The following is a 72,089-nucleotide window of genomic DNA, read 5'->3' as shown; positions in this document are numbered from 1 at the left end:
AGACCCCGGTTTGAGCCCCGGCCGTAGCATAAATTTTGACATTAACATCCTGCTCCTCTGTCCTCACTTTGTAATGCTATGTGAGTCTCACTGCCCTTTTTTAACTAATTTGTTCCTGATTTTATTCTGAGAAGCTCAGTAATGTATGTAAATACCGTAAATGTAAATGTGATTCAAAAAGTTCTTGAAGTGAAGCGGCAGCTGGACATCAAGAAACTCTTTAGCGCGCAATCCCTGCAACGATCGTAGTTGTGAATCCTTGAGTATGGACTCTAAAAAAAAATGATTTATTAAAAAAGAGGACTGTTAATCTGTATCTTGTGGAAAGAGGACGTGTTGCTAGGCTGTCGCTTAGAACGTATTGTTACATGTAATAAAAATTGCTATTGTAGTGATAAAACAAAAAAATGGTTCAAATGGCTCTGAGCACTATGAGACTTAACTTATGAGGTCATCAGTCCCCTAGAACTTAGAACTACCTAAACCTAACTAACCTAAGGACATCACACACATCCAAGCCCGGGACAGAATTCAAACCTTCGACCGTAGCGGTATCGCAGCTCCAGACTGTAGCACCTAGAAGCGCTCGGCCATTCCGGCCGGCCTAGTGATAGAACAGAGTAAAGTATGTGTAAGAATTGCCAAACATTTATGTATACAAATTTTCTGGAAGTGAAGAATAGAAATATTTTGTTTTTGGAAAAGGAGGTGAACTTCATTGTCGTTGCCGGCTATCTGTCCTCAGAATTGTAAGTGTACAAATTTCACTAAAACACAGGAAAGGAAATGCATTCTCTACAGTTTTCATTCAATACGTAACAACCTCTCATAATCTGTTAATTAGTGAAACTGGATTATGATCTCGTACAATAGAATGGTGCTGGACGTGTAGTTTGAAGGAAGTCTGTGTGCCAAGGAATCTCCTTTTCTCACGAAAAACAGATTGCTGTTTGATCTTATTTACTTACAACAGTGGTCCCTTAGGTATCATAAGCTACGAAAACTTGGGCTCAAAGCTATCCGTAATACGGCCAAGTAACCAACAGAGTTGTACTTTAAACCTTAAAGAACAATAACTTCCTCCAAATTGTAATACGTCACCAACTGGTGCAGAAGCTGATCATTCAAGGAGGCAGCAACCAAAATTCAGGTACTAGTTACAACTTAAAGTAAAGTCTCAATCAAAATCCATCTCTCTCTCTGCAAAAACATATATAAATATTCATAATATTAAGACAAAAGTCATTTTATATTGGCGCCCGAACAGGGACACGAAACGAAATTAAAAATATTTCATGCTGTTGTTCGAAACGACTTTGTTATTATCTTTTATTTCTTAGACTTTAAATATGTGAGATCTTGTAAAAAAAAGATTCTATTTCATTGATGCTAATCGATGTCACTTATTTTAATGTACCAGTTACGACCTAAAGTAAACTCTCAATCAAAATTAATCTGTCTCTCTCCCAACACATATATAAATATTCATATTATTAAGATAAAAAGTATTTTTAGCTTCTTTCCTTCTGCTACGTTGTCTAGGTGTTACACTACCATTTCCACGTAACTGGTTGAAGAGGTTCATAAATAATTACCAAGATGTTTGACGTCAATCGGGATATCTTGCCGCAAACACCCAAGTACTGCTTCGACTGTCACACACTGACTGACCAGCAAGTACACGAGAGGATCACACAGACACACTGAAAACAAACATAACAACGTCGTACCTCGCAACTACGCAAGTGTCGGTATGGGGTCTTTTCAAAATACGACAACTCATAAACGACTCGCACTAGAATGTTGCAACAAACACCACTGACATTCTAAATTTACCCTTCATTTAATTTGTTAATGTCAATAGGCATTATTTCATTTAAAAGAGTGTGTGTTTGGACAAAAAATACACTTTCTAAGCGTTATTACACTCTGTTATTTGCTAACAATACGAGCTCCTTACTACCTACCGCTTCTGTGAAAACCACAAGACCAATAGCACTTTTCATTTTCACAACATTTTTAGGTGATTCACCCTGTATAGTTTTAGTGGTTATAAGCTAAACAAAAATTACCCTCACATGTTGCCCTAATATCCCTTTGTTGCAGATGACATAATGTATTTATGTAGATTTGTGGATGATTTCTATTAGCAGCGAAATAATTTCAAAACGGAAATTTTATACGTAATTAAAATAACATCAAAATCCGACGTATAATGTATTGCCAACATACATAAAAATCTGTATGTATATATTTCTGGAATAGGAAAAGGAACAATCTCTCAGAAGATGTCACATATGTGGTCAGATATGTTTATCTATTAAACAAAATAAAAACTGTGTTGTTGCAATAAGGCATATCGTCTTCACTTCATTGTTATTATCAGTCACAGGGTTGTACGCGAAGTGACACAGCGCACAACTGAATCTATGTTCGGAGTGCGCTGTCTCTTAGTCCGATTTATGTGTGTGACGCAGACAGCACACTTGTACGTGTGTGCGCGCCTGGTCCAGCCGCAGCTTGGCAGGCATCCCGGAGTGAGTCAGCTGCGTCGCGTCGCGGCGCCCAGGCGTCGCGACGCCGCCGCTCCAGCGATCCATACCGGCGTCGCCAGCGCGGGGCGCCGCCTCCAGCCGTCCAGCTCAATAGCCGCAGCCTCCAGACTCCAGGCTCATCCCGAGTCCCACGGATACCAGGACACACTGAAAGGATGTGTAGGCACAGTTGCAAACCGCGCCGCTGACGTCACAGTGAACCCAACCAGCGCTCAGTAGCCGGCAACTGCCACAACGAATTGCAGCTGCGTTTACAAGTGACACCAAGGTTGTTTACAGTAGTGTGAGTTGTTACTAGTGGCTGGCGATTCAGTTAAGATTTACTCCGTAAATGTCAGTTTATTGGGAGATTTTTTAGAATAAGTTTTTAAGCGAAAAATAATATATTTGCTGCGAGATTGCCAGTTTGTACTAACCACAGAAGAAAATAAACAAGGGAAACTCTGCACAGCAAGCCCCTCAGATTTAGTGGTAAGATGGCCTGATACCCAGCTCAACAAAAACTAAACATAGGTGAAGCATGAAAGCGGGAAGAAGGTGTACTGAACTGTGAGAGAAGAAGCAAAATAGGAACAGTGAACGACCGAAGCTCAAAATGAGCAACTTCGAGCGATTGCAAGAATTACCCGTCATACTTGTGTGCTCAAAATGTTGGGCTGTGAAGTAGGAGATCAGTGTTAAAATCTCCCTTGTGCCCCCCTATTTTTTTTCTGTCACAAAATTATGAACTGTACATCAGGTCAGTGACGCGTCTTTTCTCCTTCTGTATTCTTCACAGTTGTCATACTATACACTGATTATAAAATGTGAGTCACGAGATAAGAAAATATACTGAAGAGCAAAGAAACTTGTACACCCGTCTAATATGGTGTACAGGGCCCCTGTGAGCACGCAGAACTGCCGCGCCACGACGTGGCATGGACTCGACTATTGTCTGAAGCAGTGCTAGAAGGAAGTGACACCATGAAACCTGCAGGGCTGGTCATAAATTCGCAAGAGTACGACGGGGTGGAGATCTCTTCTGAACAGCAAGTTTGGTGTCCAGCGGAAGCGTTTAAACTCTGAAGAGTGTTCCTGGGGCCACTGTATATCAATTCCAAATGTGTCGCACTGTCCTGTTGAAATTTCCCAAGTCCGTCTAAATGAGCAATAGACCAGAATGGATGTAGATGATCGGACAGGTAGCTTACGTATGTGTGACCTGTCAGAATCGTACCTACACGCACCAGGGGTCCTATATCACACCAGCTGCACACGCCCCACACCATTACAGAGCCTCCACCAGGCTGAACAGTCAACAGCTGACATGCAAGGTCCATGGAATCATGAGGTTATCTCCATACCCGTGCACGTCCATCGATTCAATAGAATCTGAAACGAGACTCGTCCGACGAGGCAACATGTTTTCAGTCATGAACAGTCCAATGTCGCTGTTGACGGGCCCAGGCGAGGCGTAAAGCTTTGTGTCGTGCAGTCATCAAGGTTACACGAGTGGACCTTCGCGCCGAAAGCCCACATCTATGATGTTTCGTTGAATGGTTCGCACGCAGAGACTTGTCGATGGCCCAGTATTCAAATCTGCAGCGATTTACGGAAGGGTTGCACTTCTGTCTCGTTGAATGATTCTCGTCAGTCATCGCTCGTCCCGTTCTTTCAGGATCTTTTTCCGGCCTCATCGATGTCAGAGATTTGATTTTATACCGAATTCTTGATATTCACGGTACACTTGCGACATAGTCGTACGGGAAAATCGCCACTTCATCGCTACCTCGGAGATGCTGTATCCCATCGCTCGTGCGCCGACTATTAAACGACGTTCAAACTCACTTAACTCTTGATAACCTGACATTGTAGCAGCAGTAATCGATCTAACAACTGCGCCAGACACTTATTGTATGATATTGGTGTTGCCGACCGCAGCGCCTTATTCTACCTGTTTAAATACCTCTGCCTATACCAGTTTCTTTTGCGGTTCAGTGTAGGAGGTACATACGTCTGGAAGCCCTTCCGTTAGACCTCGCTGTTGCAAACGGACGTTACGCAACGACACAGGCACGAATTTCAATACAGCGACCAGACACGCCAATGAATGGACGGACAGTTCATAATTCTGTGATAAAAAAGAGGGGCACAAAGGAGGTTCGAACAAGGATCTCCCATTTCGCCGTCTAACACTGCGACCACATAACCACGCTGCCGTCGTTCTTCAGATTGGCTCGATGTTAGAGCTGCAGCTTGGACCGTTCACGGTTTCTATTTCGTTTCTTTTTTCACAGTTCGCCTTCTGTGGTGTACTGTAAGACCTTCGGTACACACAACATCAGATTATTTGACTTATCGTTCTAACGAAGTAGGCGAGGGTCAGCAATATGTCTCTTGGTCTTATTGTGGCGTGTTTATCTTCTGCCGTTAGGTCAGACAATATAAATGCCATTTGCACGCTTAGAGTAGCACATTGACGGTGACCAACTTTAGAAAGAACTTGATTAATTTTCACACACATTTATTAACACAGTAACAAGCATAAATCTTACGTAACTTGATTCTGGATGCTATTTACAATTGACAATCTGAAGTTCCTTTGGTCTTGGTACGTTAATCTTATTCTCACATATCTCTGCTACTTGAGAAAGTGTCTACACATTTATCTTCATGGCTGTGTACAGGAATATGATAGTCTTATTAGGCGCAGACTGAAACTTGACTATAGACTGGTACAGACAACTGCAGACTCGTACAGACTGGTGCAGACAAATGCAGACTGACTAATCGGAGGTCTGTACACTCGTTATAATTCCTCGCGCGTTCAGGTATCACTGCAAGAGTGTGAAAAGTTTCTACGTTAGCAGCAATCTCTTTGGCTGCGTTACATATTAATACGCGGATCGGCGGAAGCAGAATTTAGTCCATCTCTTAGTGCGGAGACGGACGAGCGCTGCGCCTGCGCTGTTGTGCTTAGCGGGGCGCGCTCTAGTGGGAAAGTTGTGTACGCGCTGACCACGCGGAACTATGTACACAACACCTTCTTCCTCTTTTCATGGTTGATCTGTGTTCAGTTTTTGACGGGCTATCCACTGGACCGTCTTACCACTAAGACCGAGGGATTTGCGATGGGGAAATTTCCTTGTAAGTAATTAAGACTTAAGTTTCATATGTGTCCGATAAACAATGAGACGAAATGGAAATGAATAAATGCTTGTAAACATGCAAATTTGTTTCGAGTTGAAAATACTCTTGTCTGCTCTATACGTTTCACTGATTCGGATTATTTAAGGGGTTTTGAAAAGTGAACTGTTGAATATTGCTTCGAAGCGTAAGCTTAACTGTGATATATCTAACGTCGTCCATAGCCTAGTGATGTGAGAAATATCTAGGACAAAACGAAGCTGTCTTTAGAGTAGTAGGAGAAGTTTAAAAGGTAAGTATATTACCATCTAATGAAGAAATTGCTCCGGCCGGTGTGGCCGATCGGTTCTAGGCGCTTCAGCCTGGAACCGCGCGACCGCTACCGTCGCAGTTTCAAATCCTGCCTTGGGCATGGTTGTGTGTGATGTCCTTAGGTTAGTTAGGTTTAAGTAGTTCTAAGTTCTAGGGGCCTGATGACCTCAGATGTTAAGTCCCAGAGTGCTCAGAGTCATTTGAACCCTTTGAAGAAATTGCTACTAGACAAAACAATAACCGTGAAACCAAACGCTCCTGTAAATCCGACAACTCGTGCTTATGCCAACAATTACAAATTTAGACAAAACAATGCAGATTTTAGGATCGTGTCTCTCTGTGTAGGGCTGAGTTACCTGAAATAAAAAATGTTCAAAAAATGATGCAGGACTCTTTTTCTGACTGTTAGAAGCGGTTATGAAAGGATTGTGTACTATGTGGCCATCTCAAGGTATGTCCGTCCCTGGTAGTTGAGTGGTCAGCGCGGAAGAATGTCAATCCTAAGGGCCCGGGTTCGATTTCCGGAGATTTTCTCCTCTCAGGGACTGGGTGTTGCGTTGTCCTAATCGTCATCATTTCATTCCCATCGACGCGCATGTTGGCCGAAGTGGCGTCAACTCGAAAGACTTCCACCAAGCGAACGGTCTACCCGACGGGAGGCCCTAGTCAAAAATGGCTCTCAGTACTATGGGACTTAACCTGAGGTCATCAGTCCCCTAGAACTTAGAACTACTTAAACCTAACTAACCTAAGGACATCACACACATCCATGCCCGAGGCAGGATTCGAACCTGCGACCGTAGCGGTCGCGCGGTTCTGGACTGTAGCGCCAAGAAACCGCTCGGCCACCCTAACCCGCTGGAGGCCCTAGTCACACGACATTATTGTTATTATTATTATTATTATTATTAGTAGTAGTAGTAGTAGTAGTATCTCAAGGTATTGAAAACGCTGCAACTTTATGTTTCCTATCTTATGAAGTGTTAACCTTTTGTCCGAAACATATTGAAATATGTTCTTCGTAATTGAAAAGAAGTCACGGGCAATTAAGCGATCCGTCAGGTTTTGTTGGTTTAAGCCTTACTGTTTTGAAAAGTTGAAGTTACGAACAAAATTTGAAAAAGACGTAATACAGAGTCTTTATACCAACATTTCATCGACGTTAGTCTTAATAATAGTAACCGTAACAATAATACACTAAAACCTGGAAAATCTCGATTAAATTTGTACCTGTGTATGACTTAAACACGTGTGCAGTGTGTGCCTGCAAGCTTGAGTGCACCGCAGTGTAGCGAGAGGGTTCACAGTGACGTCACAGCTCACAGCCCGTATGCGCATGACCCCTACCGTGTATTCTGGCGTCGGTACTTTTTCTTTCATCTTTATTGAAACGACTGCGATGATTATTAATATTGAGCAAACTGTGTAAATATAATTTTTTTCCCGTTCTAATCCTTTGCTACGTCATTTTAACCGTGATATGACCTTTTGCATCTGTTGTCAGTTTTTAGTTCCTTTTATTATATTTAAAGCTGGAATACCTGCAGATGTGATTTTCATCATTTTTGTTTAACTATCGTAATACACTCACAGACAGAAAATCGCAACACCAAGAAGGCGTTGCGCGAGATAAATAAAATTTTCCAGGCGTGTTTTTACATATGAAAGATGATGTCCATTCAAATTTCGCGCCAATCGCGTAATAGTGGCGCACATAAACGCCATTATTTGGACGCAAATCGCGCTTGCTTTAAATACACGCTATAAAGAACGTGTGTGTTAGTTACCTTTGAGATTTGACGTGCTGAGGTGATGTTAGTCAAGAATGTCTTTAAGGCAACACAGACGCCATTATCAACACCTCACCGAGCCTGAACGAGATCGCGTAATAGGGCTACGAGAACCTGGATGTTTCCTTCGGCGATACTGCAGAAAGACTTTGCAGGAATGCAGCCACCGTACATGACTCCTGGCAGCGGTAATCACTAGAAAGCACGGTCGCTAGAAGATCGGGCTCCGGACACCCACGTGACACTACAGAGAGGGAAGGCAATAGTGTTCAGCGTATGGCTCTGGCACACCGCACCGCATCTACAGCAAGCAATTTGAGCAGCAGTGGGCGCCACAGCGTCACAGTAAACTGTTACAAATCGGTTTCTTCAAGGGAAGCTCGGAGGCGGACGTCCTGCAGCGTGCATTCCGCTGACGCCAAACGTCCACCATTTGCGACTTCAGTGGCGTTAAGCGAGAGCTCATTGGGGGGCAGGGTGGAGGTCTGATGAAAGTTGGTTGTGCCTCGGTGGCTGTGACTGCCGTGTGTTGGTTGGAACAAGGCCAGCTGAGGGCCTGCAACCAACCTGTCTGCATGGAAGACAAACTGGACCTACTCCTGGAGTTATCGTCTGGAGTGCGAAGTCGTGCGGCAGCGGGACAGTGATTAGAATATGTCCAGAAAACGTTAACAGGTGTGCTACTGCGAAGTGTATTACACACAGCGTTTTTTGTTTTTTTTTCATTTTTTTTCCGCGTGCACAAGACGCTTCTTAATTTTATATGTTGTAACACCACACTCCGCCCGTCTCTTATCTGGTTTTGGTGTGTGTTCACCCCAGGTAATTGACTAACAGATCAACAGAGAGTGCAAAACTGCGGCAATGTCGGATAATGCAAAGAAAGTAATAAGGCCCTGTGACTCCTGATTGCAGTGTTGACATTAATTAGTTCAGAATTGATCCCTTTTAATTAAAAAGGAGTGCACATTGATGTTATATTCAGCTATTGAACACCACATGCAAATGTTGAACATAAGATTAATTAATAAAGTGACTTGGGATTTAAACTACTTGATTGAAAACAGATGCAGTCGATTAGCACACATTTATTTTAACTCACGACTTTCAATCATCACATTACATGACTCTCCTTACAGGCAGTGGTAATAAATTGCGTTTGCGTGGAGTAAAGCGCGATAAATCAAAAGTAATTCCTATAAACTGACCCAGGCATAATGCGAAGTGCGAGGAGAATTCTACAATACACGGCCCATTAAACCCTCGTTGAAACTTTGCTGATGTAATCCAACAACTTAATCAGTGGCTGGAGTGGGCGAAATATCACCGAATTCAGCGTGGCGGAGCGGCGGCGTTGTGAGGACGTCGGCCGACCTCGTGGTGCTGCAAGGCAGCGTTCGTCTATTCACTCCTAGCTATCTTGCTCAGTACATAGCTGAAACAAAACTTCCTATCTCCAAGCTCAATCGTTCCATTTGCTAAGTCCTAAACTGCAGAGATACCCACTCTTTTGCAGGCAAGCTGAGTAAAGAACGCCACGTCCGCACACTAGGCAAGCTGGGAACGAAAGACCTCTACGGAGACTTCTCTCAGTCCGCTCTTTGCCTCGGTTTCCCCTCCACCAAAATCACTTACGCCAATTGCAGCGCAAGACGCGTTAATTATGCGTCTCTTCCCAGCGCCAACGAATGCCTTCTCTGAGAAGTGAACAAATTCCCACAAAATTTCTCTTCCTCTCACCATCTCCTATTTAGCTCCTCCCACGCCACTCATCAAGGGTAGCGTCTGCACAAACACCAAGTTTTCCGGAATTCTGACTCCCAGGAGAGTACTTCAAATTCCTTGGTCCTACGTTCGCATCAGAGGCCGGCGTATTTCATTCTGTTGCTCTTCACCCGATCTACTTCAGACTCTGTGGACCATGATTTCAGCGTGAAGTTGCTGTAGTCACGAACACGCATATTTTGACCTCTGTTGACCGCTCCACCGTAGCTTTGCGCGACTTTCTCGCATGTTTCACTGAAAATGGGACGACAGACATTTACCAAAGGCATACAAGTTCTCCGTCTGATTCCTGGTACACCAGCATGGGGTCGGAGTCAATCACCCACTCACTATCACTCATCTTAAGGTGGCTGGAGGTCGCGCCCCGTTACCGCTTTCTCAAGAGTTTGAGCCACCCTAAGCTCCCTATTGTCACTTTCCACGCACCATGGTCAACTCGAATACTTCCCTGGGGTAAACTAGCCTCCAGTAAATCAACGCATTTCCACAAAGTTTTCATGTCATGTGAATTACTTTAAAACCATCACCCCACATTAATTATTCCAATACGTCCATACTATATCCTCTACAAGATGCATTGTGCCTTGTCAGTCATTTTTGTTCAGCCCTACTGGTCGCTCAACGTGAGTTCGGTGATCTTTAATGACTTCATGTAAGGGGCATAGTTCTTGCCATCTTACAATATCTTACCTACGACAGACCTTCTTATTACGGGCTATATTTTATCTGCATGACAATGTGGCGTGAGCTCCAACTCAAAATGAACACATTTTATAATATACACTGAAGAGCCAAGGAAACTGGCACACCTGCCTAACATCAAGTAGGGGTGTCGCAAGCACGCAGAAGTGCCATAACACGACGTGGCATGAACTCGACTAATGTCTGAAGTGGTGCTGATGGAAATTGACACCGTGCATTGTGCAGGGCTGTCCATAAATCCGTAAGAGTACGGGGAGGTGGAGATCTTTTCTGAATAGCACATTGCAAGGCATCCCAGATATGCTTAATAATGTTAAACTCAGAAGAGTGTTCCTGGAGCGACTCTGTAGCAATCTTGGACGTGTGGGGTGCTGCAATAACATGCTGAAACTGCTCAAGTCCGTCGGAATGCACAGTGAACATGAATGGATGCAGTTGACCAGACAGAGTCTGTATCTAAGCGTATCAGGGGACCCATATCACTCCAACTGCATATGACCCACACCATTACAGAGCCTCCGCCTAATGCTGACATGCATGGACTCATGATGTTCTATCCATACCCGTCCACCTCCATCTACTCGATACAACGAGACTCGTCCAGCCAAGGAACATGTTTCCAGTCATCAACAGTCCAGTGGCGGTGTTGACGGGGCCAGGCGAGGTGGAAAGCTATGTGTCGTCGGTCATCAAGGATACAAGAGTGGGCCTTCGGCTCCGAAAGCCCATATCGATGATGTTTCACACGTTGACGCTTGTTGATGACCCAGCATTGAAATCTGAAGCTATTGGCTATTGGCGGAAGGGGTGCACTTCTGTCGCGTTGAACGATTCTCTTCAGTCGTCGTTGGTCATGTTCTTACAGGATCCTTTTCCGGCCGTAGCGATGTCGGAGATTTGATGTTTTACAGGGTTCCTTATATTCACGGTACACTTTTGAAATGGTCGTACGGGAAAATCCCAATTTCATCGCCACTTCGGAGATGGGTCACATCGCTCGCGCGCCGACTATAACACCGCGTTGAGACTCATTTAAATGTTGATACCATGTCGTTGCAGCAGCAGTAACCGATCTAGCAACTGTGACAGACACTTATTGTCTTATAAAAGGCGTTTCCAATTCCGACCGCAGGGCCTTATTCTCCTTCTTTACATATCTCTGTATTTGAATCCACATGCCTACACCAGTCTCTGTGGCGGTTCAGTGTAAATTTCTTAAGACCTGACGACGACAGCAAAGTCTGTCGAAACAGGTCGTTCGTAAATGAAGAAATAGTTATGCGATCTTGGCTTTAGAAAGTTTATTCATTTAACCGTACAGACTGTTTTATTCAGAAACGTGCGCAGACTGTATCAGCCAGTGGCAGCACTGATGATGAGGAACGGTAGCTGCACTTGTCGGCCGGTGCCCTGCCTTTGGACTCTCAGTCTGCAAGCTCCAGCACTGCTGTTCGAGCGCACGCCGCTGGCGCAAAGAAGTTCAGTGACGAAGAGGGCGACGTTCTTCTCTGACTTCTTTCAGAGTCACCTCCAAGTCGTCCAGTCCGGCCAAGTCCAGTACGCCGCTCGGCACAGACCGGAGGGTGTGTGACGACACACAAACAGGGTCGACCAGAGCTCCAATATTTGGACCTAATACTTCAATCAACGTTATTCATTTTGTCACACCAGTTACCTCCGTTTCTGTGAAAATACCGTCACAAGAATCTGTACTATGGATTCAGCAAAAAGAACGACACATCCGGTTTTTCGTAGAAGCCTACCTCCAGATGCAAAAGGAATGTGACGTGGTTGTCGCCACCGCTGGAAAATCTCTCCACCATTCTGGCGTTGTTCTACGTCTGCACTTACATCTATATCTATAGGCATACCCCGTAAGCCAGATAACACTCCGTGGCGGAGGCTACTCTCTACCAATACCAACCATTACCTTTCCTGTTCCATTCGAAAACACTCATTTCACACGCAGTGTCGACAACTGCAGGAACTGCCATCGATTTTCGTCAGCGTTCGATGTGCGCCTCTCTCGCGTGGCTAACAGGTCACACATGGTAGTGACACAAATATACTAACAGGAGGTGCCATTCGGTTGTGGAAAATCTCCTGAGTGTTAACAGAGAGAGATTTGTGATGAAACAGAATACGAAAGCTATTGCTCCCCAATACACTCGCAGAAATTTAATCTGTCCTCTTAGGTTCCCGCCTAACCACACACTCTGAAATCGCCACATATTCAGAAATAAACAGCCAAATACTCATTTCATCTGCTATCCTCTGTTCAGACGAAAATGTTAAATGACATCGAATTTTCCAATATTACGTTCATAAGGAAGTCCCAGAATTCGTTAACAACGCAAGGCTAATAAAAAAAAATTCGCACTAACCAGGACGCGAAGCTACCTCCTTCAACTCGGTAAAGTCACAACCTCGTCACTCCGGTTGGGGGCAAATAACCTAGCTCCTGAAACTGTGCAGACCTGCGTCTTCCCACCGTACCAGGGGGGCCACGAAACATGGTGGCCAGAAAGTTCGCCAAGTACGTTTTGTACCTCGAGTGAGGTCGGATGACCTCATGTTGTTCTGGCAGATGCAGCCAATAACCCATGCACAATATTACGGTCAGCGAGAGCACGTAGTACGATGCGTGTCCTTCAATCCAGAGAGTTTCCGTCGTCTTCCGTGAGTGGAAAAAGATCGCATGTGGGGAGGACAAACCGTCAGTCGTGATCACGAAGTCGTCGGTGCGTTTTAGGAGGGCCGTGGTGTGTTGCGACAGCTGCCAAACATCCTTCGCCTCACCACTCTGCAAACAATGTTCGTCGGTGTCCTGCATGCCACATATAAGGCAGACTGGGGAATCGATCATATGAACGTCGGCGTGTGACTCTCTTGGGTTGTAAATGTGTACCCAGACGATCTCGCAGCCGTGCAGAAGAGAGGCATAAGGAAAGCTCACCAGATCCGTCGCCATTCCGTCCTTGGGTATTTAAGTTCGACAACATTGCTACCGAGATCTCTCCAAGTATGGATATATCTCACGGGTGGTGGGGATCCTCGTGGAAGGTATTTGTAACTGAACATAACCAAAGTCTACAAAGAATCGCGCGATGTGGGAAAGGGAAGGTGAAGAAGCGCTTACCGCCAAAGGATATGCTATGGCTTATTTGCTTGATTCTTGTCTCATATCCAAGTTATCACAGTACCTCTTGAGGGCTTATACCGTTGATGTGTCATTAAAGGTGATGTGCTTGTAATACATTTTCAAGTAGCCGTTGCCTACAGTATACTGCAAGCTGTGCTGGCGTAAGCTGTAACCAGCTCACCAGGCGGCCAAGAAATTGCGAGAAGATCGATAGATACCAAACACAGACTCGCAAGAAACGTGCCGCCAACGCCCTCTCGGCCGCCAGTATTGAGATCGCCGCCGTGGACTGGAGGCCTCAATCCCAGTCCGTTCCAGTGCGTCATACAATCAGAGTCAACGAGCCGAGTAATCACGTGCAGCCCAGTGAGAGTCGCAGCCGCAGTTAGCCTGTAGCTCAGAGTCAGTCAGCATCTGGTGACCAGAGTGGTGTACATAGTGGGACTTGTACTTCACCAACAGTGACACTAACGTGGACTATTACGGAAGAGCTTGTTCCACAGCACATGGGAACTTAAGTAGCTCAGAAGGTTCAAGCGGCTCTGAGCACTATGGGACCTAACATCTGAGGTCATCAGTCCCCTAGAATTTAGAACTACTTAAACCTAACTAACCTAAGGACAACACACACATCCATGCCCGAGGCAGGATTCGAACCTCCGACCGTAGCAGTCGCGCGGTTTCGGACTGCAGCGCCTAGAACTGCTCGGCCACAGCGCCCAGCAGTTAAGTAGCTCTTTGTTTATGTTAATAAAGAACCCTGTTAATTCATGGAAGCTGTTGTGTTACAGAAAGGAGATACCAGCCACCAAACAACATCCGCTCCTTGCTTCCCATGGTACAAGCCTACAGTAACAACGAGACGACACAAAACAAGTAATACTACAGAACAGCGACACATGGCAAACTGAAAATGACACCTCACGCACCGATTGTCAATATTAGCGCATAGATTGTCAAAATGACGTTACATCTGCAGGAACTGTGAGATGAGTGTTACCCTGTTCCATCCACAAATACACCACGACAAATATGACTGTCCATATGAGCAATAATTTCTCGTATCTTATCTTCATGGTCACTTCGTGCAATATATCTTGGTCTCAGTAGAATCATTCGGCAGTCACCTTCAAATTCAGATTATCTAAGATTTCTCAACAGTGCTCCCCGTAAAGAACGAAGCCTTCCCTTCGTGGATTCCTATTTTTATTCCTGAAGCATCTCCTTAACACTTGCGTGTTGTTGGAACGTAAAGGTAACGAATCGGGCAGCCAGCCTCTGAATTCCTTCGATATCTTAATTTAATCCGACCTGGTAAAAATCCCAAACACTCAAGCAGAACTCAACAACACGTCACACTAGCATCCTATATGCAGTCTCCATTACAGGTGAACCTCTCCTTCATAGAGTTAGCCGAATAAACCGAAGTCCACCACTCGCCTTCCCTACCACAATCCTCACATACTTGTTCCATGTCATATCGCTTTGCAACGTGACCCCAATGTATCGAAATGACGTGACTGCGTCAAGAAGGACGCTAGTAATGCTATATTAAAGGATTTTTTTCCTACTTATCCTCATTAACTCACATTTTTCTACATTAAGAGCCAGCTGCCATTCATCACACCAACTGAAAATTCGTCTTGAATCCTCCTACAGTCACTATACTTCGACACCTTCCTGTACAGCACAGCATCATCAGCGAACAACCGCAAATTGTTGCCCACCCTGTCTGCCAGATGATTTATGTTTGGGGAAAATAGCAACACTTCCCTGGGACACTCCTGATGTTACCCCTGTCTCCGGTGAACACTCGCCGTTAAGGACAGCATAGAGGGTTTTATTACTTAAAAAGTCTTCGAACCATTCACATACCTGGAAGCCTATACCTTTGTTCACGGTCTCCCAATAGACTCGGTGAATTCATACACGAGGTGCATATTGGCAAACTCTTCGTCATCAGTAAGCATATCCATACAGCTGTGTATCACTGTCATCACACAACTAACGCTGACGGAATAAGACACACAAGAGAGGACCGAGCATTACTGAATGCACGGTTGAGCACAAAGGATGGAGAGGCCCATAGTATTGTCACGAACAAGCACCCTGAGTGAATGGAACAAGTTTACTACCAAACAAGGAGCACCACACATACCGTCGACATTTTATATTTATGTCAGACCAACACAGACACAAAGCTAATTGGCAAAGCTAATATAAATTCATCACGTTACCCTCCATTCAGAGGCTGTTGCACGCAACGACTGTTATATTTTTCAGCCATCAGTCGTCCTTTTGAAATTTTATTGGCAGATCTAGACTTCAGCTAGAAACTAGCCATTCTCCATGCACTATCATATGAGTATTCAATGAACTGTGGATGAAGCCCGACCAACAGGCATTACATACATTCATCAAAAATGATAGCGCATTGAGGATGGCTAGTTTCTAGCCGAAATCCAGATCTGCCAATAAAATTTCAAAAGGACAACTGATGGCTGAGATCTATTATTTACAAGTAATAAAAATTACTCTCAAAATGTTTTCTGGTTGCTGAAAATATCTCACAGATGTTTCGGATGATATTTTTTGTTATCACATTCAGCACATGTTTCAGGCCCAGCCTATCGTCTGGTGCCCGCACGCAAATACAAAAGTTTAAAAGGTATTTTTATGGATGACAATGCGCGATGTCACCAGTCTGAAGAGCATTCTGAACAGTTTGAGGGAATGGTATGGCTACCCAGATCGCCAAACATGAATCCCATGGAACAGTACTGAGAAATAATCAAGAAGTCAGTTTATGTCCAAAATCGTACACTGGTCACACTTCCACAATTATGGATGGCTATAGGGGCAGCATGGCACAGTATTTCTGCTGGGGACTGCCAATGACTTGCTGAGTCCACGCCACGTCGATATGCTGCTTGCTGCACTACACACGGTAACTGGAGGTCCGACACGATATTGGGACATATCCCTTGACATTTGTCACCCCCGTATACTGGCAAGCCCTGCCTATGTCCGTCGCACGGTGCACTTCTCGACTGGGCCATTTGTTTGGATGGTGGCGAACCCAAATTCACCTAATGAACTGGTGTAGGAACAAGTGCGATTTATAATCGAGTGCTGCCTGCACTCGTAAGTGACGGTGCTCATGGCTCAACATGAGAATCTGTAAGGGTTTTCTGCTGTTGAGCTCCACCTTCAACAACGTGCGCTGCACGGTGAGCTCTGAAAATACTTGCGGCTTCATTATCAATGTATTCTTGTCATCGCATCTGCCACATTTCGCATCCTATCGTGCCTTACATAACATGCAAGCCTCCTACCGCCACGTTCTGTAACGCTATGGCCGTCCATAATTGCGGAAGTGTTGCTCCTGCAGGATTCTGTGCACGAATTGACCTCTAATTATGTCCCATAAATGTTCGATGGATGGCCAAATCATTCGCTTATTGTCCAGAATGTTCTTCAAACCACTCGTGAGCAATTGTGGCCCGCTGACATGGTGCACTATTACCCACACAAATAACATTTTTGTTTGGGAACATGAAGTCCATGAACGGTTGCCAATGGTTCTCCAGGTACCCAAACATAACCATTTCTAGCCAATGATCGCATCAGTAGGACCAGAGGGCCCATTCAGTTCCATGTAATAACAGCCCACACCATTATGGAACCATCACCAGCTTGCCCAGGTCCTTCTTGACAACCTGGATCCATGGCTTCTAACCCTACCATCCGTTCTTACCTACCGAAATTGGGACTCGTCTGATCAGGCAATGGTTTTCCAGTCGTCTAGGATCCAACCGATATGGTCACGAGGCCATGGGATGCGCTGCAAACGATGTTGTTCTGTTAGCAAAGACACTCGCATCGGTCATCCCATTAACGCCAGATTTCGCTGCACTGTCTGAAAGGATACGTTCGTCGTACGTCCCACGTTGGTTTTCGCGGTTATTTCACGCAGTGTTGCTTGTCTGTTCGCACTGACAACTCTGAGCAAACGCCGATTTTCTCGGCCATTAAGTGTAGGCCGCAGACCAGTGCGTAGTCCGTGGTGAAGAAAAACGCCTGAAATCTGGTATTCTCGCAACAGTCTTAACGCAGTGTATCCCGGAATATTTGAATTCCCTATCTATTTCCGAAGTGGAATGCTCCCCGTGTCTAGCTCCAACTACTGCTTTGAGTTCAAAGTCTATTAATTCCTGTCATGCGGACATAACCACGTCGAAAACGACTTCACATGAATGACCTGAGTATAAATCAAGCTCCGCCAATGCACTGCCATTTAATACGTTTTGTACGCGATACTACAGCCATCCATATACAGTATGCGATCAAAAGTATCCGGACACCCCCAAAACCATACCTACTGCCAAGTGCTTCATATCAGCGACCTCAGTAGTCATTAGTCATCGTGAGAGAGCAGAATGGAGCGCCCGCAGAACTCACGCATTTCGAACGTGGTCAGGTGAATGGTTGTCACTTGTGTCATACATCTGTACGCGAGATTTCCACACTCCTAAACATCCCTAAGTCCACTGTTTCCGATGTGACAGTGAAATGGAAACGTGAAGGGACACGTACAGCACAAAAACGTTATGGCTGACCTAGTCTGTTGACTGACAGAGACCGCCGACAGTTGAAGAGGGTCGTAATGTGTAATACGCAGGCATCTATCCTGACCATCACACAGGAATTCCATCCTGCATCAGGATCCACTGCAAGTACTATGAGAGTTAGGCGGCAGGTGATAAAACTTGTATTTCATGGTCGAGCGGCTGCTCATAAGCCAGACATCACATCGGTAAATGCCAAACGACGTATCGCTTGCTGTAAGTAGCGTAAATATTGGACGACTGAACAGTGGAAAAACGTTGTATGGAGTGATTTATCACGGTACACAATGTGGCGAATCGATGGCGGGGTGTGGGTATGGTGAATGTCCGATGAATGTCACCTGCCAACGTCTGGAGTGCCAACAGTAAAATTCGGAAGTGGTGGCGTTATGGTGTGGGTGTGGTCGTGTTTTTCGTGGAGAGGGCTTGCACCCCTTGTTGCTTTGTGTAGCATTATCACAGCACAGACCTTCATTGGTGCTTTTAAGCACCTTCTTGCTTCCCACTGTTGAAGAGCAGTTTGGGGATAGCGATTGCCTCTATCATCACGTTCGAGCACCTGTTCATTACGCACGGCCTGTGGCGGAGAGGTTACACGACAATAACATCCCTGTAATGGACTGGGTTGCACAGAGTCCTGACCTGAATCTTATACAAAATTCGGAATGCTGAATTCGTGGCAGGCCTCACCGACCGACATCGATACCTCTCATCAGTGCAGCACTCTGTGAGGAATGGGCTTCCATTCTCCAAGAAATGTTCCAACACCTAATTGAACGTATGCCTGCGAGAGCGGAAGCTGTCATCGAGGCTAAGGGTGGGCCTGTACCATATTGAATTCCAGTATTATCGATGGAGGGCGCTACGAACTTGTAAGTCATTTGCAGCCAGGTGTCCGGATACTTTTGATCATATAGTGTATGTACATATCGCTATTCCATGACTTTTCTTACCGCAGTGTATGTTCTTTTCCCCGCTGGAGCCCCTATCGTCGCTAGAACGATTGCCCATTCATCTCTCCTACACTTAAGTCTTTTCCTTACCGCGTCATGTGCTCCCAACAACAGCCAGCAGTCTGTCTCGCGGTAGGCAGTGGTCCTAATGTCCAGGCTCAACAGTGTTTCTGCGCATATTAGTAAACTGAAGTCCCTCACTGCGTTTTTCTGTTTGGGCTAACCTGAGGACCTATTCTCGGATTTTTGATGCAGTTTCCGTTAATAGACAGACTGCTTCACGAGGAAGGTTTGTGTTCACAGACAAGTGGCCGTGGGATAAATACTTGAGCCACCTTTCAACAGGCCCGAGTGTCGGCCAAGACCTTCGCCGACCCATGCGACTGTGAGTGAGCACACTGCGTCTACTTTGCCTGGCGGTTCTCACCGTGCCAGAACAGAAGGGAAAAGAGCAGAGTGGGGGGTGGCAGGCAGAGGTTGGGACTATCAGGTAGGGCGATAGAAACAGTCCACCGGCAGCGGAGCAACAAGAAAGGAACGATGTAAAGAGAATGCGAGTGTACGCTGATCATTTCTTTTTCATCACTGCATTTCTGCCTACTTGAATTACTACAACTGCATGCCCAAAAGACAATAAGGAAAGAAGAAGTGGGAATGTGAATGTTTAAAAAGAAGAACGATATACTCCATATTAATTTACTCTCTAAAATCCGATATCCCTTGCTGCGAAACATTAGTTAATGAAGTGTAGCGGGACAATGTTCAAAACATGACTGAAAATACGTTCACTAAATAGAGATAAGAACATTTATGATTGACATGTCATCTAAAGTCGACGTACAATTTTAAAATGTTAGAACTAAGGAAATGAAGTAATACAGAATGCTATGCTCGTAACGTACGTTGTTATTCTACGTTGTTTAGCTCTGGTGTTTACAGGGTCACAGAGAAAGCATCCTAGGTTTTGGAGGGAAAAGCCGTAATTGCAATGATCTGCACTACAACAGAAACAAGAAGCACAACTTAAGGAAAAATAATGTAATGTGTGTTCCAGCTCACAAGTGACATTGGAGCAGATAGTTGCTGTGACTTAGTATGGGCAGATTTTATGTTCGACAACCGGAGTAAATAACTGGCTCCTCTTACTGACCCCTGGTCTCAGATGAAACAGTTGCTGAACAGTTCAAAGAAAACTTGAGTCTCATCACAAATAGGTACGCCACTCATACAATTATAGTTGGCAGTGACTTCAATCTACCTTCCGTACGTTGACAAAAATACATTTTCAGACCATATTGTAGATAGAAAACAACTTCCGTAATTGTTTTAAATGCTTTTTTAAAATAATTTTGAGCAATTAGTTCACGAAGCCATTCATATTGTAAGTGGTTACGAAAACACACTTGACCACTTAGCCACAAATAATCCTGAGCATCACGACGGATACAGGGATTAGTGAACACACAGTCGAGCGAGGCTCAATTTCGTAACAAAGAAATTCACGAAAACTCGAAATACATCTATTTATAAAAGCAGCTAAAAATTCGCTTGACGTCTTTCTAAGAGACAGTCTCCAATACTTGCAAACTGTTGTGGTTGGCAGGAGAGCCAACCGTATTGCTAAAGGAGGCCGAAATGCACGCGTTTTAGCTCACGCAGGCTGGCGTGAGGTCTGGAACATGACAAGGGAATTAGAATTGAGAAAAACGGACGTAGCTGGTGGAATACTTAACTTTAATCCATTCATGGAGAACGTCGCTCTTTATTGTACATGATTCACAATATCAATAGTACGGATACTGGCGCCTTGCTAGGTCGTAGCAAATAACGTAGCTGAAGGCTATGCTAACTATCGTCTCGGCAAATGAGAGCGTAGAAGTCAGTGAACCATCGCTAGCAAAGTCGGCTGTACAACTGGGGCGAGTGCTAGGAAGTCTCTCTAGACCTGCCGTGTGGCGGCGCTCGGTCTGCAATCACTGATAGTGGCGACACGCGGGTCCGACGTATACTACCGGACCGCGGCCGATTTAAAGGCTACCACCTAGCAAGTGTGGTGTCTGGCGGTGACACCACACAATCTATGCAAGTGAAGACCATATGTGGCGTCAGTTCAAAGACATAGTATCAACAGCACTCGAGAGATTCATACCAAATAAATTAATAGGAGATGGAACTGATCCCCCCTGGTACACAAAACACGACAGAAAGCTGCTGCAGGAGCACCGAAAAAGGCACATATAACTTTGACGAACGAAAAATCTCCAAGATTGGCGAAGTTTTACTGAGGCTCGAAATTTGGTACGGATTTCAATGCGAGATGGATTTACTAGCTTCCACAATGAAAATCTCTCCAGAAAAGTGGCGGAAAATCCAAAGATATTCTGGTCCTATGTTAAGTAAAGCAGCGGAAAGCTTCAGAAGCTTTACTGCGCGACAGCGATGAGGAGGAGGTGGGGGGGGGGGGGGGAGACAAGGGACTCAACCCTTCGGAGCAGGTAAAGTCGTGGCAAATGTCCGGCGTACCGCTGGAGCCGACACAGCCAGGCGCTGGACCCGACCGCTATAAAATCGTACACCATAAAGGCGAACGCCGCGGGGCAGTCCCACTCGACGGAGGTGAGGGTGGCGGGGATGGGAAGCGTTGCCCGAACGGTCTGCGGAGCCCGGGCGTGTCGGTAGTGCCTTTGCATTTCTGACAAGATGCAATGACACGTCAGATGATGGAATGACGATGACGAAGCGATGGTGTGGAAAGCCACGAGCTATGGCGGCCACGGGAGGGGGGGTGGGTCATCCTCGGCGTCCGCCCCCGCCGCCTCTTCCGCCGCCGCCGCCTCGCACACAAATCTGGCCGCCGTGTCCGGACGGCCCCCTGGGGACGCAGCGCTAACCGCAGAGCGGAGCACGCCGGGGGCTGCATTTTTAATCAGCCGCTTCCTGCTCCCTCGCAAACACCGAGCCGCCCTGCTATCCCCCTCCCCTACCCGAGTCTTAACAACACGGCGCTGTCTCGGGGATATGGCGTGCAAGGAGCTCCCACGCAGGCAGCGAGCAGCGAGCGGCTGCTACCGGGATGAGTACGACAGCTCTTCACCAGAGGCTGCTCACAGGTGTCTGGCGTCAGCGTACCGCGACCCTACACGCCGGCAGCCAATCTGGCACACCGAGCGTTGCCAGGAAGCAAGTACGCCGACTCAACCCTCGGATGCTATTAGCTCTGGAAAAACGCATATGTCTGGCGCCTTCTTTGTTCGCAAAGTGATTATAGCAACTTCATGGCGACAAAATGTATAATACACTCCTGGAAATTGAAATAAGAACACCGTGAATTCATTGTCCCAGGAAGGGGAAACTTTATTGACACATTCCTGGGGTCAGATACATCACATGATCACACTGACAGAACCACAGGCACATAGACACAGGCAACAGAGCATGCACAATGTCGGCACTAGTACAGTGTATATCCACCTTTCGCAGCAATGCAGGCTGCTATTCTCCCATGGAGACGATCGTAGAGATGCTGGATGTAGTCCTGTGGAACGGCTTGCCATGCCATTTCCACCTGGCGCCTCAGTTGGACCAGCGTTCGTGCTGGACGTGCAGACCGCGTGGGACGACGCTTCATCCAGTCCCAAACATGGTCAATGGGGGACAGATCCGGAGATCTTGCTGGCCAGGGTAGTTGACTTACACCTTCTAGAGCACGTTGGGTGGCACGGGATACATGCGGACGTGCATTGTCCTGTTGGAACAGCAAGTTCCCTTGCCGGTCTAGGAATGGTAGAACGATGGGTTCGATGACGGTTTGGATGTACCGTGCACTATTCAGTGTCCCCTCGACGATCACCAGAGGTGTACGGCCAGTGTAGGAGATCGCTCCCCACACCATGATGCCGGGTGTTGGACCTGTGTGCCTCGGTCGTATGCAGTCCTGATTGTGGCGCTCACCTGCACGGCGCCAAACACGCATACGACCATCATTGGCACCAAGGCAGAAGCGACTCTCATCGCTGAAGACGACACATCTCCATTCGTCCCTCCATCCACGCCTGTCGCGACACCATTGGAGGCGGGCTGCACGATGTTGGGGCGTGAGCGGAAGACGGCCTAACGGTGTGCGGGACCGTAGCCCATGGAGACGGTTGCGAATGGTCCTCGCCGATACCCCAGGAGCAACAGTGTCCCTAATTTGCTGGGAAGTGGCGGTGCGGTTCCCTACGGCACTGCGTAGGATCCTACGGTCTTGGCGTGCATCCGTGCCTCGCTGCGGTCCGGTCCCAGGTCGACGGGCACGTGCACCTTCCGCCGACCACTGTGGAGACCTCACGCCCCACGTGTTGAGCAATTCGGCGGTACGTCCACCCGGCCTCCCGCACGCCCACTATACGCCCTCGCTCAAAGTCCGTCAACTGCACATACGGTTCACGTCCACGCTGTCGCGGCATGCTACCAGTGTTAAAGACTGCGATGGAGCTCCGTATGCCACGGCAAACTGGCTGACACTGACGGCGGCGGTGCACAAATGCTGCGCAGCTAGCGCCATTCGACGGCCAACACCGCGGTTCCTGGTGTGTCCGCTGTGCCGTGCGTGTGATCATTGCTTGTACAGTCCTCTCGCAGTGTCCGGAGCAAGTATGGTGGGTCTGACGCACCGGTGTCAATGTGTTCTTTTTTCCATTTCCAGGAGTGTATTTCCATTAAAAAAACAATGATTCATTGAGAGATCCATGAACAGTGCAGAAATTACAATTCCATTGTTATAATCAAGTTACGTATAAGTTGCAATTACGCACTAGCGATGTTTGAAATATGAATAAACATACTGTTTGGTTTTTTTGGTTCCAAATCTTATTTTAATACAAAATATTCACATACTACACATTCTGTAATACCTACATCTGCATCTGGATCCACATGGCTACTCTGCAAATCACACTTAAGTGTCTGGCAGACGGTTCATCGAACCACCTTCACACTGTTTATATATTAGTCCACTCTCGAACACAGCATGGAAAAGAAGAATCCCTATATCTTTCCGTGCGAGCTCTGATTTCCCTCATTTTATTATGATGATCTTTTGCAGGTCATCTGATGATTTGGGGGAATAAGGAGGAGGAAGTACAAGAGCAGTTGGACGTATGGGAACGAACAGTACAGGAATATGGGATGAAATTTAGTATAAGTAGGATTGACCTGATTATCACAACAAGAACGAAAGAGAGAGGAACAACTGGAATAACAATTGGTGGGGAAAGATTGAGCAAAGTGGAGAGTTTCAAGTGCCTAGGAAGCCCTGATACAGTAAGGCGGAAAAAAACGACAGAGAAGTAAACGAGCGGGGGAAAAAAGCACAAGCATGTGGGAAGAGTGTCAGAAGCCTGATATGGAGCAAAGATGTACCCCAAATCGGTAAAAAGATTATACACCGGTCATAATATGTATCGGTCCTGACATATGCATCCAAAACCTGGGTTATGAAAGGAAGAGAGAAAGGCAAAATACAAGCTGGTGAGATGAAATTCTTGAGGAATAGTATTGGAGTGACAATAATAGACAGGGTACGAAATGAGAGGATCATAGACTCAATGAAGGTGGAACCATTACAGGAGCAGATGCTGAGATGGTATGGCATGTAAAGCGAATGGAGGAGAAGAAGATATCCAAGAGGATACACGAGACGAAACTGGAAGGAAAGAGACCAAGAAGAAGACCGAGAGACAGATGGCTGAAAGGAGTAGATGAATGCGTCCAGAAGAAAAGAGAAGACTGCACCAAGGCGACGACGGAGAGATGGTGAGAAGACAGAAGACGATGGAGAGGCCTGTGTTCCACACAGACCCGACCAGCAGCTCGAAACTGTCCAAGATGACGATGATGATAATGATGATCGTTTGCTCCTAACGTAGGTCGGCGTGAACAACATATTTTTGCATTCGGAGGACAAAGTTGGTGATTGAAATTTTGTCAGAAGATACCGCCGCAACAAAAAGGCATTTGTTTTAATGATTTGCACCCGAGATCCTATATCATATCAGTGACACTCTCTCTCTATTTCTCGATATTACAAAACATGCTGCTCTTTTTTGAATTTTCTCGACGTACTCCGTTAATCCTATCTGGTAAGGATCCCACACTGCGCATGAGTATTTTGAAAGAGGAAGGACAAGTGTAGAAGATCTGCTGCATCTCTGTTCTGCCAATAAAACACAGTCTTTGGTTCGCGTTCCCCACAACATTTTCTATGTATTCTTTCCATTTTAAATTGTTTGTGATTGTAATAGCTAGGTATGTAGTTGAATTTACGGCGTTCAGATTCGATTTATTTATCGTGTACCCGAAATTTAGCGGATTTCTTTTAGCACTCATGTGGATGACGTCGCACTTTTCATTATTTAGGGTCAATTCGCAATTTTCGCACAATACAGACATCTCATGTAAATCGTTTTGCAATCTGTTTTGATCTTCTGATAAACAACCGCACCGTCTGCAAAAAAACTAAGATGGCTGTCCAGTTCGTCTCCTAAATCGTTTATATAGATAAGCAGAGGGCCTATAATACTGCCTTGGGGGACGTCGGAAATCATGTCTCTTTTAGTCGATGACTTTCCGTCAATTACTACGAACTGTGAGCTCTGTGACAGGACATCAAGAATCCACTCAAGCCGCTTGTGCGGAATAGTGTCAAAAGCCTTCTGGATATCTATAAATGCGGAATCAATTTGAAATCCCTTGTCGATAGCATTCAACACGTCATGTGAGTAAAGAGCTAATTGTGTTTTACACGAACGATGTTTTCTAAATCCGTGATGACTGTGTGTCAATGTAGTTCACTATGTTCGAACACAACATACGTTCCAAAACCCTACTGCACATCGACGTTAATGATATGGGCCAGTAATTAAGTGGATTACTCCTACTTCCTTTCTTGAATACTGGCGTGACCTGTTGAACTTTCCAGTCTTTGGATACGGATTTTTCGTCGAACGTCGATTGTTAAGTATGGGGCTATTGCTTCCTTTGAAAGGAATGTATGTAGTGCACAGTCTGGATCGGAATACTGGCTTTTATCAAGCGGTTTAAGTTGTTTCACTACCCCGACGATATCTACTTCTAAGTTACTCATGTTGACAGGTGTTTTTGATTAGAATTCTGGAGTATTTACTTCGTCTTCTTTGGCGCAGGAATTACGGAAGGCTGTGTTTAGTAACTCTGCTTTAGTAGAACTGCCATGAATAATATTTCCGTTGCTATTGCACAGAGAAGATATAAAATACTGTAATTAATGAATATGACGTCTAATGTAGCTTACAAGGAATTGTGTTAGATATAAACGTCTACTTGCTCTCCACGTCATATGACGAGCACTGATTACCCAGAATTCTTACTGTGGCATGTTCTTTACCGACAAAATGATGATACTCATCACATTGTTGATTTACTTCCCTGTCCTTTGACATTGGGCAGTAATCATTATTATTATTACACTCTGCACATGGTGAAAAGTCTGAGACGGACAGTCTGTTCTTGTCTGAAATTGAGGTATAAGATAACGTGGAATGTGTGTAGTTTCACGTGTTACATTCATCTAAACCTGCTTGCGCACGTCAGGTGCTACTGCATCATATGTTATTTGTCCACATCTACATTCATGCTCATAAATTAAGGATAATGCTGATACATGGTGAAACAACTACCTGGTGGGCGGTTTGCGGGTTTAAATCACCTCAGGGTATGACCTTGCGTTGCATTGACCTGTGGTCGTCGCACGGTGGCGCTGGCAGCAGCCCACATACGCAGAGGTGTGTTGGTGCATGTCAGAGTACTGTGCAGCAAGTGTGCAGACGTTTTCAGACGTTATGAGGGGTAGAATACTAGGGCGACTGGAGGCTGACCAAATACAGCAAGTCGTAGCACGGCCCCTCCGTGTGCCACAAAGTGTGATCTCAACATTAGGGCAACGATTCCAGCAGACAGGAGACGTGTCCAGGCGCTACAGTACGGGACGTCCACAGTGTACAACACCACAAGAAGACCGATATCTCGTCATCAGTGCTCGCAGACGGCCACGGAGTGCTGCAGGTAGCCTTGCTCGGAACCTTCCCGCAGCCACTGGAACAGTTGTCTCCAAACACACAGTCTACAGACGACTGAACAGACATGGTTTATTCGCCCGGAGACCTGCAAGGTGCATTCCACTGACCCCTGGTCACAGTAGAGCCCGTGAAGCCTGGTGTTCATTGGAACAGTGGTCCCAGGTTATGTTCACGAACGAGTCCAGGTATAGTCTGAACAGTGATTCTCGCCGGGGTTTCATCTGGCGTCAACCAGGAATCAGATACGAATCACTTAATATCCTTGAAAGGGACCTATATCGAGGTTGTGGTTAGATGGTGTGGGGTGAGATTATGATTGGTGCACGTACACCCCGGCATGTCTCTGACAGAGGAACTTTAACAGGTCAGGTGTATCAGGACGTCATTTTGCACCAGTATGTCCACCTTTTCAGGGGTGCAGTGGGTTCCACCTTCCCCCTGATGGATGATAACTCACGGCCCCACCGAGCTGCCATCGTGGAGGAGTATCTCGAAGCAGAAAATATCAGGCGAATGGAATGGCCTGCCCGTTCTCCAGACCTAAATCTCATCGAGCACGTCTGGGATGCCCTCGGTCGACGTATCGCTGCTAGTCTTAAAACCCCTAGGACACTTCAGGAGCTCCGACAGGCACTGGTGCAAGAATGGGAGGCTATACCCCAGCAGCTGCTCGACTACCTGATCCAGAGTATGCCAATCTGTTGTGCGGCCTGTGTACGTGTGCATGGTGATTATATCCCATATTGATGTCGGGGTACATGCGCAGGAAACAGTGGCGTTTTGTAGCACATGTGTTTCAGGACGGTTTTCTCAACTTATCACCAATACTGTGATCTTACAGATGTGTGTTCCGTATGTGCCTATGCTATTAGCGCCAGATTTGTGTAGTGCCACGTTGTGTGGCACCACATTCTGCAATTATCCTTAATTTATGATCATGGATGTGGATACGAAGGAAGGCGCACTGGCTTCGTGAATGCCATTATCATTTCTCCATTTTCACTGACATCCACTTCATTTCCGAACTGTATATCTTGCACTGTCATATCTACATTAGTGTCACTCTCATCTTCATTTCCAATAACTGATTCCTAATCACTGTCACTCTTCCGTAAATCTGATAAAGCCTGCTCGAGACTGTCAAAACGTACATCATCATCCATGACGAATAAAATATATCACGATGTCCTACGTCAACAAAACGCAATTCCTACCTGTGAATTCGTCAAAACAAAGCACGTGTATGTATTTTCTATGAATTGTTTACAGCAATGGACATATAAATGTCAGTTTAAAAGGTTTGCTTTCGACAAGTGTTTAATTTCGTAACGAGGTTGAAATACAATATTGAAAATTACATATTGTCTCCCGGGCTATTTTCTGATCCCACTGCAAAAATTTGAAATTATTGTGCTACGAACCGTAAATATACGATGGAGTTATAATAAGAAGTCCATAAAAAGCATATCTGGAGGACGAGAAGTATACATGCATATTAAAACTGTTCCTTTGTAGTTAAACGAGTGCTGGAGTTTAAAAAGACCCCAGACACCATGCGAGCGTTGACCGCGTCATAACGCACAACAGCGCAAGGCAGGCGGCGATCCTGTCAACAGCACTGGCGAGAGCGATTCAACTCGGCGGCATTCTGCTTGGACCACATACGGCCGATCTTTCCAAATCAGTACGCCACTACGTGCGCTGTCGCAAAGTAGCCGATCTCATCGCCCGAACGCGCAGATTTCGGACGACAATCGGTGGAATTCAGATCAGCTCGTTTTCTTCGGTCATATCGGCCGACACGACACGGAACATGGACTGTGACAGACTCAACTCTAGTCAAAGAAGGAGCGTGTGGCATGCTGAGGATGAAAACTATCATAACTGGGACATGTAGTCCGACTACAATTACCCGATAGTTGACGTCTGCCACTTGCCGCTACAGGGTTGCCTCATCGGCTGCCGTTACTGCTCGCTTACAGGTGACATGCTGTTAATGTGGAGCGCAGAGCAATGCTGGAAGCGACCGCCACGATGTATGTCGCAAATACGAGAGCCTCTGTTGAGAGCTGATTTTAAGTGACGAGTGACTGCTTTTTATACTCTTGAATTTACCCAAATGTCCGTAGGTAATCACAACCTCATGATGTGCAATATATCTGAGAAAAATGCTGTCAACAATCCGCAGCAGAGACAAAATCACGATCGCTTTGTTCATGGCCATTAGAGCTAGCACAAAAGTACCAAAAATTTCCGTATATGCAACCGTGTTGAGGGCAGTGTCAAAAAAATCAGCCTAATGATGCACGTTCCTGTTACACCGCACCAAACGCAGATTTTCTCATCATGGAGTGGTTGCTGGAACACAGTGTTTTGTCAGTTCACGTGACTGGAAGGATGACACCGTACTTCATCACTCACGATGTAATGGAAAATGTTCGAACAAGCCATCGGTGACGTTATTCAAATGCCACGTGCTGTAATCGACACATTTCTGACTCTCATCCTCCCGTAAGTGATGCACATCCGTCATACGATATATGGCTTCAAATTAAGACTTTTCAGTATCCTCTGGCAACTCCTTCTACTTACACACATCTGTTGGACCATTTCACATGTAGACATCTTTGGGCCAGGAATAATTCTCTGGCGAATGTCTGAAATAACTTCTGGTGTGCGAACTGAAGAAATTCTTTGTCGTTTTAGATTTTGCACAGACCCGTAGGTGCACCAGATTTTATACAGACTCCGTATTGCTCTATTTGTTCGTAGTCCTCTACCTGGGTACCAGGCCCCGAAAATTTTGGTAGTTTCCTTTATCGAACCTGTTTCCACATATCCTTACACAGTTTCAATTCTTTACTCAATCGAAAGAGTCATTTTGCAGACCGCAAACTGAGACATCTATCGTCTCTGATGAAATAAACTGAAATACTAACAATCGATTTTTGCATAAAACTGTTCATTGTTGTAGCTGTTCACTCTATTTCAGAAGTCTAAACACAACTAGCTCTTTATACTCATGAACCAATCAGTGCTATCGACAGCGTATGGCAAATTGATCCCACATATTTAGATTTCCAGAAGGCTTTCGACAGCGTTCCTCACAAGCGTCTTCCAACCAAATTGGGTGCCTACGGAGTATCGCCTCAGTTGTGCGACTGGATTCGTCATTTCCTGTCAGAATGGTCACAGTTAGTAGTAACAGACGGAAAGTCATCGAGAAAAAAAGAGAAGCAATATCCGGCGTTCCACAAGAAAGTGTTATAGGCGCCCTATTGTTCCAGATTAATATTAACGACATAGGAGCCAATCTCAGTAAACGTCTTAGATTGTTCGCGGATGATGCTGTTATTTACCGTCTTGTAAAGTCATCAGATGACCAAAGCGAAGTGCAAAATGATTCAGATAAGCTAACTGTATGGCACGAAGAGTGGCAATTGGCCCTGCATAAAGAAAAGTGTGAAGTTATTCATATGAATAGTAAAAGAAAAGCACTAAATTTCGATTACGCGATAAGTCACACAAATGTGAAGCCTGTAAATTCAACTAAATAGTTAGGAATTACAAATATAAATAACCTAAACTGTTGTGGGTAGAGCCAACCAAAGACTGCGATTCATTGGCAGAACACTTAGAAGGTGTAATAGGTTTACTAAAGAGACTGCTTACACCACACTTATCCGCCCTATTCTGGAGTACTGCTGTGCGGTGTGGGATCCGTTTCAGGTGGAATTGACAGATGAGATCGAAAAAGTTCAAATAAGGGCAGCTAGTTTTGTATTATCGCGAAAAAGGGGAGATAGTGCCAGAGAGACGATACGTGAAGTGGTAATCATTATAACAAAGGCGTTTTTCGTTGCGACGGGATCTTCTCACGAATTTTCAATCTCCTCCGACTGCGGAAACATTCTGTTGGCACCCACCTACATAGGGAGAAATGATCATCACGATAAAACAAGACATATCAGGGCTCGCACAGAAAAATTTAAGTACACGTTTTTCCCGCGTGCTGTTCGAGAGTGGAACGCTAGAGAGACAGCTTGAAGGTGGTTCATTGCATCCCCTGCCAGGTACTTTATTGTGAATAGCAGAGTAATCACATAGATGTAGATGTAGAAATATTTCATTTCATTCAATGGGGAGGAAGGCCACTTGTGTTAGTTAATGATGATTTAGGTGCTTTCGTGTTGTGGATGTAATGTTAACGCCACTGTTTGAACTTTATGGAGTCTCGCAGGGGATGCGATGCCGAACAGATTCAGTTTCGAAAAATCTGTTTACGTCACCAGGTTGATAACTTGTGGCACCCGTATCCAAAGTCATCTCCTTGTTTGTGTTTCGCGTGAACAACCCGATGGGCGAGAGCAACAAAGCCGACCGCTAAGTGCGGAGCGGTGGAGCAGTGTACGTAGCGACCCAGAGAGCAAGACGTGGAGGTTTTTTCTTTGTTTCTTTTTTTCCCTCCAAGGAGACCGCATCCCCGCCCCTGCGACACTAAATCACTCGGTGGAGGTGGTACGGCGTGGCGAGTGCAGATTTCACTTCGTGGGGTGGTTGGCAATGCTTCCAGAAGAGAAAGCAGCAGCCATTCTTCTACTCCATCCCGTTTTCTGTAACCAGCCGGCGTTTGGGCAGCTGAAGGTCTTCCCAGTTCCCGTAGCTGTTGCTCTCAGTTACATCACCTACTTTTTTGCTGTGTGACAATTATCAGTCTGACAATTATTGAACAATACGAAAAAAAAGTAAATTGTTTAGAAACTACGGCGCACACACACTTTATTCAAAATGTAAACGTCATTACAGATATTCGGATTTAGGTTATCACATGTTCGATATGCCTGCAACATTGGCGATGATGTGGCGCACACGAATAGCGAACTGTGCATCACCCAGTGAAATGTTGGAACAGCGATATTGTCGACGACCTCCTGAATGGCTGTTTTCAGCTCAGCAGTGGTTTTGGGATTACTGCTGTTCACCTTGTCTTTAATATGGCCCCACAAAAATGGGCAGCATGTCTCCAGGTCCAGAGAATATGAGATATAATGGAGGCCCATGCCAGTGGCCTGTGGGTGCCTGCGGTCCCCAAAGCGCTCTCCAGGACATCAGACACTCTCCTGCTCCGATGGGATCGAGTTCGTCTTTCATGAACCACATATCTTATTGAAATCAGGGTCACTTTGGATAACGGGGATGAAATCATCTTCCAAAACCTTCACGTACGGTTCCGTAGGAACCATCCCATCAAGGAATATCGCACCGATTATTCCGTGACTGGACATTGCACACTGCACAGTTACCCATTACGAGTGAAGAGCTTCTCGATCGCGAAATACGGTTTCTCAGTCTCTCACACGCGCCAGTTTTGCTGACTGGCGAAGCCATCCAAATAAGAGTGGGATTCGCCGCTAAACCGAACCATGCCTGCGCATACAAATTCCCATCACGCCCCGTGGCCAACAGTGCAGTTTGAACGTCCTAACGCAAACCGTTTAGAAGTTATGACGAATTTATTTCATGTAGTTCAGTAATTGTCACCATGCAACAATACGAAAGTTGATGAATATTGTTTTTAACGAAGCGGCACGCAAGAAACATGATCGTATATGAATACGTGGAGAGAGTAGGCCTCCTTTGCATCAGTATCAGAGATTTTCTGTCGGACGCAGTAACTTTACGGAAACCATACTTCACTTTTAAGTGTCGAAGGGCTCGAAAGGGAATCGGTAGTTGAGATGGGAATCAGACAGTATTGTAGCCGATCCGCCAGGTTAGTCAATCTGTACACTGAGCAAGTTGCGAAGGAAATCGTGGAGAAATTTGGAAAGGGAATTAAATACAAATAAAACAGTTTCTGCGACAGTCACTCGATTATTTTGCTCTCGTTTGTTTTGGGTCTACGCGTTTAGATGGTGTAGACTGTCATCTACAAGTGCAGAATTCTTTACTTACATGGCCGGTGTTGGTGAGGATGCAGACGTCTTTTCACAGTAGCAGACTATGAGCAGTGTAAATTATTTTGCGTCTTTTGATAAACTGTTTATCTACAAAAGGCACTTTTCAGGTTAAAAAACATTAATTTCTAACAGTGAAGTCTACGTATAGGGACGGTACAATCGTAAAAACTCTGCATACTCCTCGTCGAAGTATGTCTTCTCCACTACACATTACGCTCACAATGGCACTTCAAAGGTGTTCTACATGTTACAGATACGTTCGTTTCCCTTAGCTACAAGGATAAAATATTAAAGGATTTCTACAGAAATACGTGTTTCTTTTTCAAAAAAATATGGATGGGCTGCACCAGAATATTGACATGTGCATAGTTTAGTTCTTATATTTGGTAGTTTTATATGCTTAATTTTTAAAATATGAATAGGATCCGGCATTGGATCCAAACATTGTGATTAAATGGTTATGTAAATAAATATGTTTGGTTTTGTTTTAAAAATATCAATGGACTCCACTTGAATATAGATATGTGCATCTTCAGTTGTTGTTGTTGTTGTGGTCCTCAGTCCTGAGACTGGTTTGATGCAGCTCTCCATGCTACTCTATCCTGTGCAAACTCCTTCATCTCCCAGTACCCACTGCAACCCACATCCTTCTGAATCTGCTTAGTGTAGTCATCTCTTGGTCTCCCTCTACGATTTTTACCCTCTACGCTGCCCTCCAATACTAAATTGGTGATCCCTTAATGCCTCAGAACATGTCCTACCAACCCATCCCTTCTTCTGATCAACTTGTGCCACAAACTTCTCTTCTCCCCAATCTTATTCAATACTTCCTCATTAGTTATGTGATCTACCCATTTAATCTTCAGCATTCTTGCCGGCCGCGGTGGTCTCGCGGTTCTAGGCGCGCAGTCCGGAACCGTGGGACTGCTACGGTCGCAGGTTCGAATCCTGCCTCGGGCATGGATGTGTGTGATGTCCTTAGGTTAGTTAGGTTTAAGTAGTTCTAAGTTCTAGGGGACTAATGACCACAGCAGTTGAGTCCCATAGTGCTCAGATCCATTTTTTTTTTTTCAGCATTCTTCTGTAGCACCACATTTCGAAAGCTTCTATTCTCTTCTTGTCCAAACTATTTATCGTCCATGTTTCACTTCCATACATGGCTACACTCCATACAAATACTTTCAGAAATGACCTCCTGACACTTAAATCTATACTCCATGTTAACAAATTTCTCTTCTTCAGAAACGCTTTCCTTGCCATTGCCAGTCTACGTTTTATATCCTCTCTACTTCGACCATCATCAGTTATTTTGCTCCCCAAATAGCAAAACTCCTTTACTACTGTAAGTGTCTCATTTCCTAATCTAATTGCCTCGGCTTCACCCGACTTAATCCGACAACATTCCATTATCCTTCTTTTGCTTTTGTTGATGTTCATTTTATATCCTCCTTTCAAGACACTATCAATTCCGTTCAACTGGTCTTCCAAGTCCTTTGCTGTCTCTGACATAATTACGATGTCATGGCGAACTTCAAAGTTTTTATTTCTTCTCCATGGATTTTAATACCTACTCCGAATTTTTCTTTTGTTTCCTTTACTGCTTGCTCAATATACAGTTCAGTTATTATGTTATTTTCTTATACACTAAAAAATTGTAATAGAGGATGCATATGTATTGTAGGTTGGCCTTATTGAAGGATGAGTTAAATGATTATGAACTTGAGCTACTTAATAAAAGTTGGAAATACAACGCAGAACAACCACTCAGCCGCTCAGCATTAGAAATATTAAAGAGATAATAATAGCTATTATGAACGCAGTGGAGGCCACTAAGTTTGATAACAACAGTAAAATTGTTGGAGCAGAACAAGTTAAAAATCTGCTTGAAAAAGAAACCACAACAGAAACCATTAACGAAAATACGGCACTCTACACGTTAAATGCTAAACTGAAACACTGAAACATTCAATTGATTTCCGTTCGTGGTTTATTGCTCCCGAAAAAATGCCACTAGCGTATTCTAATCTGATTCATTGCAGTGGAGAGGTTGTTACAGTGTTGTATATTATCAGAAAGATGGGCAAGTAAAATGCGAGATTATTTCTCTGAAACTGTTTATTTTGTGCTTGATCTGAAAAGGACAAAAAGAAGCTGTTGATATTGCTTGCATTACTTATAGACGTACATTTGAGACTGAATTGATTTCTGCAACTCGTCACACAATAAAGGTAGTTTCTAAAACGGAAATAGATAAATAGGACTTATTATGCAATTTGGAGAAAACTGCCATGTTTAGAATTCCTGGGCGTGATAAAACAACTTTTTGTTGTTAATGAGTATTGAGAACGTTGCTTTACAGATTTTGATCCCAAAGGTTGTTAAAGCTGTTAAATTGCACTTGAATTGTTCTTCAGTAAAATGGCCAGTGGTGAGTAGTCAGGGACTCAATGAGACTGATGACGACCGTGCAAAGCGTTTGGAGGCAAATCGAGTGAGAATTTCTCAGTCGCGGTCCATTACGACTCCGGAATAACGGATACTGCCCGCTGCGACTTTCGGGTTAGAGGTTACGTACAAAACAATCCTACCTATGCGTAGATTAAAAGCACGCGAAGAACTGCCATTGAAGCTACTAACCTCAAAGATATGGCAGATGGAAAGGTCTCTTTCATACACCATGTGCTAATGATTCCAACAGATTTACCCATTCTTTTTGACTTCTATTCCCAATCGACGTTCCTTTACAATAACAGTAAATAAGGTCAGAGAAGGATGGTAGCGGCTATGAACAGAGAATGGCGGACGAAATTGATATAAATAAGGGGGATATGGACAGAGATATGGGGGAGGAGGAGATAGATACAGAGAGTATGCGGTAAGAACTGCACAGGTGATGAACAGAGATATGGGGAAGAAGGAAGGGGTGGACAAAGGGAGGTGGAAGGAGGAGAGGGAAATAGGGAGAGTGAGAGAAGGAGATTACGATACATATTTGGCAATTGCGAAGCACTGCCGGGTTCGCTAGTTTCATAAACTTCGCACTTTACAACATTTTGCTTGATAAATTTCTCAAAACATTTTAATATCTGTTAGATCAAAAACTGTTATACACACATCAAAAAAAGTTCTCTATCACCCCGGTTCCCAGAACTACTGAAGATAGACGTGGACTGTAGATATTGTATCACAGACACAGTCCCTTTGACTGTTCAGAGAAGTCACTAAACCCGCCCAAAGATGGGAACGACCATGCATGAGCAGCGCCTATTAGACGGAGGGGGTCCGACAGCAGATCAGTTCCAGTCATTCCACCACGAAGAACGTACACGACTCCTGTTGTCTGTAGTTCAACCATGCCTAGACAGTCAATACCACGATTCGATCATGTCCCCACCGCATTGTTACTTTGTGCCAGGAAGGGTTCTCAACAAGGAAAGTGTACGGGCGTCTCGCTGTGAACGAAAGGGATGTTGTTCGAACATGGAGGAGATACAGAGAGACAGGAACCGTCGATGACACGCCTCGCTCAGGTCTCCCAAAGGCTACTACTGCACTGGGTGACCGCTACCTACAGATTATGGCTCGGAGAACCCTGACAGCAACGCCACCATGTAGAATAATGCTTATCGTGGAACCACAGGACGTCGCGTTATCACTCAAAGTGTGCACAATAGACTGCACGATGTCAAATTCACTGCCGACGCCCATGGCGAAGTCAATCTTTGCAACCACGACACCATGCAGCGCGGTAGAGATGGGCCCATCAACATGCCGAACGTAGCGCTCAGGACTGGCATCACGTTCTCTTCACCGATGAGCGTCGCATATGCTTCCAACCAGACAATCGTCGGAGACGTGTTTGGAGGGAACCCGGTCAGGCTGAACGCCTTAGACACACTGTCCAGCGGGTGCAGCATGATGGAGGTTCCCTGATGTTTTGGGATTTCAATATGTGGGGCCGACGTACGCTGCTGGCGGTCATGGAAGGCGCCGTAACGGCCGTACGATACGTGAATACCACTCTCCGACCGATAGTGCAACCATATCGGGAGCATCTTGGCGAGGCATTCGTCTTCGTGGACGACAATTCGCGCCCCCATCGTGCACATCTTGTGAATGACTTCTTTCAGGATAACGACATCGCTCGACTAGAGTGGCCAGCATGTTCTCCAGACATGAACCCTATCGAACATGCCTGGGATAGATTGAAAAGGACTGTTTATGGACGACGTGACCCACGAACCACTCAGGTACCTACGCCGAATCGCCGTTGAGGAGTGGGACAATCTGGAGAAACAGTGTCTTGATGTACTTGTGGATAGTATGCCACGACGAATACAGGCATACATCAATGCAAGAGGCCGTGCTACTGGGTAGTAGAGGTACAAGTGTGTCTACAGCAATCTGGACCACCACTTCTGGGAGCCTCGCTCTATGATTGTACACCATGCAATGTGTAGTTTTGATGAGGAATAAAAAGGAAATGATGTTTATGTTGATCTCTATTCCAATTTTCTGTACAGGTTCCTTAACTCTCGAAGCCGAGGTGATGCAAAACTTCTTTCGATGTGCGTAGTTTCTCGAAAGGAAGCACAATTTTCCATAAAGAACAGTGATTGGCAGAAAATACAAGAGTTTATCATTTTGGCGATGTGGCAGCGTCGTAATTTTTACAAAACTTTTTCAAAAAGATGGCCAATAATATACAATTATTATTGTATAAATTTCACCAAAGTCAAGAGGCGTGTTCTCTTTCTAACTGCTTACTCATGTAGGTAGAAAATTATGGAACACTGTTAATTTCACAGCTTGCCGGTTCTGAAACAAAGCAAAACTTCACCCTGTTTGTTAATTTGTCTCGAGCCACTGTCTGAAAGCGGCGTTCTAAGTTGATGCAGTGGGCAGAATGTGCGCCGAGTACGACTTTTATTTTGGAAGTCGTAATTTGTATTACAAACGAATTCGGAATTTGTCGACTGAGGACAATAATCAGTATAAAATTTGTGTATGCTCTAAAGAAGAGTCATCTTTAGCAATGTCCAGACAAGTGATGCATAAATGTTTAAAAATTTTAAACATGGCTGAAGCAGCAACTGTTCACGATATTCACGGTAAATGATAACAGCCAAACATTTGCAATTGTTTGGCTGTTATCCTTTACCGTGAATGCATAAATGTCATTTTTTTCCATGCCTTGAAGGGAAATAAAAGTAATAAAAATGTGTATAAGTATCTTCCTTAATGTTCGACAAATCTGCACCTTTACATCATCCCCAAGACGAGAAGAAGTTTGGAGCCACATATACGCACACGAAATTAGATGACTATCAAAGTTTTTGTTCATTACGTCATCCACTTTGCAAATATTTTTTTAACATTGCTGCTTCTCGTAGTACACAGGGTGAATCACCTGAAACTTCTGTTATTCATTTTTTATTTTCGTGTAATGGATTGGTAGACAGTGGCTCGGATTGATGATCAATAAACAAATTGTAATAATACTTAATAGTTTATTTTTTGTTGCAAACACACAATTTTTAAACGGAACAATGCCCGTTGACATGAACAAAGTAAAAGTGGGGTAAATTAGAAAGTCAGTGGTGCTTCTTGCAGAATTGTAGTGCGAGTCGTTTACGAGATGTATTGTACAAAGTTTCCACACCGTCACTGGTTTGTACCATTCAACCTGCGTGGTTGCTGCGTACGATGTTGTTACGTTTGCTTACAGTATGGTTCTGTGTTCCTTGAGTACACTGGAACCAGCTGGTCGGTTAGTGTGTGACAGTCCAGGCGATGGGATTTACCAATGCAGAAAAAATCGATGTGCTCATGGTGTATGTAGGGTCTAGCAACAATGCACGTTATTCTTGTACAGTGTATGCGGCAAGATATCCCAATAGACGTGAACCATTTCAACAATTATTTTTCAACCTCTTCCACCACTTACGTGAAAGTGGTAGCGTAACACCTAGATAACGTAAAAGTAGGAAACAAGTGACGACAGAAGAGGGAGGAATTAATATTCTCGCTGCCGTTGTAGCTGATCTGAACACTAGCTCCCGGGCAATCACACTTGGAAGTGGCATGAGTTAGGCAAATGTCTTACGCATTCTATATCGACGTAGGTTCTATCCCAATCACATATCTTTGCATCGTAAGCTCCATGGAAACGATTACGAAATTCGCGTTAACTTCTTCTTCTTCTTCTATCACGTATCTTGTTTAGTTATAAAACCACATATAACATTGAAAGTTTGGTAACTTATTGTCCATGCGTTGTACTAACAAATAAAAAATAAATCTAAAATTGATATTTTTGGTCAATTTCATCAACTTATGTCAATAGGCATTGTTTGATTTTAAAAAGGTCTATGTTTTCAAAGAAAAAACACTCTCTAAGTATTATGTCCATTCTGTGAAAACCATACATGGATAGCATTTTTCATTTCCGCAATGTCTGCGTTGCAAGTTTTAAGGAAATCACCATGTAGGACTTACGCATTGCACTAAATAAATACAGTTAATTATCATGAGATTGCGTAACAACTGCTTTCAAATGGACGTTGAGAGCAGCAATGTTAGAGACAGAAGGTCACAACAACAACAACAGCAACAGGAGGCAGGGAGAGGAGCGTGTCGCTGGGGCGCTGTCAGTCCTTCTCCCGCGCTGAGACTATCCTCGCCCCTGTTCCTTTTTTTCGCACAACTGTATCCCGAGGGCAGGAGGGAGCGTTGTCGTAATTAAAAATGCACCACGGCCGGCGCTAAAGTCCCACCCTCCCCTGCGCTGTTCTTTCTGTTAGCCGCGCTTTCGGCAATTCCCCTGGCGCCGATATGGGGGTTCCCTCCCTCCCCACAAACAGAACAGTCTCTCCTTAAATCTTAAATCTCTCCCCTCCCCATTCACGACTTCTCGTCGCTGTTTACCTCCCCAGTATCCTCCGCAAACCACACACACACACACAACCACATTCACTTACTCACTGTGTTTTCTTGGGCCTCGTAAATGAATTTCCCACAATGCTGTTTCCTAGCACTGCTCGTGTTCTCTCGTGCAAACACTCCAGTACTGGTGAACCGTGACACCACTCAATTCTTTACAAAATCAAAAATTACAATCTCACCACAAATAGGAAGCGCGGGATCACCGGTGATGGACAAGCATGTGATTGTTTTACAATATAAATTTGACTCAAAACAGACTTTATTATAGACTTCAATTCGGACATTTGCCCTGTTACTAATGCAATATACAATCTTCACTGTAATTGAATTACATAAACGCAAATAAGAATCATATTTTTGCGTCCGCAACCAAAGTCATAGATAGTAGGCACGGTGTATAAACAATCGTTCTTATTTAATCGTATCTCCAAAGATTAGTAACCCTACTCACTTCCAACCCAAAGTTACACAGCCACATAAAACCACAACTCCATAAAAAAAAATATATCTTAAAGCTTAATAAAACCGAACTGCCCACATAAAGGTCCACAGTGAAACATGCATAAACTAAAAATGCAAAGTGGGCCAAGCAAGGTTGCAAAACTGGCACACAGGAAAAATAATAAGTTGCACATTCATTACAGATACACAAATGATTAACGTAAGTGTAAATATGAATGGCTAGTAATAACTCAACCAATAAAATAACTTACACAGACGCTAATATTAACAAAGTGGCCTCACTTAACTTAAGAGAATAGCGTTAAGGCCGACAACAGTATTTGGAACCAACGACGCAACGGCCGGCAAGCAATACGGGCGTTCACTCCCCACGGCTTGTGCACAGGTTCACTATAAGGCGGTATATATTTATACAGGGTGTTACAAAAAGTTACGGCCAAACTTTCAGGAAACATTCCTCACACAGAGAGAAAGAAAATATGTTGTGTGGACATGTGTCCGGAAACGCTTACTTTCCATGTTAGAGCTCCATTTTATTACTTCTCTTCAAATCACATTAATCATGGAATGGAAACACACAGCAACAAGACATGCTAGCGTGACTTCAAACACTTTCTTACAGGATATGTTCAAAACGTTCTCCACTAGCGAGGATACATATATCCACCCTCCGTCGCATGGAATCCCTGATGCGCTCATGCAGCCCTGGAGAATGGCGTATTGTATCACAGCCGTCCACAGTACGACCACGGAGAGTCTCTACATTTGGTACCGGGGTTGCGTAGACATGAGCTTTCAAATGCTCCCCATAAATGAAAGTCAAGAGGGTTGAGGTCAGGAGAGCGTGGAGGTCCGACTCTACCAATCCATCGGTCACCGAATCTGTTGTTGAGAAGCGTACGACTGAAATGTGCAGGAGCTCCATCGTGCATGAACCACATGTTGTGTCGTACTTGTAAAGGCACATGTTCTAGCAGCACAGGTAGAGTATCCCGTATGAAATCATGGCGGTGAATCGAGGAAGTGCAGTACATACTCACGAAACTAAAATGAGCCCTAACATGGAAATTAAACGTTTCCGGACACATGTCCACATAACATTCTTTATTTGTGGGTGAGGAATGTTTCCTGAAAGTTTGGCCGTACCTTTTTGTAACACCCTGTATATAGTCCGACCGGCATCACAATGAGCGGACCTGACAAGAATCCATAACCACACCGACGCCAGGAAACGAGCGGACCTAACAAATGGCCTGCAGCGCAAATAGATTGTAATGAAAACAAGGTCAAATCACAGCCACACTAGAATATATAATAAGCATGGCCCTACCGAGCGAGATGGCGCAGTGGCTAGCATACTGGACTCGCATTCGGGAAGACGACGGTTCAATCCCGCGTCCGGCCATCCTGATTCAGGTTTTCCGTGATTTCCCTAAATCACTTCAGGCAAATGCCGTGATGGTTCCTTTGAAAGGGCACGGCCGACTTCCTTCCCCGTCCTTTCCTAATCCGATGAGACCGATGACCTCGCTGTCTGGTCTCCTTCCCCAAACAATCCAATCCAAAATGCCTCCATATTCTTATGGAGCAACACTCTAAAATTACCCGGAAACTTAGAGATCAGTTACCTTAATGCACTTTCAACATTAAATAAACATACCAAATCCTGCCGTGACAAACGATTAAACCATTAAGTCTACGGCTGCCGGGCGCGTACACAACGGCAACCAGTCCCCAAGTGATCAATATGTCCTAAAACAAGTTAAAACACACACTCCACAGATGATGAGAAACGAAATGAGGAACACCAGAGTCCTTAAAATAGCCACTATGGAACCAAGTTCAGATACATCTCCGGCAGCAACCCACGCCACAATAAATTTCAACAAACTTCTCAGTTAAACACAGAATAAAAGTCATACGTAACTTGGAGCTTGCAAATTACGAGCTGGGATGCTGTTCAGCGTGAGACGACGAGCCCGATACAATTTTGTACGTCAAGGCGCCCAATGATCGGCACCGCACATTCGTCGCGATCCAAAAGACAAGGGCGGCAAGCACGGCGAGGCCCGTGCACCACGGCTAGGGACGCGGGCTTGTTTCCATCACAAGTTGGCTCGTTGGACGCCGACCAGAGGCTCTGCCGTCACACGTTCACCCGGAAAACCGCCGGGGAGAGCAGTCAAAGATAGCAGGAAAGCCGAATATCGATATCAGCGATGCAAGTAGAACACCCTAGCACCAGCCGCCACGGCTCAATTGGTAAGGACAGCAGCTGAAGAAACGTACCAATATCACGAGAAGTAAAGTTGCTACTCATCATTTAGCAGAGATTGTGAGTCGCAGGCACAACAAAAGAACTCTCACAATGTTTCAGGCATAGGCCTCTTTCAACAAAGCACTGTGGTTTCAGTTGCTTGAGACTGCAGTCGTGTGTGTGAGTTGCGTTTGCGTGAAATATGTGCTTGTGTGAATGTGTGTGCGTGTGTGTGTGTGTGTGTGTGTGTGTGTGTGTGTGTGTGTGTAGTGCTGAGAAAGGCCTATGGCCAAAAGCTTTAATTGTGAGAATCTTTTTGTTGTGCCTATCTGCGACTCAGTATCTCCGCTATCTGGTAACAACTTCCCTTCTCGTAATATTGTTACATTCCATCCTGGATTTTCCATTGTTTGAAGCTGAATAACTAAAATTTGTGCCATGGCCAGGACTACGACGGAGGTCTCCTTTGTACTAGGCGGATGTACCAACCAGAACACTGCCACGGCACTCGTGGCTACCACAGTTGTATGGTCTTCCCTCGTCCAATGCCCTCTCTAACACAAATTTCACTTCACATCTTCACCTTATTTTCACTTCCGCAAATCATCAGTGTTGCCGAGGCTCTCTGATATTGGAATAGCACCCCAGCTTCGTACGTAAGGGGTAAATACTACTTCTACGTGAGGTGTATTTGATCTATGGACCTGATGAAGTTACATTTTCCCGGAGATCCATGAGTCTCATGTTTATCTTCGACTAGAATACAAGCTGAAGAAATGAATTAAAATGAGATGGCTGGGACTTGAACCTGGGTCTCCTGCTTATTGGGCAGATGTGCTAACCCCCTATGTTAGGGAGGGCGCCGGACTACTGTAGTCTGTGCAGTCTGTCGTAGCTACAGAGCTACAGTGATGTAGTAGTTAGCACATGTCCCTAGTAAGTAAGAGACCCAGGTTAAAGACACTCGTGGCACAAATTTTAATTCGCTACTTCAGCTTCTGTCCATATCAGTGATGAAGTTGAGACCCATATGCGTTCAGAGAAATGTAATTCCATCAAATGAGTACTCCAATATGATTTTGTTTTCCTGTTTTCAACTCCCACAGTCGATATTCTTCTTGTGTAAACATCTAGGGCTAGGGTATCCAACCTTTTAGATTACCTGGAACACAGTGGAAAAAGACAAATATTTTTGGGCTGCACATAGTATTCTTAACAGCAACAATTACCACTACGGAGAAAAAAAAACAAAAAAAGAAGAAGAAGAAGGTTATGGACCAATGAGAAAATACCATGGTGTGGCAGGAAATGAAGTCTTTTTCCCGATAATCTGCCACATGCTCACTTCTTGTCCCACACTCTCACCCCGTTTAGGCTACATGTGACCCGCGGGACACGGTTTGAACTACGTTGGTCTTTCTGAGGCCACTGGTATTGTCAGTTGCTATGTGCTTTTCAAAAAGTTGCTTAATCTGGCCGAAGTCATTTTTATGCAGTAAAGGGAAACAAGAAATGTTCCCCAGACTAGTAAGCTACACACCTGCGAAATTTATCTGAGGAGAACCTCGTTTTCATGTCATGAGATACAAACTTTTTTCTTACAGTGAAAGGGAAGAGCCCGTGGCTGAAACACTAAAAAATTATTTTGAAACAGACGAATGCCTGCTCTACCACCCATAAAGTTCATTTATCCATAAAACTCTCCACTTATGTCGATGACAGCACAACTCGCCGATCAAAAAATAATATGTAACTGCCATTCGTGACCAGCGTTTTCAGGAGAGTCATAAATGTTAAAAGCCGAACATTAGCTTCAAATTACACTGTCGAGAAGAAAAACAGTACGCATGGAAAGACGACGTCGATTTTGATCCAATGACGTCGGATGCCACCTGCAAATTTTTGGAAATTTATGGTAAGTTCCTATGGGACCAAACTTCTGAGTTCATCAGCCCCTACACTTACACACTACTTAATCTAAATGAAACTAAGTTACGTTAAGGACAACACACACAAACACACATCCATGCCCGAGGGAGGACTCAAACTTACGAAGGGGAGAGCCGCGAAAGCAGTGGCAAGGCGCCCTACCCCCCGTGGTATGCCACCTGGGTGACAGTGTATGTGCTGATAATGGTTACAGCGTCGTCCGCCAACAGATAGCATAGTGGAATAACTATCAGAGAGGCATCTGTGTCTACGCTTCAATAGGGAATGCTCACACAAGATGGCTCAGTGTGGTGCAAACGAGTGAAGTAAGTAGGCAACCATGCCATGCAAACACACTGATGATTCCTCCAGTCAAAGTAAGTTATGATTGATCGCGAAATGAAAATCACAGTGAAAACCAGAAATGTTTCATTTGTAACAGTTAGCTGCACGTTTCACCGTTCTTACTCAGACATTCGTCGTAGCGTTTTACCAACTTTCCAATACCCTCATCATAGAAGGCAGCTGCCAGTGCTTTCTGCCAATTCTGTACGCTGGCCTACAGCTCGTTGTCTGTGCCAAAATATTGTCTTCATAGCCAGCGGTTCGTTTGAGCAGAGATGAAACTCAGTGGGAGACAATTACGGTCTGTATTGTGGGTAGCCAAACATTTCCAATTGAAACGATGCAGGAACATCTTCATTGCCCCTGCAGAATGAGGCTGAGAATTGTCTTGAAGAAGAAACTGCAAGACAGTTATGTAATGTTGGTTGCATAGCTTCAGGGGAAAATTCTCACCAGGCCCTCGTACTTTGCGGGAGACACTATTTTCTGTAACATCTTAACGCGTTCACTAAGAGCTCAGGAACGAAAAGAGCGACATAATTCTTCCTAGAGTTATACTAGAGACACTGCCCAACACATCTTTGCAATGATATATCGGATTTTCATAGCCGTTTCCATTTCGCGACCGATCGTAACTTACTTTCTGGACAGCGCTCGTAATTTAATTACAAACCATAAGAGACAATCAGAGTGCGCAGTTCGCATTAATATGGAAACTGTGCGGACTTGCAATCAAACTTTAATCATTACGCGAGGAACGATTTCTTAAGAGCTTTTTTCAAATCTTGTCTCTCGTTAACCGACGGAGACATCCATCATCGCGCATCGCGCCTCGACTCCACCGACCGAGCTGTAGCAGCAACAGCTCCACGGCGTCGACAACACCATGGGACGTCACACCATCTTCCATTCACGCCACAGCTTGGACGTGCACGGGTCGACTGGATCACTTGGAAGGTGGAATGGCTCCCCATGATCTTGAGCTAAGAAAGGTATTCTGCCTGCACGCAACTGATGGTCGTTTGCTAGACGTGATGGGCTCTGGTTCATATAGCGCATTCGTCCATCATACACTGGGCCCATGCCATGCCTTATGGGATGGGGTGCAGAATGCTGCAACTCTGTTGCCGGCCGGAGTGGCCGAGCGGTTCTAGGCGCTACAGTCTGGAACCGCGCGACCGCTATAGTCACAGGTTCGAATCCTGCCTCGGGCACGGATGTGTGTGACGTCCTTAGGTTAGTTAGGTTTAAGTAGTTCTAAGTTCTAGGGGACTGATGATCAAAAGTTAAGTCCCATAGTGCTCAGAGCCATTTGAACTATTAAAGTGGTATCACGTGCAAGTGACTGGATACACTAAAGATTATCATTTCAGCAGAATCCCAGATAGAAGGTAGAGGTGATGCCATCTATAGCCTGTAGATAACGAAAAATGATGAAGTGAATTTCTCATTCAGAAATTGCATCTTATCATTGGTTGTTTGGGCAAAGATAGCGTTGTGCCCCATCTATGCAGGATCTCAGCGGCCCCACGCGATTAGCGCTCGACAGCACAGATATTCGTGGAGGATTGTGCGGCAACATCGCGCGCAACGCTCAGGCCGCCTTCGCACGGAGTCACTGAGAAGCGCTTCTCAGTGGCACTTCCGCTGGCAAACGATTGGTTTAACCAGGCGCCTTAAGACGTGCAGCTCCAACGCACTTCTACGCATCCAGTGGCGGAGTACCGGCAACGGTGTCGCAGAAGCTGGAGATGTCCAATTTGGAGCCATTAGTGTACGTCATGTTGCCAAACAAAGATGGATATTTTCCTGGATGACAATGCGCCGTCTCACGGGGCCACAATTGTAAGCCATTGGTTTGAAGAATATTCTGGACAACTGGAGCGCATGATTTGGCCACCCAGTTCGCTCGACACGAACTGCATCGAACATTTATGGGACATAATCGAGAGGTCAGTTTGTGCACAAAATCCTGCACCGGTAACACTTTCGCAGATACGGGCGGCTATAGAGACGGCATGGTTAAATATATCTTCACTGGACTACCTGTTGAGTGCATGACACGTGGGGTCGCTTCACTATGCCGGAAGATGGAGTCCGACACGATATTAGGATGTATCCAATGACTTTTATGACTTCGGTGTATGTTTGTTGCTGCAAAATTACTGTCACAACAGTGAAAACGCCTGTAATACGAAACCATCAGAACTTAGTAACACGAAAAGATTCGGTTATCTGTGGGCGCCTATGTACTGATGAGAATCTGCTGTTATGTGGATGCCGCCACTGCGGGAACAGCTGAGCATATCGAAGTCGTGCCAGTTTTCCACTCCATTCAGCGAACCCATACTGGAAAAACTTGTCGGCAGATTTCTCGTGAGTAAACCTATTCATACTGTCGTGTATCGGTGTCAGCGTACAAGTAACACTGCTGGAAAACCAGCCTGAGACTGGACCGAGCTGTACTCAATGCCATCTTGAGAACTGAGAGCAAAGTAGGACCTGCCGTTGACAACAGCAATTACCGTGAGGGGATGGAACAAGTCTGTTTCCAGCCAAGACACATAGCGGCGATTTCACTGCTGTGCAGGTGTTTTCAGTGCAGTGCCAATTAAAGGGTTACGAAATCAGACGAAACGTAATTAATCTACACTACTGGCCATTAAAATTGCTACACCACGAAGATCACGTGCTACAGATGCGAAATTTAACCGACAGGAAAAGGATGCTGTGATATGCAAATGATTAGCTTTTCAGAGCATTCACACAACGTTGGCGCCTGTGGCGACACCTACAACGTGCTGATGTGAGGAAAGTTTCCAACCGATTTCTCATACACAAACACCAGTTGACCGGCGTTGCCTGGTGAAACGTTGTTGCGATGCCTCGTGTAAGGAGGGGAAATGCGTAACATCACGTTTTCGACTTTGATGAATGTCGGATTGTAGCCTATCGCGATTGCGGTTTATCGTATCGCGACATTGCTGCTCGCGATGGTCGAGATCCAATGACTGCTAGCAGAATATGGGATCGGTGGGTTCAGGAGGGTAATACGGAACGTCGTGCTGGATCCCAATGTCCTCGTATCTCTAGCAGTCGAGATGACAGGCATCTTCTCCGTATGGCTGTAACGGATCGAGCAACCACGTCTCGATCCCTGAGTCAACAGATGGGGACGTTTGCAAGACAACCATCTGCACGAACAGTTCGACGACCTTTGCAGCAGCATGGACTATCAGCCAGGAGATCGTGGCTGCGGTTACCCTTCACGCTGCATCACAGAAAGGAGCGCCTGTGATGGTGTATTCAACGACGAACCTGGGTGCACGAATGGCAAAACGTCATTTTTTCGGATAAATCCAGGTTCTGTTTACAGCATCATGATAATAGCGTCCGTGTTTGGCGACATCGCGGTGAACGCACATTGGAAGCGTGCATTCGTCATCGCCATACTGGCGTATCACCCAGCGTGATAGTATGGGGTGTGCCATTGGTTACACGTCTCAGTCACCTCTTGTTCGCATTGACGGCACTTTAAACAGTGGATGTTACATTGCAAATGTGGCTCTATCCTTTATTATATCCCTCCGAAGCCCTACATTTCAGCAGGATAATGCACGACCGCATGTTGTAGTTCCTGTACCGGTATTTCTGCATACAGAAAATGTTCGACTGCTGCCCTGGCCAGCACATTCTCCAGATCTCTCACCAATTGAAAACGTCTGGTCAATGGCGGCCGAGCAACTGGCTCGTCACAATACGCCAGTCACTACTCTTGATGAACTGTGGTATCGTGTTGAAGCTGCATGGGCAGCTGTACCTGTACACGCCGTCCAATCTCTGTTTGATTCAATGCCCAGGCGTATCAAGATCGTTATTACCGCCAGATATGGTTGTTGTGGGTACTGATTTCTCAGTATCTATGCACCCAAATTGCGTGAAAATGTAATGACATGTCATTTCTAGTATTACACATTTGTCCAATGAATACTCGTTAATCATCTGCATTTCTTGTCGGTGTAGCAATTTTAATGGCCAGTAGTGTATAACAAGTTACCAGAGACCGCGTGTCTCTTATACCAAAATACTCAGAAACTATCCCTTGACAACCTACATAACATTGTCGGTGCAGTAGTTGTTCACCCTGTACACATGCAAAATCCTCTTTTCATTGGAATGAGAACGCATCTCATATACACAACATGTCTCATACTCTGATGCACGGGCACAAGACCATATTTTATTTTAAAGTATGCTTTGTCGAGTAAAGCAGACAGGGATTTTTAAATCGTATTTACAACAATTCGGTTTTAATGTTTTCCATTGTATTTCTGAAGATTTAGTCGTAAGTAAAAAAAAAAACTTTGGGTCCGACAGAAAATCAAAAAATTATAATGAGTTCCGATTGTAAAAATTTAGGCTTTACAGTTCTTATTCGAGTCTCTCCAGCTACTTCATCAGCACAACACGTAAAGAGCCTTGGCTTTTCTACATGCTGGACAAGTCGTGGAGTTGCGACGTGGAGATTAGTGGGCCCTTCTTTGACCTTTGCTAGCTGCACATTCGACTGGTGCAAATTCCAAAAAAAAAAAAAAATGGTTCAAATGGCTCTGAGCACTATGGGACTCAACTGCTGTGGTCATTAGTCCCCTAGAACTTAGAACTACTTAAACCTAACTAACCTAAGGACACCACACACAACCATGCCCGAGGCAGGATTCGAACCTGCGACCGTAGCAGTCTCAGGGTTTCGGACGGTGCAAATTCCACTGGATGCATATTTCACTGGGTGAAATTTACAGGAAGGAATAATTTCGACGGTATTAGAGAGGGGCGTAAAGGGTAAGAAACTCTAGAGAAAGACCGGTATTGGAATGTATACTAGAGATAACTCAAGAGGTGGAGTACAAATGCTACTCTGAAGGGAAGAGATTGGCACAGGAGAGGAATTCGTGTCGAGCCCCATCTAATCAATGAGAAAACTGAAAAGAAAAGTTCAAATGTCTGTGGAATCGTATGGGATTTAACCGCTAAGGTCATCAGTCCCTAAGCTTACACACTACTTAACCTAAATTAACCTGGGGACAAACACACACACCCATGCCCGAGGGAGGACTCGAACCTCCGCTGGGACCAGCCGCACAGTCCGTGACTGCAGCGTCTGAGACCGCTCGGCTAATCCCGCGCGGCAGAAGAAAAATAAAATTAAAAAAATATAAAAAACGAGTCCAAACATCTGTTGTACACAAATACAGAGTTTGGCAGATGAACCAGTTCAGAGGGTGGTAGAAAAGAGTCGTTTCCGTATTTTGATAAATTTTTTATTCTGTTTCGTCCTCTCCGGGCGGTGTGGCCTACTCGTTGTTGTTTCGCGGCCAGCGCACGGGAAGGAGACAGCTTTCGCGGCTGTGTGCTCCAGCTCTTCATTTTAATATTTAGCGGCTTCCTTTTTCTGCTCCTGATCCTTTTCCTTTCCTTCCCAGGCAGCACGACAGCGCCTCACTCCCCCCCACCTAACCCCCGTCTAGCATCCCCTCGGTAGGGAAGGGGGGGGGGGGAAGAAGGGGCTTATGGGACGCCGCCGAATTAAATACAAAACACACCGAAATCCGCATTGTCAGCGGGTTTTAATCTTGGTCTTCTCCGCAGTCGGAGCGGAGGGCCGTCGACGTCTGCGTCTACATGTCGCGAGGAGTGAGGTATGCAGCAGAGGATGCTGCTTCCTGACGATTCGCTGCGCAGACAGTTCCCACAGTCTGCAAGGGCAGTCTGGGTGAACAGCGACCACCGGTACCTGTGTACACCGCACGGAAGGTTTCCCTAGTATTTTATTCGATGATTGCCATTGCTTTGGTTCAAATGGTTCAAATGGCTCTGACCACTACGGGACTCAACTGCTGTGGTCATTAGTCCCCTAGAACTTAGAACTACTTAAACCTAACTAACCTAAGGACATCAACTAACCTAAGGACATCACACACATCCATGCCCGAGGCAGGATTCGAACCTGCGACCGTAGCAGTCGCACGGTTCCGGACTGCGCGCCTAGAACCGCGAGATCGCCGCGGCCAGCCATTGCTTTGATATATTGTATTATTACATAAACTGCGAAAATCGATCAGCACTTTTTTAATAACGCCTACAACCAGAAAATAGAAACAAACACATGTGTGTGATGTCCTTAGGTTAGTTAGGTATAAGTAGTTCTAAGTTCTAGGGGACTGATGACCACAGATGTTAAGTCCCATAGTGCTCAGAGCCATTTGAACCATTTGAACCCTAACTAACCTAAGGACATCACAGACGTCCATGCCCGAGGCAGGATTCGAACCTGCGACCGTAGCGGTCGCATGGTTCCAGACTGTAGCGCCTAGAACCACTCGGCCACACAGGCCGGCAGCTGGGGTTCATAATTTGCGTTGGCGAACGACAGTTCTAGTATGGAAATGAGCTGTTGGCGTCATTGGCGGGTCTTTTTACATTCGACGCCACATTGGGCGACCTGCGTGTCAGATGGGGACGAAATGATGATGAAGACAAAACAACACACAGTCCCTGAGCACAGAAAATTCCCCGACCCCGCCGAGAACCGAACCCGGGCCCGTATGACGCCAATCCGTCACTCTGGCCACTCAGCTATCGGGGCGGACTCTAGTATGAAGATCCAGGGTTACAGTTCGTAGCTACAGTTCGTAGTGGAAATCAACCTGCGAGACATAGTCTACTCGTGGAGTCGCCTATAGCCTTTGGACAGGGACGAGGGTCTATTACAGTGATGGACTGTGCGGCAGTCGGCCGCGGTGGTCTCGCGGTTCTAGGAGCGCAGTCAGGAACCGTGCGACTGCTACGGTCGCAGGTTCGAATCCTGCCTCGGGCATGGATGTGTGTGATGTCCTTAGGTTAGTTAGGTTTAAGTAGCTCTAAGTTCTAGGGGACTAATGACCACAGCAGTTGAGTCCCATAGTGCTCAGAGTCATTTGAACTGTGCGGCACCTTGGACTGACTTAGTCATGTTGACATTGTAATCAGTAACGCACACCTTGACTGGCCACTGCTTAGTTGTATCTATCCACAAGCACACTCAATGAGTGGCTGTACAACTTTACTTAACTATCGCTGCACGATGTGTCGTGTGACTAGGGCCTCCCGTCGGGTATACCGCTCGCCAGTTGCAATTCTTTCGATTTGACACCACTTCGGCGACTTGAGCGTCGATTGGGATGGAATGACGATGATTAGGACAACACCCAGTCACTGAGCGGAGAAAATCTCCGACCCAGCCGGGAATCGAACCCAGGTGCTTAGGATTGACATTCTGTCGCGCTGACCACTCAGCTACCGAGGGCGAGCGCTGCACAGTAAAGTATGCATTTTTCTGTCGCTAATTTGTTTGCACTGTCCCAGTTCCTCCACCAACATCCGATCATCTACAACTAATACAACGCGTGCGAGCCGTTCTACCAGCCGGCCGCTAAGGCCAAGCGGTTCTAGGAGCTTCAGTTCGGAACGGCGAGTCCGGTACGGTCGCAGGTTCGAATCCTTCCTCTGGCATGGATGTGTGTGATGTCCTTAGGTTAGTTAGGTTTAAGTAGTTCTATGTCTAGGGGACTGATGACCTCACATGTTGCCGGCCGGAGTGGCCGAGCGGTTCTAGGCACTACAGTCTGGAACCCCGCGACCGCTACGGTCGCAGGTTCGAATCCTGCCTCGGGCATGGATGTGTGTGATGTCCTTAGGTTACTTAGGTTTGAGTAGTTCTAAGTTCTAGGGGACTCATGACCTCAGAAGTTAAGTCCCACAGTGCTCAGAGCCATTTGAACCATTTTGAACCTCAGATGTGAAGTCCCATAGTGCTTAGAGACATATGAACCGTTCTACCCAGACGACCCGTACACATTAAGGGCAACATGCCAAAACACAGTAATCCGGAGCGCTAGGGAAACAAGTAGATGGCCTCAGCAGGGTGCGCTGTGGCAGAAGTACCACATAACAACAAGAAAAGAGAAGCGCAGCTCCCGTGTTAAAAAGAGGGAAACACAGACTGATAGCAGCGCCTCTGGAGGAATATCCCATGCGTCTAGCGCAAACTATCAACCCGCGTTCGAGGTCTGTGAATTCCCGTCGTGCGGCCGTAATTACAATGGAAACGTTTTCACATGAATCACGTGAGTAAAAATGACAGCCCCGCCAAAGCAGTGCCCTTTTATGCTTTGATACTTTTTATACTTTTATAGTTGTGCGTACGCGATACTAAAATCATCCTTATTAGTGCATATCGCTATCCAATGATCTTTGTCGCTTCAGTGTATTTAAAGATATAGACAGGGAATTAAGAGGATTAAGATATGCGAGTGGCAGTATTGAAGTGTGATAACTGATCTGATGATTAAGAGCCAGTTCAACTTTTACTTAATGGGAGAAACATTTCGTGAAATACTGCAGAACATTTATTCCTTCGAATTTATAAAACTCTTAGGACTTCAGATTTTACGAAGCGAAAAAGTTTGTTCCCAATGCAGATTTATACAAGGGTTGGAACTTTAAATAGTGGCAACTATTCATTTACAGCTAGTACAAAATAGACACATGTTTCAAAGTTTTACTGGTCTTCAGAGTAGTCACCAGCTCTGTGTATAACCCGTTGCCAGTGATGTGGAGTCGTAGGATACTCTTAGCACTGCCAGTTGTGTTGAAAGATCGAGCGGCGCGGTCTATTGCCCGACGACTTTGTAGCAGTTTTGTGTGAAATCGTATGGGTTCAAATGGCTCCGAGCACTATGGGACTTAACTCCTGAGGTCATCAGTCCCCTAGAACTTAGAACTACTTAAACCTAACTAACCTAAGGACATCACACACATCCATGCCCGAGGCAGGACTCGAACCTGCGACAGTCGGTCGCGCGGAACCAGACTGTAGCGCCTAGAACCGCTCGGCCACTATGGCAGGCGAAATCGTATGGGACTTAACTGCAAAGGTCATCAGTCCCTAAGCTTACACACTGCTTAACTTAAATTATCCTACAGACAAACACACACACCCATGCCCGAGGGAGGACTCGAACCTCCGCCGGGACCAGCCGCAAAGTCCATGTCTGCAGCGCCTCTGACCGCTCGGCTAATTTGTAGCAGTTCTGAAGCGAATGCCGTGAAGTCTTTCCTTCAGTTTAGAAATCGAATTGAACTCACGAGGGCTGTCAGCGGAGTGCAGTTGGTGGTATAGTACTTAGCAGTCCAATCAGTCAAACAAATCAATAGCAGCTTGCACTTAACGTGCTTGAGCATTGTCCTGCAAAATGATGGTCAGGTCCTGCACAGAGTATTATCACTCCTGTCTCTATGCTGTTCAGTTTTGGAACACAACCTACAAGCAGACTCACGGCATGCGCTTGAGAACTGCTACAAATTCGTCGGGCAATAGACCGCGCCGCTCGAACTGTCAACACAACTGGCACTGCTAAGAGTGTCCTACGACTTCCACATCGCTGGTAACGGGTTATACACAATGCAGGTGACTAATCTGAAGGTCAGTAAAACTTTGAAACACGCATCTATTTTGTACGAGCTGTAAACAAATAGTTGGCACTATTAAAGTTACAACCCTCGTATTTACAAAAATTCATACACAGTTTCAATTAAATATCTGTTGCACACATTCGGCCTTTTCCATTATTAGCACCCAATGTTGACCGACGTTTTACCTAAGTAGGAATTGGATTATTCTTTGACCTCCCAAGAAATGCGCACAGATGCGCCGTTAATTAAGCCCAGCCACCAATGTCGGCGCCATCTTCCTCGATGTTTTCACGAACTATTGATTCTGTGCGGCACGAGGAGCCTCTTACACAGATTATTTGTGCAAGGGGTCCCCTTGTCAGACGTCAAGTTAGTGCAGAGTTACGCAGAAGGAAGAAGTTTCGACGTAAAGGCCGACGGCGGCGTCTCCAAGCGGATGTCCCCCAGGGGTCTGTACTCGGCCCGGCACTGTACACGCTCTGTCCAGCGCACCTCGTTTACACAGAGCGCGTGCAAGTCGCTTCATACGCTGACGACACTTGCAGCACGAACACCGACATGATGCTCTGACGACAGCGGCAGGAAACTGACAACCCCACCGAATAACCAAGGAAATGTCGGCTCTCGTAAAACGTCCCGCAAATCACAGGTATCGTAGTCACTCGGAAGGTGGCACAAAAAAATAATTGCGCGTTACGAGTACGTCTAATGGTCTGATACAGAAATGTAAGTTGACTCCACGTTGGACGGGACATTGACGTGACGCCAGCACGTTCTCGAGGAAAGGCTTTCGAAAGACTCAGCGAACTTAACCCCTCTTCAACTCCATATCTTCACCTATGGATCACCCTATGTAAAACCACTAGCTTAGCGCCCGATTCTTCGCACACGTAGACTGTATGGCCTGCATAAACTTTTTTTTTATTTAATCGAATTTTTACGTCTTTCACAAATTCCAACACCTTCTAAACTTTTCACGCTAATTAAGGCCATACGTAATTATGGCCAATAAGCGATTCTGGAAGACAGAGTCCACGGTTTATGCTAACCATGTGTTTTGCATTCTTGTGGAGATATTTCCACAGAAAGTGTCAACCACTAAAAAATATTTCTTTATATCTAACTGAAAAATGAAATCGCATTTCTCACAGATTTAGCTTTTAAATTTTTTAAACGTATCGAAATATTTTCTTTAAAATTTTCATCCCCTATTTCACCTCATTAGGAGTGGAGGTTCAGACAATCCCTTCTTGGCGGCCGGAGTGGCCGAGCGGTTCTAGGCGCTACAGTCTGGAACCGCGCGACCGCTACGGTCGCAGGTTCGAATCCTGCCTCGAGCATGGATGTGTATGATGTCCTTAGGTTAGTTACGTTTAAGTAGTTGTAAGTTCTAGGGGACTGATGACCTCAGAAGTTAAGTCCCATAGTGCTCAGAGCCATTTGAACCATTTGAATCCCTTCTTAAACGATGCATCCAGTATACGATCCGCACCCTCTCCAAATTTCTATCCTTGGCGGTTTGGGCTGGCCAATGATGAGGCAGTGAATAAGTCTGGTCCTATTTCCAAATACAGTGAAATAGAGATTTCCTCATTTCGAACCGAGAAGCCAAATTTCAGTTTTCATAAATTAAACTTTAAAAATGCTTTGGCAATGAAATATTTTCATAAAAAGTTTCATCCCCTATTTCATCCCCTTAGGGTTTGAATTTCCAAAAACACTAACATTTTTATATCTAACAGAAAAGCCAAACACAAATGTTAACAGATTTAGAATTATAAATCCGTGCTTACTGAAATATCTTCAAACAATTTTTTTCACTTATTTCACTTCAATAAAGGTTGAATTCCCAAAAAGAGTGAAAGATGTGCTTTTCATTTCTAACTGAGAAGCCAAATTCGAATTTTCATATATTTAACTTTAAAGATGCTTTCATAATGAAATATTTTCATGAAACATCTCATCCCCTATTTCATTCCCCTTATGGGATGAATTTCCAAATTTTTTTTTGTAACTGATTAGTCAAATAACAACGTTGGCAGATGTAGCTTTAAAATTGCTTTTGTAGTTCTTCAATAATGATGTATTTTCGAAAAAACTCTCACTCACCATTTCACCCCTATAGGATCAAACTTCCAAAAATGCTGAAACACGTATTTATTTATTACTGGTCCAAAACCCAAAATATCAGTTTTCGTGGGTCTAGCATCAAAATTGGCTTAATAGGACTTTTGATTTTTAAGAAAAAAACTTCATCACCTATTTTAGCCTCTTAGGAATCGAATTTCGAAAGATCCCTTCTTAAACGAAGCCTACAATATAAGATCAACATCCTCTGCACAAGTTTTTGTCGTTAATGGTCTGGGCTGGACGATGATGAGTCAATCATTCATTCGGGGTATTGCCTTTTACACACTCATGTTCAGAAAAAAAAACAATACATCTTCAACGGCTAGAGATAGGACGTTCATGTTCACAGGACAAGTTCACTGTATGTTCTGCAGGAATGACTAGCATTTGCACGATATTGACCAGCGTGTTCAAAGTAAACATCGATATCGCGGAGAAACACCGTCCACAGGTAAACTGTCGCTATAGCTCTCGTCCCTATAAACCGACGGCAATTGATCAGTGTGACTTGAGCAGACGTGCAGAATGCCTCACAGGCGTATGAGGGAAGCGTACCGTGAAATCAGTGAGTTTCAAAGAGGGCATCCAATCTGCAAAATGCTGCTCGTGTGGGACGAAGTGTTTCGGCAGCGGGTGTTTGCAGAATGGTTCACGAAAGGCCATAGAACAAGACGAGATGGGTCAGGTCGCACCACCTAGACCCCCCCCCCCCTTCCCCACCCCGAGAAGATCGACATCTCATCCGAATGACATCGCAGGACAGATATGCGTCATCATCGGCTATGGTGCAGCAGCCGAACAGTGAAACACATCTTACATTGTCAGGGTTGACAATACCTCGCCATTTATTACAGCATGGGTTACCTCCGCGTAGTTCACTTCTACCTTAGACGAATGTCAAAAACATGCTAGACTGCAATGGTATATGGAAGGGCATCACTGGGAACAGGAATGGCATCAGACAGTGTTTTCGGACGAATGCAGGTTCTGTTTGTTTGAAAATAAAGGCCCCATTTTTGGTTGGTCGCAGACAGTGGGAGAAGCATCACAGCAACTGCATTCACACGAGACATACAGCGCCAACACAAGGCATTATGGTGTGGGGTGCCCAGGGCACCATGGCCAGTGTGACCTACGTGAATGGCAGCCTGTGACCCGCAGCCGTACTGTACAACACCCTAGATGACATTTTTCAGCAAGGCAGTGCACGACAACATGTTACTGCACGAACACGTGCACAGGATGTCAGCCTTCAGCCCTGACCTGACAGATCACCAGACTTGTCGCCAATCGAAAATCTGTTGAATATGGTGAAACGATGGTTGGGTCACTGTGACCCAGTGCTGACCGCCACAGATGAACCTTAGAACCAGGTGAATGCAGTGTGAACGGCTATACCACGGAACGCCATTCGCGCCTTATACGCGTCGATAGTGTCACGCATGCACAAAGTTGTCAGGACCCATGGCGGGCCCTGTGCGTGCTAGACAACAGAACACATTGTGAACCGAGGTGGCTGAAATGCTATCATTTCTGCAGAACATACTACTGTACATATACTGTGAATATGAACGTCTCATCACTAGTTGTTCAATGTGTTCTGTTTTTTTCTGAACATGAGTGTATGTAGAGAAGATGGTGTTCGCAATATTGGAATATACTGCTGTTGTATGGGGAATGCAGAAGAATTGAATGTACAAGTGCTGCAGATGGAACGAAACCGCACCTCGAAACGAGTACTGGAATTGCGTTCCCCTCAGGGGCTCAGCATCCATTCGCTGGAACTGGCTTGACGACCCCGGTGTTCCTGAGCTGGAGACTGGTCAGCGCCCCCATTCCCCTGCTGCCGTAAGCTGAGGGCATGCTTGAGCGACCAGCGTGTAATGCGGCGGTAGAACGCTGTGAGTCTCAGGGAATGGGAATCTTGGCTTGACCGCCCGATCGCGAGGAAGGAATAAACCTCTATAAGAAACCCGCCAGTCTCAAGGTGTGCTGAATGCCGATGGGATGCATGGCTGTTGAGGTGGAACAGTCATCAGTGGGAAACCTCTGGGGAACCTGCCAAACCTCAGTTGTATAAAGCTTACTCAGGGATGTGGGTTCTGAGTGGACCCTTACTTCCGTAGCTGCTCGTGGGACCGAAATGGATCCTCCGGAATCTTTTCCTACTCCCAGCGGAAAGGGTGTGCCGCTGGAAGGTACTAACACCCCAACTAATAAGAGGGCTTGGGTAGCCAGCCCTCCAGACACGAGAATAACGCAGCATGCAGCAGTAAAAAGTAAGAGAACACAGGCTAGCGATCAGAATGTGTTTTTACTCATAAAAAGGAAATAAGGAAGTTTCGAGAAGCTCTCGCCTTTTTACATCCACAAGGGCTTAGAAGGAATTGCCGGGAGTTAAAATCTGTAATGCGGTTGTTAAATGGGACGCTGTTGGCTGATACATGCAGTTCCCAGCAAGCTGTTAACCTACAGAGTGCAAAGTGCCTGGGTGAACATGCCATCGATACAGAGCTCCACAGCACTTTGAACTTCAGCAAAGGTGATTTATAATGTGGGGACTTTATTGATCTACGTTATCAAAAGGGTGGATGGAAATCTGGTGAAATATGACTCCTTCATTCTTACCTTCAACACCCCCAACCTAAACGTATGGCTGTATGTCCCAAACCCAATGTGCTGTTTTAAATGCCAGCGTTTTGGGCATACAACCCTTAAGTGTAAAGGAGCATGTGGCAACAGCGGTAAGGCCGCTCATGAAGGAGGTTGGTTGCTCGTCTCCAGCCAAATGTGTCAATTGCTCTGAACACTACCCAGTGTGGAATAGGGACTGCACAATCTTTCTAGAGGAACACTAAGTACAAAAAAAAATAGCTCTGAGCACTATGGGACTTAACATCTGTGGTCATCAGTCCCCTAGAACTTAGAACTACTCAAACCTAACTAACCTAAGAACATCACACACATCCATGCCCGAGGCAGGATTCGAACCTGCGACCGTAGCAGTCGCGCGGTTCCGGACTGAGCACTTAGAACCGCTAAGCCACCGCGGCCGGCCACTAAGTAGAGAAAATGAAAACAGCCAAGCATATCCCCTAGTGTGAGGCCAAGATGACCTACAAGTTCATGAAGCCTCCCACGTTTGCTACAACGTTTGTCTCATGTTTGAGAAGCCTACTCCAAAATCTGATGCCTCTATGCAAATGGAGCTGGCCAGTGCTGGCACTAACACCTGCACATGTCAGTGCACTTGCAAGGTAACAAATGTTCCAACACCTGTAGCTCCCCCCTCCCCTCTCCCCAACAACAGTAGACATAGGTACAGTGGCCAACTTGAGCGAGCCCCAGGCACCTCCGACGACTGAGGCTGTGCAGAAGCCCAACACAGCCATTACCACTCCTACACCAGCGCACGAAAAGCCCACAAAACCGCGAAAAGCAACTGTATAGCAGCAACAGCAGGTAAAATCAAGTGGTAAACTATCTGACCATGTCGATGTGATTCTACCTGATGCTTCATCTGACTCTTTCCCAGAGGTGATGAGTATGAGGTACATGTCGGGCAATCATCTCACCCCACAACTAAACCTCCACCTGCTGCAGTCTCTCCACCCCGGTGGAGAGAGGATGAAGGTGCTACTCCCATAATAAATGATTCCCATACTTCAGTGGAATTTATATGGATTCAGGACACATGTGGAGGAACTCCATCTACTATCTTAGGATGGATCACTCTGTCTGTGTCTGTAGGAGACTAATTTCCATACGTCATATAGTCCTGATCTTCGGGGCTATGTACTCCACAAAAAGGACGACATGAGTGGAAAGAGAGCTAGAGAAGGAGTCGGTATTTTCGTCAGTACCGACTACCTCTCCTCGCCTATCTTCCTCACAACGACTTCACAAGCAGTTTCCATATCAGTACACTTGTGTCATCCATTGACAATATGTTGCCTTTACCTGCCGCCACATGACGACCCTCTGACACAGCTCCTCCACCCGCTTCGTCATCTGTGCTGATTTTAATGCACACAATGTGCTTTGGGGCTCTGCAACTACCCGTCTCTGGGAGAGAGCAGTTGAGAGGCTTCTCATGTCATCGTGTGCGTATTTGCTGAATACGGGACAGAGCACACACACTTCTGCAGTGCAACTGGGTAGTCCTCTACTATCGATCTCTCCCTTTGTTCTGCAGCGCTTGTTGACATGACTCAGTGGGAAGTCGTGGCCAACTTGCACGGCAGTGATCAGTTCCCAATCAGGACCCACTTGCCAGATAGGGTGGAACCTGAAAGGAACCCACCGCGATGGGTGCTCAATAGAGCAGACTAGATAATTTACAGGCAGCTACCCCAGTTTCAACATGATGTCGATATCGAGGAATAGGCGGATCATATTACCAAAATGACACACCACGCTGCAGCAGCATCCACTCCACAGACCACGGGTCAACAGAAGAGGCAACTTGTCCCTTTGTGGAATCATGAATGTCACTCTGGAATCAGGACTAGGCTTGTGGCTCTGTCGGCCAACTGCAGAGAATCTTGCAGCCTTTTGGGTGGCGAGGGCAAACTGTCGCCGGAATATTCGAGACTGCAATAAGAGGTCGTGACAACAGTTCCTGAACACTATTAATCGTTCCACAAAGAGTTCCATTGTACGGGATACCATCTGGGGGATTTCTGGGAGAGGCAGGAGGTGCCCCATGGCTGCTGTAATGAGGAAAGGCACTCTCCAAACCAATCGGTGAGACGTTGCCCAGAAGATGGCGGCGTATTTTGCCACGGGTACTGCAACTGGTGTAAGGATCACAGTTTTTACGGACAAACTAACTCACGAATGTGTGCTGCCCATGGACTTCGCTCTGCGGTGACCGTGTCATAAATACTAACCAATATATATCAGTACCAACGGCCATGACGTCGTGGGTACACCGATTCCCGTCACATCGCAGAAGTTGAGCACCATCGAGGGAGGCTAGCAGCTGGATAAGTGACCGTCCAGGTCCGCCGTGCGCTGTTGACAGTTTGCTGACACCCCCTCCCCTTCCCGTTCATCCGTCTACACTACTGGCAGAGCATGACACGGCATTCGGTCGGTACCGTTGGGCTTTTTCGGACGGACAGCTTATACATACATAAGTGAAAAACAGGAAAAATTAACATTGCCCGTTGGAATGGTTGTGCACAGTGTATATGCAACACTATGTGATCCAGTATACCGACAAATGCAGTCAAACCGTATCGCATTTGATACCAGTAGTTCAATATAGAACAAATCTTCAAGATTCGGATGGAAGAGATGGAGTGTTAGTGTGTGCGCACGAGACTTTACCGCAGACAGAAAACAAACAAAATTAGCGGCAGTGCATGTTCTGCACATAAACCACGAATGTGGCAGTGCCGCGCAGAAAACAACGTGATGAAAATGCAAAAATCCGTACGTACAAGGAAATGGGACTCTCTAATCATCAAATCGCTAAGAAGTTGAATCGTTGAACTACAGTAATTGTTTCAAATGGCTCTGAGCACTATGGGACTTAACGTCTGAGGTCATCAGTCCCCTAGAACTTAGAACTACTTAAACCTAACTAACCTAAGGATATCACACACATTCATGCCCGAGGCAGGATTCGAACGTGTGACCGTGCCCTGTCCGGACTGAAGCGCCTAGAACCGCTCGGCCACTCCGGCCGGCGAACTACAGTAATTGATAATTTTTTTTTTAAAATTGGGAGCACAACATGGACAGAACGAAAAATATGGGCAAAGTACAAGATTATCTGTAATCGAAAAGGATACTTTTGCGCAAAGTGAGCGCCACGAACCGCAATTCTTCTCAACTTGCTGCTGGTTTACAATTGCCAGTAATTGCTCAACGTGTACCACAAATTTTGTCAAATGACGAACATCTTGCATTCAAGAAACGACTGCGGAAACCTGCTACAACACCCAAATATAAATAGGCAAGACTGAAGTTCGCTGAAAATGTCATGGACTTCAGAACGGGAAAGAAATATTCTCCAGTGATGATAAGTTTAATTGAGATGTTCCTGATGGATTTCAGTGTTATTGGCGTTAGCTGACAACAGAGCAGCAAGTAAGAATGAGCAGAAATATTGGTGGTTGAAGTGTTGCGGTTTGGGCAGTCTTCCGCGCTAAAGATAAGTCACCCGTTGCTTGGCTAATATCTAGAAGGAACTGAAACGTGCACACTGAGATGCTAGAGACAGAACTGATTAGAATGTATGAGGACCTAGGGGAAGAAAATCTAATGTCTCGACAAGATAATGTTTCTGTGCAAGTTTCTGCTACAACAAAAAACTTGTTTGAACATAAAGATATCGCTGTCTTACCGTGGCCTGCACGTAACACGAATTTGAACTTCAAGGAAAATATTTGGAGAATACTTGAAAGGCCTATTTATCGGAATGGAAAGAAATTTGAGAACGTTTGTGAGCTAAAAAGAGCGATACGGGAAGAATGGGCGACAATTTCATGCAAGAACCATAAACCTTAACAAAAACATTACCGAAGAGAATTTTTGAGCTACACTATGTGATCAAAAGTATCGGGACACACCCAAACACATAGGTTTTCTATATTAGGTGCATTGTGCTGCCACCTACTCCATATCAGCGACCTCAGTAGTCATTAGACATCGTGAAAGAACAGAATGGGGCACTCCGCGGAACTCACGGACTTTCAACGTCGTCAGGTGCTTGGCTGTCACTTGCGTCCTACGTGTGTATACGAGATTTCCACACTCCTAAACATCCCTACGTGCACTGTTTCCAATGTGGTAGGGAAGTGGAAACGTGTAGGGACACGCACAGCACAAAAGCGTGCAGGCCGACCTTTCCTGTTGAGTGACGGAGACCGCCGACAGTTGAAGAGGGTCGTAATGTGTGATAGCCAGACATCTATCCAGACCACCACACATGAATTCCAAAGTGCATCAAGATCCACTGCAAATACTACGACTTAGGCGGGAGGTGATAAAACTTGGATTTCATGGTCGAGCGGCTGCTTATAAGCCACACATCACGATGTAAAATGCCAAACGACCCCTCGCTTTGTGTAAGGAGAGATTTTCACACTCCCAGATATCCGACGCAATAGTGAAGCGGAAAGGTGAAGGAACACGTACAGCACAAAAGCGTACAGGCCGACCTCGTTTGCTGACTGACAGAGATCGCCGACAGTTGAAGAGGTTTGTAATGTGTAATACGCAGACATCTATCCGCGCCATCACACAGGAATTCCAAACTGCATCAGGATCCACTGCTAATGTTGTGACAGTCCGGCGGGAGGTGAGAAAACTTGGATTTCATGGTCAAGCGGCTCCTCATAAGCCACACATCACGCCAGTTTTTGCCAAACATCGCCTAGCTTGGTGTAAGAAGCGTAAACATTGGACGATTGAACGGTGGAAAAACGTTGTGTAGAGCGGCAAATCACTGTACACAATGTGGCGATCCGATGGCAGTGTGTGGGTATGGCGAATGCCCGGTGAACGTCATCTGCCAGCGTGTGAAGCGCTAACAGTAAAATTCGGAGGCGGTAGTGTTATGGTGTGATCGTGTTTTCATGGAGAGGGCTTGCACCCCTTCTTATTTTACGTAGCACTATTATAACACAGGTCTACATTTGTGTTGTAAGCAACTTCCTGCTTCCCACTGTTGAAGAACAATTGTGGGGGATGGTGATTGCGTCTTTCAACACGGTCGATCACCTCTTCACAATCCTCTGTCCTGCAGCTGACAGCGTAACTGACGAACCTTGTTCAGATGGACGTCGTGCACAGACCAGAGGAGAACAAACAGTATGCTTACCGTTTGTGGAGCACAGTCGCCACGCATGTTCTGCGGCCAGACACACACCGCAGCGGAGGGAGGGCAAGGCGCGCCCCTGTACGAGCCTAGAAGCAGCAAGCGTGCCGTCAGCTGCCGCTTACCTGCAACACACGCAAACGCACACGAGTCACACACCACTGCCCTGGCAGTAAATCATTTCACTATAATTAACAACTTTCAAGTGCACGTTTTCTGTACCACGTCTTTCTGACTCACACAGAGTGAGTCACATAAAAGTTGCACCTCAAATATTGCGGAAATGGAAAGTGCTATTGATCTGCGAGTTTCACAGAACGGATTCGTAGTCAAGGGCTTGACATTGGGTTGCGCCACTCGTTGCATGAAAAGAGTCGCACGCAAATGGTTTCATATTTGACTGTATACACGGCGAGACCAGTATACACTTCAGTTTCGTCGTTTCGTTGGTTCCTGAGTCGTGTCTGAAATGTAAACTTTGGCAGCTACACGTCGCACCAGTTGTGATGGAATCAAAGCTAGTTGCGCGGAATAGCTGCATAAGAAAAAAAAATAAGAAACGTGTTTGGATTCGTGACTGGATGAAGGAAAGACGTGAGCTCGGTTGTTCAGCATCCGCACTGAAATAATTTATAATGGAAGACCAAGAAGTTCCTTTAATTACCTTAGAATGTCACCAGAACTGTTCACGTTTCTTCTAAATAGACTTAATTATGCGATAAGGAATAAAGATACGTAACGGATGAAGCACTGTCGCCAGAACTGAAATGACACATCAGATTGCGTACATTACAATCGGTAACACTCAGCATGTTATAAGATGCGGTTTCAGTTGGTGATGACGCTTTTTCATTAACACCAACAATTAAAACAGTAATAATTATTAACATTAGCAGCAGTAATTATTCGAAGCAGGTCGCATTAAGAAGAGAATGGTTTGCAAACTATCTTGAAGATAGATCTGTACAGTGGCAATATCTCAAATTTCAAACATATGTGAATGGAGAGCACTGCAGCGACGTTTCAAACAGATGAATATTGGATAAAGAATGCAGCTTCTTGATTTTCGTAGCCTTCCCTCCTGTCAACAATATTTCTTGAAAAAAAAGTTGTCCAACTCGAACGATGGGATTTTAGTCTTGGAGACGAGAGGATTTCCCCAGTTGCAATTACATTTGCTTGTATTTTTCTTAATTCAATTGTATATATGATCCTATTTCAATAAATTTTGCCCTGCAGCTCAGATATTGTCTTATGATTGCACATGACGGCCTCAGGAGCAGCAACGTGTTGCTTATTTTTGTAATCAGCGTCACTGAAATCCCACAAGCACCTATGCAAAGCATAGATATCCAAAACACGAATATTATTCTCCGTTCCTCACTTCATATTTCAGTTTGTCTACACTCTACGAACACACCTAACCTCAAAACTCATGTAACTAGTGTCACCAAAGTTGTAACACGCCGAAAGTGTTTTGTTTCACCAACGAATTGCGCAAACGGGCGGCGCGCATGCGCAGTGGCCGGTAGCGCAATTGCCTGCAACCTAGTGTCGTCGTGTAAACTAGGCTTTAGACAAGCGACAGACTTTTGTGCAAACATACCTTTTTTTAAAAAACACGCCAGAGTAGCCGATAGCACTAATGCGCTGCTTCCTGGACTCGGGTAGGCGCTGGTCCCGGATCGAATCCGCCCGGCGGATTGACGACGAGGGCCGGTATGCCGGCCAGCCTGGATGTGATTTTTTGGCGGTTTTCCACATCCCGCTAGGTGAATACCGGGCTGGCCCCCCAGTTCCGCCTCAGTTACACGAATCACAGGAATTTGAAACGTTCGCACTATTTCATGACTTACACTATACGCAGACAGCTGGGGTACACTACTTCCGTCCCGGGGAGTTCGGGCTGGCGGCAGGGAGGGCATGCGGCCACCCTCTGCAATTAACACTGCCAAATCCGTAGTAACAACAGCAGACCCGGGGACAAAAACCCCGAGAAAGAAAGAAACAAAGAAATACCCTTTCTTAAAAGGAGCAGTGCCTACTGACATTAACAGACTAAAAGCAGGGTACATTAAAATGTCCATGGTGTTCGTTGCAGGATTCTAGTGCCAGCCGTTTACGAGGTATCATGAGGCGTAGCGGCCCTACAGGGTGTCTATCTAGATGCGACATTTCAGCCGTGACAGGACGTGCAACGTGAGCCACGCGCAGGGTAGGGGGCGCCAGATGGCTCGAGGGTACGTAGTTTCTATGCGATCTGTTAGAGGTCACTACATCTACCTCCACTGTGTGGGCTCTAACCTCTCTGATTTTACCCTCATGGTCTCTTCGCGAGATATACTTAGGAAGGAGCGACATACTGCCTGACTCCTCGGTGAAGGTATGTTCTCGTAACTTCAACAAAAGCCCGTACCGAGCTACTGAGCGTCTCTCCTGCAGAGTCTTCCACTGGAGTTTATCTATCGTCTCCGTAATACTTTCGCGATTACTAAATGATCCTGTAACGAAGCGCGCTGCTCTCCGTTGGATCTTCTCTATCTCTTCTATCAACACTATCTGGTATGGATCCCACACTGCTGAGCAGTATTCAAGCAGTGGGAGAACAAGCGTACCGTAACCTACTTCCTTTGTATCCGGACTGCATTTCCTTAGGATTCTTCCGACGAATCTCAGTCTGGCATCTGCTCTACTGACCATCAACTTTATATGATCATTCCATTTTAAATCACTCCTAATGCGTACTCCCAGATAATTTATACAATTAACTGTTTCCAATTGCTGACCTGCTATATTGTAGATAAATGATATGAGATCTTTCTATCTATGTATTCGCAGCACATTACACTTGTCTACATTGAGATTCGATTGCCATTCCCTGCAATATGCGTCAATTCGCTACAGATCCTCCGGCATTTCAGTACAATTTTCCATTGTTGCAACCTCTCGATATACTGCAGCATCATCCGCAAAAAGCCTCAGTGAACTTCCAATGTTATCCACAAGGTCATTTATGTATATTGTGAATAGCAACGGTCCTACGACACTCCCCTGCGGCACACCGGAAATCACTCTTACTTCGGAAGACTTCTCTCCATTGAGAATGACATGCTGCTTTCTGTCATCCAGGAACTCTTCAACCCAATCACACAATTGGTCTGATGGTCCGTATGCTCTTACTTTGTTCATTAAACGACTGTGCGGAACTGTGTCGAAAGCCTTGCGGAAGTCAAGAAACACGGCATCTAACTGGGAACCCGTGTCTATGGCCCTCAGAGTCTCGTGGACGAATAGCGCGAGCTGAGTTTCACACGATCGTCTTTTTCGAAACCCATGCTGATTCCTACAGAGTAGATTTCTACTCTCCGGAAAAGTCATTACACTCGAACATAATACATGTTCCAAAATTCTACAACTGCTCGACATTAGAGATATAGGTCTATAGTTCTGCACATCTGTTCGCCGTCCATTCTTGAAAACGGGGATGACCTGTGCCCTTTTCCAATCCTTTGGAACCCTACGCTCTTCTAGAGACCTACGGTACACCGCTGCAAAAAGGGGGCAGTTCCTTCGCGTACTCTGTGTAAAATCGAACTGGTATCCCATCATGTCCAGCGGACACTGTTGGGGCTGCAGTCAAAATACTGCCAATTTTATTTCCAGTTCTGTTTGTTTAATTTTCTAATCGTTTATTAATTACTACTGTTATTGTCTTTAGTTATGAGAGTGAATGAAGGTGTGAATGTGAAATGCTGTTTTATGTAAAGTTTTTTTATTATACAGCGAATTAATTGGTCACGTGACGAATGTTCCTGAATGACGTGTGTGTGTGTTAGCCATTCGTACCGGGGAATTTGTTACAAGCTATTTACTCTGTTTATGGTACTGGCGAAATGAGATTATGATTTCGCAAAAGTAGTTTTGTTAAGAGCGAATTACTTTTATATTTGTGCATTTTCTAAATTTATTTAGGGCAATTTACTGTTCTGAGCCAGTGTCGAATTTTGCTTGGTTCTGTATATATCCGCAGGATTGAGCGTGTTTGAGGCTGCTTTCCGACTGGCTGTGACGTTTCCCTACCAGTCAGATACTACCATGTTCACGCGTATCTTAGGAGCTAGAAACTTTCTTTTTGTAGCGAGTTGAGCAGAGTAGTGCCTTGGATCTCCGTTTAAAATTATTAATATTGTGATATTTCGCTACCAAAATGTTTGAGAAATGCCGCGAAGTGTGGAAGAGAGTTTGCGTTCATGCAGAGGTTGATATTCAGAACTTTTGGTGGCATTTAAAATAGCTAAATTCCGCATGGCGTGTTGCTTACTCGCGAACGGGAACATTTTGTTAGAGTGAGAGTGATTATGGCAACATTTGAGCTAGCTATTCTACAAGAAACAATCCGTTTCTACATTTTTTTGTACATTCGTACAATATTTGTGGTAACACACACTAAAGAACAACACAATTGCATGCGCTAGATACACTCCTGGAAATTGAAATAAGAACACCGTGAATTCATTGTCCCAGGAAGGGGAAACTTTATTGACACATTCCTGGGGTCAGATACATCACATGATCACACTGACAGAACCACAGGCACATAGACACAGGCAACAGAGCATGCACAATGTCGGTACTAGTACAGTGTATATCCACCTTTCGCAGCAATGGAGGCTGCTATTCTCCCATGGAGACGATCGTAGAGATGCTGGATGTAGTCCTGTGGAACGGCTTGCCAAGCCATTTCCACCTGACGCCTTAGTTGGACCAGCGTTCGTGCTGGACGTGCAGACCGCGTGAGACGACGCTTCATCCAGTCCCAAACATGCTCAATGGGGGACAGATCCAGAGATCTTGCTGGCCAGGCTAGTTGACTTACACCTTCTAGAGCACGTTGGGTGGCACGGGATACATGCGGACGTGCATTGTCCTGTTGGAACAGCAAGTTCCCTTGCCGGTCTAGGAATGGTAGAACGATGGGTTCGATGACGGTTTGGATGTACCGTGCACCATTCAGTGTCCCCTCGACGATCACCAGAGGTGTACGGCCAGTGTAGGAGATCGTTCCCCACACCATGATGGCGGGTGTTGGCCCTGTGTGCCTCGGTCGTATGCAGTCCTGATTGTGGCGCTCACCTGCACGGTGCCAAACACGCATACGACCGTCATTGGCACCAAGGCAGAAGCGACTCTCATCGCTGAAGACGACACGTCTCCATTCGTCCCTCCATTCACGCCTGTCGCGACACCACTGGAGGCGGGCTGCACGATGTTGGGGCGTGGGCGGAAGACGGCCTAACGGTGTGCGGGACCGTAGCCCAGCTTCATGGAGACGGTTGTGAATGGTCCTCGCCGATACCCCAGGAGCAACAGTGTCCCTAATTTGCTGGGAAGTGGCGGTGCGGTCCCCTACGGCACTGCGTAGGATCCTACGGTCTTGGCGTGCATCCGTGCGTCGCTGCGGTCCGGTCCCAGGTCGACGGGCACGTGCACCTTCCGCCGACCACTGGCGACAACATCGATGTACTGTGGAGACCTCACGCCCCACGTGTTGAGCAATTCGGCGGTACGTCCACCCGGCCTCCCGCACGCCCACTATACGCCCTCGCTCAAAGTCCGTCAACTGCACATACGGTTCACGTCCACGCTGTCGCGGCATGCTACCAGTGTTAAAGACTGCGATGGAGCTCCGTATGCCACGGCAAACTGGCTGACACTGACGGCGGCGGTGCACAAATGCTGCGCAGCTAGCGCCATTCGACGGCCAACACCGCGGTTCCTGCTGTGTCCTGCAGTGCCGTGCGTGTGATCATTGCTTGTACAGCCCTCTCGCAGTGTCCGGAGCAAGTATGGTGGGTCTGACACACCGGTGTCAATGTGTTCTTTTTTCCATTTCCAGGAGTGTATAATTACCATAAAGTGGCTACGGTTATGGATGATATGTGCGCGTGGAGTTTCCAGTTTTTTCGTACAGTTTACAGCAAGGTATGATACAGACTGTTACATGCTAGCTTATCGTAATAGAGTGAAATATTACGCGCATGAGTACTTTTATTTAACTATTCCTTCCACCAACAAAACAATTTTAGTACGACTTTTAGTTATGAAGTGTACAGCTATTTTTCTATTACTTTTTGAGGCACGTAAATGCATGTCAGTTACTTCAAGGAGACTTGCGTGTCTGAAGAGATTCACCACCAAGTGAGCGGAACTTTATATATCTGCAACACACCGCGCCGCCACAATCCTACTTTGAAAAGTTCCCACATTCGTACAATATTTGTGGTAACACACACTAAAGAACAACACAATTGCATGCGATAGATATGTGGATCATGACCAGTAACGAGACAACTGACCATCGAACGTTAATTTCAAAATGGCCACCGGCAGAGGCAATACACGCTTCCAGTCTCCTGTGGAACGACTGCTGCACACGTTTTAGCATTTCAGTGGAGATGTCCGAGCAGGCTGCAGTAACACGTTGCTGCGTATGATTGCCTGTGTGTCCTTGAAGAAAGCGTCTTTCGGTTTTCCCCACAGAAAACAGTCTAAAGACGTTGAACTGTGGGCAGTGGAGGACGGGCTGGCCAAGGTACAGGTCCTCTGCGACCAGTCCAACGATTTGGCGATAATTCTGCATCTACATGGATACTCTGCAAATCACATTCAAGTGCCTGGCAGAGGGTTCATCGAAACACAGTTCTCTATTATTCCTATCTCGTATAGCGCGTGGAAAGAAGAAACACCTATATATTTCCGTACGAGCTCTGATTTCCCTTACTTTATCGTAGTCATCGTTTCTCCCTATGTAAGTCGGTGTCAACAAAATATTTTCGCATTCGGAAGGGAACGTTGGTGATTAGAATTTCGTGAGAAGATTTCGTCGTAACGAAAAACAACTTTGTTTTAATGATCTCCACTCCAAATTCTGTATCATTTCAGTGACACTCTCTCCCATATTTCGCGATAATACAAAACGTGTTGCCCTTCTTTGAACTTTTTTGATGTACTCCCTCAATCCTATCTGGTAAGGTTCCCACACGGCGCAGCGGTATTCTAAAAGAGACGCACAAGCGTAGTGTAGGCAACCTCCTTAGTAGGTCTGTTACATTTTTTTAGTGTCCTGCCAATAAAACGCAGCCTTTTGTTAACCTTCTCCACGACATTTTCTATGGGTTCCTTTCAATTTAAGTTGTTCGTAATTGTACATCCTAACTATTTAGTTGAAATACGGTTTTTAGATTAGACTTATTTATCGTGTAACCGCAGTTTACCGAATTCCTTTTAGCATTCCTGTGGATCACTTCCCACTTTTCGTTATTTGGAGTCAACTGCCAATTTTCGCACCATTCACGTATCTTTTCCAAATCGCTTAGCAATTTGTTTTGATCTTCTGGTGACGTTATTAGTCGATAAACGACAGCGTCATCTGCAAACAAGCTAAGACGGCTGTTCAGATTGTCTCCCAAATAGTTTATATAGATAAGGAACAGTTAAGGGCCTATAACACTACCTTGGGGAACGCCAGAAATCATTTCTATTTTACTCGATGGCTTTCCGTCAATCACTACGAACTGTGACCTCTCTGACAGGAAACCACGAATCCAGTCACATAACTGATACGATAT

The sequence above is a fragment of the Schistocerca gregaria genome, chromosome 9, assembly GCF_023897955.1.
Source record: "Schistocerca gregaria isolate iqSchGreg1 chromosome 9, iqSchGreg1.2, whole genome shotgun sequence".
Classification (NCBI taxonomy): domain Eukaryota; kingdom Metazoa; phylum Arthropoda; class Insecta; order Orthoptera; family Acrididae; genus Schistocerca; species Schistocerca gregaria.
This window is presented reverse-complemented; position numbering follows the sequence as displayed.